Source organism: Crassostrea angulata, chromosome 6, assembly GCF_025612915.1.
Source record: "Crassostrea angulata isolate pt1a10 chromosome 6, ASM2561291v2, whole genome shotgun sequence".
In the NCBI taxonomy this organism is placed as follows: domain Eukaryota; kingdom Metazoa; phylum Mollusca; class Bivalvia; order Ostreida; family Ostreidae; genus Magallana; species Magallana angulata.
The window spans coordinates 49,518,787-49,590,875 of record NC_069116.1 but is presented as its reverse complement, the minus strand read 5'-3'; the positions used below and the strand labels follow the sequence as shown (position 1 = coordinate 49,590,875).

General features: G+C 33.3%; 2 protein-coding genes and 1 pseudogene across 2 annotated transcripts in view; 2 read left to right on the top strand and 1 right to left on the bottom strand.

The window, feature by feature from the left end:
- Positions 1 to 1,250, bottom strand: part of LOC128187578 (procollagen C-endopeptidase enhancer 2-like) — a 1,565-nt gene extending 315 nt beyond the window's left edge. The window contains 4 exon segments of the mRNA XM_052857993.1: positions 1 to 209; positions 304 to 454; positions 621 to 844; positions 1,226 to 1,250. The exon segment at positions 1 to 209 is cut by the window's left edge and continues 315 nt beyond it. Of these exon segments, the coding sequence (XP_052713953.1) occupies positions 61 to 209; positions 304 to 454; positions 621 to 844; positions 1,226 to 1,250 (549 nt within the window). The 3' untranslated portion in view covers positions 1 to 60.
- An 11,558-nt stretch (positions 1,251 to 12,808) lies between these two features.
- On the top strand, positions 12,809 to 20,539 carry LOC128190648 (uncharacterized). Its single transcript, XM_052862768.1, has 3 exons — positions 12,809 to 13,316; positions 17,908 to 18,129; positions 18,485 to 20,539. Exons 1-3 carry the CDS (start codon positions 12,884 to 12,886, stop codon positions 19,102 to 19,104), a joined length of 1,275 nt encoding a protein of 424 aa, XP_052718728.1. The 5' UTR covers positions 12,809 to 12,883; the 3' UTR covers positions 19,105 to 20,539.
- A 17,003-nt stretch (positions 20,540 to 37,542) lies between these two features.
- LOC128187577 (uncharacterized) lies at positions 37,543 to 43,714 on the top strand (annotated as a pseudogene).
- The last annotated feature ends 28,375 nt before the right edge of the window (positions 43,715 to 72,089 follow it).

The window sequence follows — 72,089 nt, the reverse complement described above, 5'->3', positions numbered from 1 at the left end:
TATCTTTCGTATCTATCAGTTATGAGTTGAATATGTACATATTTAAATTCGAATAATATCTCAGTTTGAAAGCTGTGTACCTATAGTGATAGTTCTTTCTGTAGATGCCTCCGGATTCTTGGTTCTTGTCAGTGATAGTTTCGTTGATATATCTGAGCTCCATGAAGTTTTTGTAAATGCATTTGTTACTGGGGTTTCTTGAACGAGTACTATAAAATACAACCAAGAAAACAAAATTACATGTATATGTAAAAGCGTTGTTTTTTCAAAAGTATTCATATGTCAATTTGAATTAATGTGTACCTTTCCAGGTCATAATAAATCCTTTGGCGTTGAGCGAAGTATCTGATACGAACGAAATGGTTATAATGCGACCAGTAACTGTCAAACTAAATGGACTGAAATGACCACACCTATGCATGGCTTTATAGCAACAAGGTTCTGTCTCTTTTATCTGAATAAATATAGAATGCTTTGCTGATAATAAACATTTTTTTTGTCAACGTTATACATTGATTTTACTAACCTTTATAATTCCTTTTATTAGATAACCATATAGAAGATATTGCACATGAAAGTGTCAGTAAGGAAAGTTTTCATTCATTATGGTTAATACCGACCTGTAAATAGTCCTTACAGCGTGAAGTGTGCTCGTGTTTTTGGATGTTGAAGTCGGTAAAGCTCAAGGAGACGCTGGCTTTCAGATTTCCTGTTTTCAGTGTCCATGTATAGGCAGCGTTGTTTGGATAGTTTCCAGGATAACCTGGGGAACCTATGATACCAGTAGAACCATTTTTTGTGGCATCAATGTTTCCACTGTAGGTATATTATTGCTTTGCAGACGCTTATAAAAGAATTAAATGACATAGAGTCGTTTCAAAATGACTATCGCTTAATACTGATGTTTTGAAAGTGTCAGAATGTAATTTTGGTTATTTTTACGACATACAAAGCTGTCTACACTACTAAGTCATAAAAGTATTGACATTCCCATTTTTTACTGATAAACTTAGACATTTACTGACAATGTACTGACATTACTGATACACTTAGAAAAGTACTGACGTTTTTACTGACGGTACTGAGAAACTTAGGAAAGTACTGACAAACTTAGACAGTACTGATAAACTTAGAGAAGTACTGACGTTTTTACTGACGGTACTGAGAAACTTAGGAAAGTACTGACAAACTTAGACAGTACTGAAAAACTTAGAGAAGTACTGACAAGTACTGATAAGTACTGTCCCCATTGTTCTTACTCCCGCTAGAGCTTAAAAGGTGTAAAATTGTATTAGATAATGCATTTTTAATTGTAATACAGAATTAAACGATTATTAAACTTATTAATAACATTTTCCTTGAATGAAAATGTCAATTTTATATCTTATTTTGTAAGTGGAGAAATAGAGTCTTATTTTAAAATAAAAAGATACTGTCGGATTTTATAATATTTATGTTGTTAGCATGAAGTTTGATAATTATTTAGAAACGAAAAGTCAGTAAAAATATTGGCACTCTTGAGCTAAACATCAATAAACTTGGTCACCTATAACAACACCTAGCCATAAGCATTCGATTACCCGTACATGTATTACCCGTACGCGGATTTACGGGGGATCTGGACCCCCCCCCCCCTTGCACCCTCCATGGAAAAATCTAATTTGTTTAATTTGCATAAATATTAGATATTGCTCAGACCCTCCCCCCTCCCCGGGAAAACATAAACAATATTTCTTTTCTTTTGAAATGATTTTAGAGTCCGCGCATTTTACATTCAAGTAAATTAATGCGCTGTGTTTCTGTATACTTATGATTGCGGTAAGCTCGAAGCGCTTGTTACATAGGCCGAACGTGTTTATCTGTTATTTTGTCTTTGTGAAATAATATAAATCTAGAATTGAACCCTATCCATCTACATTGAAGCTTGAGGAGACTAGATTTATCTAAACATCTGACTTAACATTAACATAAATCAAGTTGTATACCGATAAACCGCTTAAACATCTTATTACATGTCTTTAAACAAATGACCGTGTTTTGTAATTTGTAAAAAAACAAAACAAAACAAGTGGAGGACCCATGTAACTTGCCTGAATTAAAGCGCATAATAACACAACATAATTAGCACGTGCAAATAATCACACACCGATCGGAATGATCACCTATATTTTGACATTTTTGCCTTATGTAATGATGCATAAAATAACATAATCTCAATGAAATGTCTCTTGATTCTATTTAGCAGGAAGTAGATTATTTAAGATATTAACTTATTATATCTTAATCATGTAAATCGCAATCGATGATTGGCATTGGGTTTTTTTTCCTGATAAAGCATGAGAGAGAGAGAGAGAGAGAGAGAGAGAGAGAGAGAGAGAGAGAGAGAGAGAGAGAGAGAGAGAGAGTTGTTATTTTCGGAAGGTAGGCTTAGTCCAGTTCTTTGGCAATTTTAACTTTTCACAGTGTGCATTGTCCAGTTCAGTAATTCATATGCATTATTGTATAGAATTGTCTTCATACAATCATGTACATATAAAGCAATGATACAGTTCATGAATAATTAATGAATGACATTGTATTGTATACAAATGCCGGTAACGGGTAGTACACACATGCATGATTTTAAAACTATGTTTCCGGTTTAAGATTAGAAAAATATCATATATTTTAAAAAAATTATTTGAAAAATGAAAAATATAAGAGAGCAATTAAGTTTTAATTCATATCACTTTGTCAAATGATGTTCCGAATTTAAAATTCTTCCTTTTCATCTTTGAAATTCTTAAAACTGATAAATCAAAATTTTCAAATTCTGTTTTCTTTACTTGAAAAACTGGGGGGAAAGTATAAAGGAGTGTTAAAAAACATATTGCATTATTGTTTAGCAGTATCGAGCATTCAGATCTTAGGACGTGCGTGTACATGTATATACAAGTACACGTGTGTCTGTCACCTCATTGTTCCCAATCTCGCTACCGTGCACTGCAAATTGTCAAGAAGGGCTGTGTACAGTAGCTATTATATAATCACTTACTGGCCATTCAGATCTAGCTGGCCAATACTTATTCTAATGGGAAGCAATCATTATTTATGAAATTCTAACATCCGGTATTGTTAATACATTCGATGTGTTTTTCCGAGCTTGCCGGAAAGGCCCGAGAAGCTGCGATTGAATGCATATGTTTAATTTTCAACATTGTTTATAAAAATAATACTAGTAAATCGGCAAAACTAAACTCAACCTGTACAGAGGAATGCAAATATAAATGCAACCTAGGGGTGTACAAACAATGAGTTTAATCCTTATTAAGTTTTCATTAATAATTTTTATAAAAACTGAACCAAAAAACGTGAGGGAGAAACCTTACTATGGTGAAAAAACTAATATACATGCAGTAGGTTTCCCCCCGGGGAAAGGCAACAATATAGCAGGTTTTCCGAGGGAGCTACTATATGTGGGAAAAAGGCTTCAATAAAGCAGGGTTTTCGGGGGATCTACTATATATGGGAAAAACTGCTCTACAACACCGGCAATAGGCCTGCCCTTTCCGAACAAATGATTCATCCTTGGAGAAAAAGTTTTTCCAATAGTCTGAGATTCTTTCATCACTGCATATACCCACGCGGAAATGAATAAATATGTAAATCGGGAAATGAAACTGTATCACGCTATTAGTACATTGTGAACGGTCATTAGTTGTGACTCTCTGTCATGCAGAGGAAAACAAAAAAATGAATCTAAAACAGCCTATACTAAATTTCATACCCTGTAATAAATAATGCTGAAAAAAAAGATGTGTACTTGTTTACAAATATTTTTTAACTTTTCATACGACCCCTTATTTATAAGCGTACATAACACGAGCCCGGGTTCAATGTCGCTCTGTCCTGAAAATGTCTATTGGAATGAAGCATTTAATTTTCTGCATTTATTTTTAATAGTCATTAGCTTCTTGATTTCCTGAGCATGTTTTTAACAATGTGGACCTATTTTACCAAAATGAGCATATATTGACTTAAATTTAAAATTAAGTTCGATTGCTCTGGAAAATACCAAAATCAAGTATCTTTTGTGTCCATCATTCATGACAGCAAAACTTTTTTAAAACAAGTATGATAGCTGATGCTAAAGTTTAGATTGATATCTATTGTCATATCGTTTGAATCGCTTGAATATGATACATGTTTAAATTCGAATCATATCTCCGTTTAAAAGCTGAATACCTATAGTGATATTTCTTTCTTTAGATGCCTCCGGATTCTCGGTTTTTGTCGGTGATAGTTTCGTTGATATATCTGAGCTCAATGTAGTTACTGTAGTTATATTTGTTAACTGTGTTTCTTGGACGAATACTATAAAATATAACCAAAAAAACAGAATTACAATGTATATGTAAAAGCGTTGTTCCTCAAAAGTATTCATATGTCAATTTGAATTAATGTGTACCTTTCCAGGTCATAACAAATCCTTTGGCGTTGAGCGAATTATCCGATACGAACGAAATGGTTATAATGCGACCAGTAACTGTCAAACTAAATGGACTGAAAAGACCACACCTATGCATGGCTTTATAGCAACAAGGTTCTGTCTCTTTTATCTGAATGAATATAGAATATTTTTATGATAATAAACATGCTTTTGTCAATGCTATACATTAAGTTCACTAACCTTTATAATTTCTTTTATTTGATAACCATATAGAAAATATTGCACATAAAAGTGTCACTAAAGAAAGTTTTCGTTTATTATGGTTAGGTTTATAACTTAATTCAATCATTTTTTATCTCGAATACCGACCTGTAAATAGTCCTGACAGTGTGAAGTGCGGTCGTGTTTTTGGATGTTGAAGTTCGAAAAGCTCAAGGAGACACTGGCTTTCAGATTTCCTGTTTTCAGTGTCCATGTGTAGGCAGCATTGGCTGGATAGTTTTCAGGATAACCTGGGGAAGTTATGATACCAGTAGAACCATTTCTTGTGGCATCAATGTCTCCATTGTAGGTATATTGCTGCTTTTCTAATGCTTATAAAAGAATTGTAATAACATAACCCAGTTTTAAAATGATTATCGTTTAATGCTTCTGTTCTGAATGTATCAGGCTGTAATTTTGGTTATTTTTACTGAATTCATACACCATTTACACATTCCAATATTACAATAAAAACGCTCGGTATATTATACTTACCAATCACTGAAGTTATCCAGCAAAGGAAAACAAGAACGTTCATCTCTCGTTGTAAATCAAAGTACTGAAAGTACTGAAAAGCGCTAACCTAGCTTGGTTCTAAGAAAATTTACTGTGTGCAAGCGTAGGCGGAAATGAGCCTTATTGAAATTTTGGTTTATGTTTAATGAGTATCAATTTAAAGTATCGAAGGCCAGATTTCTTTAAATATATGTTACTTTCTGAAGATGATGTGAATTAAAGCTGAACACGACTTGTGTATGGATACTTGCCTGAAAAAAGATATGTTAAAATCACAAATTATACCTTTTGAACAGTAATTTATCACAGTTTTTGACATTTTCTTGCAAAGAATCGATTTTATTTTTCTAAATTTTAGCTTCTGAATACGCACTATATTTTTTCATCACTGCGTAGCATCCCGTGCTGATGTACGTAAGCCCCGCAAACCAATCGTATCTACTCGGCCATTTCCGTCACCTAGATAACTGGTTCCCTATACCTCTTACCAGTTTAAATGATGTATATTTCTGCTCATAGAGGGCAGTTATTCCTTGCACCGGAAATAGAAGTCTAACGACAATAAAGCGCTGAGCTATGCTTAGCGCTTTAAAAATCGTCCTTTACTGAGGTTTTATGTTCTGATAAATTGATTGACTTTTAGTTTTGATATTTATCAAAAAAATCCTGTTGTGCAAGTGCAATTATTTCCTCTTCATATAGATGTATATATAACGTTAAAAACAACGCTCGTATTAGACTGAAACTGGAACTGGACCTGGAACTAATACTTTTCATTTGCGAATTTGAATCTCGTTTGTGAACTGTGGTATTGTTATTTTTAATATATTCTGAGTAGTTTTCTACATTGAGCATTTCTACGCTTATTAGTAATCAGTAGACAAAAAGTCTTGGAATTTGAAAGAAATTACATGAATGAATATGAAAGTACTTCTGCAAAACAAGTATAGCGCACTTACCATACGATTTTGCCTATAATTTTTGTAAAAGTTTTTGTAACGTCAGATATTTTTGATATTATAGAATATTTATTTAAAATAAATTTAAAGAAATGCAAATTACAAACAATTACCTGGTTAAAAGAGTCTTCGAGTTATTTATCTCACAGGACATCAACAACACCCATAGGTTTTGTAAGAAAAGGATAATTATATAGGAAACTCATAAGTATGCGATTAAAAGTTAGACAATCAAGTATTTGAATCACTCTAAAACAAGGAAATCCGGTTAAAAATTGTGTTTTACAGATATCGTAGTATACGTTTACATTTGACAATCAATGTTTTCGATTAAACGTCTTACAAAAATTAGAAAATATCAAAATTACTTGCTGAACCATTAAAGTATAGGGTCCCAAATATTGAAAAGACATCTACATGTATATATACTATTATATTAAAACAATAGACTCGAATTTTTGGGCTTTAATTCCAATAAGTCGGAAGAGTAGTGTCTTTTGTTTTACATATTTTAAACGTTATTGGTACTTGAAGATTACCAATTTAATTGTTTTTATGCTTTCTCAATTAAGCGTTGGTAATTAATAATCAACGAAAATTTCTCCGGAAATCCCTGAAATCATCTGGATTTTTTTGATTTTACAATCTTGTGCGTGCGCAATACATTCACGCTAACGTAATATTTGGTGTATGTTTCCACTATATCGTATTTGCATGAATAAACTCAGAAACGATAATACAAATACGTGTTAACTTTCATTGGAAATTTGCTATATTCTCTTCATTTATATATGTTTATGATTTCTTATGACAGGAATTATAAAATCAACTTAGTACTTACTTTAGTCTTCGTGATGGCAAAAAAAAAGAATATCGGATTCCATGCATAAAATTCACATTATATTTCTTATTAGAATTAAGATAGGATGTTTTATCGTTAAAATGATCAATGTCCTACGGACCCGGTTTTACGATAGAATGCAGTCCGTGTATTGTTTGTGTAAAGGTGTTGAATTCTTCCATTTAATATTGATTAGATTTTTAAATGAAAGGTATTTACAGTCTCAAAAAGGTTTATTATGATTAATTTGACTTATTTTCAATGCAACGTCATTAATTTTCTCCAAAATCGTTTCGGAGTGATTCTGCAATTTTCTGTTACATTATGGGTATATGGGAGGCATTCTAACTGACCATGGTGAGGGCCTTTCCCAAGACACAGATTATAATTATAACTAAGGAAAGTGTAGTGAAATTAATAGCATTATTGTAGGCTTATAGCTTTGTTATGTAAATGTCAACAATACCGTGTGTCGATGTACAGTACCGATCAGACCCAACCTAACACCAGAGTAAACCCCAACTAAACCACGGGTTTACTTTAAGAAAGTGAGCGCACAAGATAGTAAGTTTGCAGGAATCCTCGACACGAATCAATTGGGATTTAAATGTCTATAACTTCGAAAGGCTATGTACAGGTTTCAACAAAAATATATTAAATTGAGAGTCGAAGTTCATGGCTATTCCGGTTATTAAAAAACTCACAAGCTTTCAAAAAATGGCAATGAGAGTTAAACCGATAACTAGTTGGAAATGTTAATGCAAACATATTTTAATGAGGTTATATTGTGTATATCCTAAAAAACTAGTAATAAGAAAAGAAAATAATGTTCATACAACAGATCTAGAAATCAATAACAACAAATTTAAATATACCGGAATATTATAATTCAACATCATGGTATAATAACAAACATTTAAAACAAAAAAGTTTAATTTAAAAAAAAAAGACCACCAGTTGGATTTGAACCCAAAACACTGAATGTTTGTATTCACTGATCCAAGACGAAACCACTGAACCATGCGAGACTTGTCAATATATGCTCTATAAAGTACTGTTTCAAACAACATTGTCATATAAATGGACTTTGTTTTTTATCCTTCAAAAAAAAATTTGAAAAAGTACATAATTAGTCATCTCTGGGTCATCTCTCCATCTTCTTTTTCAAAGCGATATTTTCAATGTTGAAATATGTTATCTTTACACGTTTCAAATTTGTGGAGAGAAGACCCAGAGACATCAAAATCATTTAAAAACAGCTGTAAATAAGTAGGATTTTGCATGAATTGCATCGTGTTGCTATATTTAGACCTATATTATGATAAAACCTTTTGCATTTCAAATATTTTCCCACTCATTCCACATCCAACAGAAAGCAAATATCGGTTATAATTCGAAAAATATTCAAAATTAATTGATGACATTTTTACTCTCCTTGTGCGCCCAGATTCCTGCCGAATGTACATCTTAAGCGCCCACTTTCTTTGGGTCCACTAGGGGTTTACTCGGGTTTTACTTTGGGTTTACTTTGAAATTGTATTTGAGGTCAACTGTAAGCACTGGAGTGGGAAGCAGACTAGTATTTTATCTTACCATCCTACTGCCTGTAATTTCTGCCCCTTGTATATTCCGAATACACATGTAGTGTCTGCTTTCAGGGATATACTTCTGACTGGGTTTACTCTCTGTGTCCACTCTGGGTTTACTTTGGGTTTACTCTGGGTTTACACTGGGTCCACTCACTGTATCTATTTCGTAAATGTCCGATATGCAATGTCAACCCGTGCACCCACGGGTCACAGTCTAGTTCCAATAATTTTTGTATGCGTGGTCTAGAAGTTAATTAACCGTATTTAATCTAGATTTTGCGGTCACTGAATCGAGTTCACCAAGTAGCAAGCTTTTTTTCTTTTTACTTAAACCATGATAGGAATAGAACGTTTACATAAAGACATCATATCTGCTGGGTTTTATTCAAATCCTTTTGTTTAATTCTGAATAAGATCACATCCAATATAAAACATCCCTTAAATAAGATTACACTCTATTTACTTTTGGATGCATTGCATTTTGCTGGATTATCAACTGACTTAAAACATGTTCATTTCTCGATCCAGATTTCCTTAATTTATGAAAAATCAGTGTTTACATGTACCATAAAAATTCAGTACCTAGATTTCGAAAGGTATATAGTGACATGTACCTGTATATATTACAAAAATGGTACTTTTCTTAAAACAGAGGTGCATTTTCAATGATTTTTGTTTGCATATTATTGTCAAACAGATATTTGTTTTTGTGGAATAAAATATATAATAAACCTTGAATGTTGAAGATAAATTAAAACAATTTATGCGATCAATATATTTTTTTTGCATATGTCATTGTAAATAGATAAAAACATTGTTTTACTTTACGTATTCTGAATTATTATTTTGTGATAGCTTTGCTTTGTCGTCGAAATCTCCAATATATGCTGGAACTCACTGCTCTCATTAATAAGGAATTAACTGCATTTCATTTAAGGTCTTCCGTTTCCAAGATATTGGGGACTTATGGCGAAGAGTCAGATTTGTATCTAAAATAATGCACGGACCCATGCACGTTTCCATCTCAATTTGAGTGTAAGAAATAATGATTGTGTGTTCTTTTCATGAAACAGCCTTGGTATGAGATGACTCTATGGATTTCATCTTGTGCGTCTGTTAATTGTTGTAATAAAAAATTAATTGTTGTGGATGTGATGACGGCTGAGGATACTAATATCTGGACAAGAAGGTTAAGATGGAGTTGAGACCAGCGCTTTTCTCTGACCTTGTGCTTTGTCCTTTTGTCTTTTACTAATTAACAATTTTTAATTGTCAATGAGTCCATGACTAAATTAGTCATGGACTCATTGACAATTAAAAATTGTTAATAGTAAAACACACTTTTGTGTTCTTGTTTTCAGTTGAGTTCAGTTTATTTCACTCAACACCATATAATGGTACAAGAGGTACATAAGAAGAACAAACATATTTACATATATACAATATAGTTGTAAAGTTCAAAAAAGTAAGTGGGGTGAACGAACAATATGATTAATTTTTGAAATAAAGAAACACAGTTTTCTTAATGTGATATAATCGACTGAAAACATGATTTCATAAAACTTTTTAGTGTTAGGAGAAGAACAGTAATATGTATCTAAAAACTGACTTCGTAATTTACTTAATGCCTTGCATTCTAATATAACATGAAATTCATCACCAATTTTGTTACAATTACACAAATTACAATAACGTTTACTTCTTTCAACAATACCCCACCTTCCTATTTCAACCGGAAGATAGTGATTTGTAGTTCTAAACTTAACTAATATTTTTCTAAATTTACTGGGTAACAAGAGTAAGTAGCGTTCACATTCAAAATTTGTTTTATAAATTCTATATATAACACCCTTAGTCGATTCCTGAATATCGTTATGCCATTTTTGTAAAAATTGATCTCTTAACCTTTGGTTAATAGTTGTCTTAATCCAACTGGAGTTATAATGGTACGATTCATGATCACACCATAAATTTGAAAGCCCGCATTTATCTAAAACATTTTTTAAAGAGCATAGCCATGGATTTAATATTTGTCCCTTATCAAAAAGAATACGTACATACATATATATGATTTTGCTTAACTTGTTTTCACTGCTATTGATTATGTTGGCCCAAAATGAAATCATTCTAGTAAAAATGGTTATATACAGAGGAAATCGTCCAGTTTCACCATATACCATGTAACTAGGTGTACAACTTTTCAGATTAAGTATACTAGTATGTTTCAAATATTTCAAATGGACACGTTCAATAATCTCAATATTTTCATAACCCCAAACTTCGCATGCATACAATAAAACTGGTACAACAATTTTATCAAATAAATCTAATTGACAATCAATAGGTAAATTAAAAGTTCTTATCTTCCTTATAACTCCGTACATTAATTTCTGTGCTTGCTTACATAGCCGTTTTTTTGCTTTGAAAAATGAACCTGTTCTTGAGAAAATTACACCGAGATAATTAAATTCCTTAACTATTTCAATAGGTAAACCATTATATGAAAAGACATATTTGGGTTGACGACCTTTAGAAAATACAACAATTTTTGTTTTACAAATATTAACAGTAAGTTTCCACGTATCACAGTATCTATAGAATTCATTAAGGGCAAACTGTAAATCGTTTGCAGACTCAGCTAAAATAACAGTATCGTCTGCATAAAACAGGATAAACATTTTTAAATATAAAAAAAAGTTCCTTTTCAATTCCCTCAGTAATTGTAGACAGCCAGGCAGACATACGGTTCTTGGTAAAGCTTTAATTGCTGCATGTACATGTATATGCTTGAACACCAGGCACTATGATCAAGAGCTTTATTTTCCGATGTGTTTGGTTTAATGTGGAACAATTTTACAACGAAGAATCTCAGTAGTGTTTTTTTTTTTTTAGTATTTTGGTATAGTACATGTAGTATGTCCAGTGCATTGCCCAGGTCTCACTTGCATGAAATGAAGGTGTCCGTACAACTTCTACAGTGTATGTACACACTAATTCCACACTACCCCATATATAATGTTTTGTTTAGCTGGCCAGAGTCTGCGATTTAGCTATGTCTCTATTATGAATTTTGACAATTTAATGGTAAACGAATATCATTATTGAAATAAGTTACAAACAAAATATGAAGAAAATAGTTTCATTTAAATAAAACAGAATTTCATATCTTTGGGTATATAGATTGAGCTGTCTGTAAACTTTACCAAACTTCTCCAGAACCACTGGCCATATTTCAACCAAATTTTGCACATAACATCCCTAGTTACAGGGGATTCAAGTTTGTTTAAATAAATGGCCACGCCCTCCTTCAAAGGGAGATATCTAGGAATTATTTTTTAAAAAGTTGGTATTTTAAAAAAAAAATCTTTTCAAGAGAAAACGCTGTCATTTGTGTTAAATTATCCTCGGGTAGTGAAAATTCAATGCCCTCTTGGGTATAATGTATGAGTGGGGCCACAACTGGGGGGTGGGGTGGATATTTTCTCTTTCAATATCGATTTCATCTGTATTTTTTTTTTGTATTTACGTAATCCTATTAAGCAGCTACGATCTTGAACGCACTAATCGTATCCGTTATAATGAATTTTAACATGTATATAATATTTCCTCTTTTAATTATTAACTGCGTCGATGTAATGCGTCTTCAGTTGAATATTTCCAACTTCATCAAGCGGCTAAAAGCCTAGCGGTCCGTGACCAATTGATACTAGTAAACTACATGTACGACCTATACCTAGCTATATGTTTCTAATTAGACCCTGCTTTGAATTTTGAGTTGAACATTCACAATCTGTTTTTTTAAATAGATAAATTCGGTCATCCTTTCCAGTCTCCCATGAACCTCGAGCGAGTCTAAACATCCAGTAAACAATGTAAAAATGCTACAGGTACCCGCTGCTACGATCTTCAACGCAGCCCAGACCCCAAAACGAAGTGAAAATGCAGTGGCGAGCGGTAACCAGACTAATTGTTACATATCTGAATTTCCAGCCTAATCTGCAGCTTAAATCAGATCATCGACCCGCTCCTTATTTTCCTTGTGTAACGAATAAATAAATAAGGAGCGGATCGAGACAATCGTAACTACTCGGCCATATCTTTTTATCGGTTACGGAAAAGGGCGAGCGTGATCCGAATGCGGATCGAGGATCTGATTTTCAGCCAATCGCGTAACGCCTATTCATTTAATCCTTATGACAACGTTTCTCCGATGTAAACATCCGGGGTTGGGTAACATTTCTCTGATCATGCTGATGTAGGTTTTATACTTCGCGTCTCAGACAAAGTGATGACAAATCTCTTTAGATGTAGAAAAATAGCGCGTTTGTTCGTTGGTGGGAATAACAGACTTTTGTTATCCTGTTATGGAAGGACATTTTCTTCAAAACAAGTAGGAAGAGATGCTCTGAAGCTCATTAAAGAAGGTTTAGATCAGAAAGATGATGTGAAATTTCTTCCACTTCACCTTGAGAAATGCTTATTCAAGCAGAGCTTTTCCAGTGCAGTTATAAAGTTCGACAAATTCTGCGTAGATGAAAATGGAATTTATCAAACCCCGGATTATGCTGGGAGTACAATCACACCTGTTGTTTCATTTCAATCATTTTTTGAAAGAGGATATTCCTTGCTTCGGCGGTTTGTTACTGAAGGTCTTAATGAGGATGACGACGAAGGAACACGTTTAGCTTTGTTGAGTCTGTTGCAGTTTCTCACAAGAAAAGGTACTGTGAATGCATGACATTTTCACAAGAATTTCAAACAATTGCACGTGGGTTCGGGATGTTCCGCACCTAAACATGTTTCGCGCTGAGATGGTTCGCACCAATTCTGTTTAGCGCTGAGATGGTTCGCACCGCGATGTTTCGCATCGAATATATTCTTAATAATGAATGATTTATTAAATATATACATGTAAATATTATGTTAATATTCCAAAATATTTATGAAATAAAAATAACTAACGTTCTCTAGTGAAGAATACTAGAGGCGCAACTATAAAAAAAAAATAGTATAATTTTTCATATAGCCTACGTAAGTATACAAACAATCGTTTTCAAGTTGTTTAAAGGATAATTTATGAATTTTTGTAAACATACCACTATGTACAAGATTCACAATAAGTGTTTCTGCATACATAACTATATATATATGTGTTGTTTTTGTGTGTATTTTTCATTAATCAGTTAATTTGTATGTCATTCTCCAATGACGTAAAAATTAATTCATAAAAATATGGGAATGGAAATTCTCAAACAATATCACACATTACTTTTATTCAAGAGTAGTAAAAAAATGGTAGTTGAATGGATGCAGAGGCAACAATGTAAAGTTTAAAGCAGAAAAGTTATGTAATTAAATTATCCCCACCTTTAGATCTGTGGTACTTAACTACCTGCTATCACACCCCTAATTTTTCATAAAAATACAGGTAAATCTAAACTGAAAGACATGCTATAATTGTTATCACAACACAATCAATACCTCTTGTTCAGAACCTATAAAATAACGCCATGGCTTCAAAGCCCTCATAAAAAAAGACAACAAAAACGAAAAAAAACATTACACTATAGCGGCGCATACATAAATGCAAACATCGTTTCAATGTTTTTTATAACTTATTTCAATTCTTATATTGGTTATAATTAATTTCAGAGCAATAATAACAGGAGAAAAATATCTTAATACAGTGAGATGTTTCGCTCCGAGGGAGGTGCGAAACATCGAGGTGCGAATCATCTCAGCGCGAAACAGAATAGGTCCGAATCATCCCAGATTCATTGCACGTTGGTGCAGATTCAGGTATTAGCACAGGTGTTCGAATTTTTATCAATTAAGCAAAATAAACTTACTTAAGTCTTTATTGACTGACTCATGTGCTATTCCAAAGCATAGCGAACAGATGGCTATGCTTACTCATAGTTTTTGGGCTTTATTGATGAAAATTTGAACTCCTGTGCTAGTTATCAAATTTAAAAACAGATCTGAAAATATTCACCAAAATTGTGCGTTTTTTTGCGCAGTTGCAATCAAAGTTCTGAGAGTTTTTTGGACAATGTATATTCTTTTTTTGAAAATGAACAGGCGATAGCTTTTGTACACTTTTCTTCGCAAGCTCTCATATTTTAATTCTGGAAAACATGCACACAGTTTAATTGGAATCAAAGATGCTCTAAGCTTCAACCCATCGTTGACTCTAATTTGCCTACATTTTCATATAAGACCTTATTTTTCAATCCATATTTCAAAGGTCAGTGCATGCATCTTTCACAAAAATAATCAACGCTTACTTGTTAATATATCATTTTTCCAACTTGTTTTAAAAATGGGTTTTAAATTATGAGATAAATGTCAGAACTCTTCAAATGTTAGCAGGTTAAGAACGAGAAAATTAAAAATTAGAACAATTTGAAAATAAAAATCTTTTATTTTCAGAGAATTGATAATTGTAAACTCCTGAATCAACACATTTCATATAACATGTGTAATTTAAAGATGGAAAAATAATGATTTTACTATAGTTCTATTAAAAAAGAATAGTAGAACACATTGAACACAGTTTGTTAAACCTACCAAATTACCTGAATTAAAGTTTTAAATATTCTAAATCTTCCTTTTTTTGTCATTTAATGCACCATGCACAGTCATGCCATACTTTCTTAACTTGCTGAAGTCCTTCTTATTAAAAACAGTACCCGCAACATTATTTTTTACAATCCTATCCTATCGTATCGTGTATCAATCCTATTGTATCGTGCGTGTATACTGTTCTATCGGTCGTCATTCTATCCTATCGTGCGTGTATACTGTTCTATCGTGAGTAGCATTTAAATTAAACCCGTTATTTTCCGTGTGATATTTGATTTCAGGCTGAAATGTTCTCGGTAATCAGCTAGGGTGTATGTTTAAATGAAAACAATGTTAAAAATTCAAACGCGGAATGTGTATCTGCGTAAATATTTATTTTACTAGTCTGTAATAATTTGTTTTTAATGCATCATTTTCCTTATACAGAAAGAAATGAATTTGTGATAGATTTTATATTCAAATTACTTTAAACAAGAGTTGGATTTATATAATTAACCGGCTATTTTCCGTGTGATTTGATCTTGGGCTGAAATATACACGGCGATCGGCTAAGGTGTTCGGTAATGAAATCAATACATGTATTAACAATACAGAAAATTTATTGATCATCAAAGCTCATAATTTTAGTTTAAAAATTTTCTTGCAATATAATAAGGTTTCGGAAATTTACAATTTTATCCTGGGTGTCATTTAGTGGCTTTTCACAAGAATTCTGCTTTCAAAAACGACAACATATTTCGCAGTATTTATTTAAAAATAAATAACTGTTCAATTTGTTTTTACATTCTATAATGATGCAGCAAAGATTAACAACTCGGCAATTGTTACTTAAAAGAAATTCCACATAAATCTTAATTCGTACGTGTGCTTTCTCAAGTTCTGATTATCGTGAAGATTGTTTAAAGCGATTATACGTTTATCATGAACTTCGTTTATCCTTTCCTATCGTGTATCTATCCTATCCTATCGTGGGTGTATACTGTTCTATCGTGCGTTAATGCTATCCTTTCATGCGTTTATACTGTTCTATCGTGCGTTAATTCTATCCTATCGTGCCTGAATCCTATCCTATCGTTTATCTTGTAAAACATAACGTTGTGGGTACTGTACCTTCTAATAATATCATGACTTTTGAGCATGAAAAGATAGCTCTCGTGTGAAGTGGACTAACCTTTATTCTGATAGCCTGTAAACCCTTCCTCTTGTTATATGCTCCAAAAAGTTACATTTTACACTATAGTCTTACAATAAGCAGTGCATATTTACACTCTAGTTATTTTAGTAGCGATTGAAAGCACATACCAGTAAACAAAAGAAGAACTGTTTAGATGTCTTAGAAGTTAAATTTTGCACTGATGGGCGCGTTTTGCCCTTAGACATTTTGCTTTAATCGATCTGTTAAGCTTTAGATGAATCTACGATACAACAATGTTTTGATCAATATAACAAAAAGCAAATGTAAATATAGATTTTTAAAAATGATAAGAGCACAATTTGATATTTCTTTGATTAATTCATAAATTGTATCGTTCTCAGATGCATAAATGTAGTTTGCCGCATTTTTTTAAATTCAGAGTTAGCTATTAAAAATATGTGTATCACCAAACAAATTTTAGTAAATTTCCTGTGTTAAAGCATATCTAATGATAAGTAGATCATAACTCTTGGAGGTCATCCCTATTCCCCCCCCCCAAGGAACCAGTAATGATCAAATATTTTGTAAATGGTTGAGATCCCCTCCCCTAAATGATATATCTTCTTGTTCCCATGCTGTGTCAAGGCACATCTAATGATAAGTAGATCACGACTCCCCATCTCCCTAGGAACCAGAACTGATCAGATATCTTGAAAATGTCTGGAAGCTTGGATACAAGTTTGTTAAAATCATTATCCCCAGGGGAAGTTGGGACCACAAAGGGAGGGGGGTGTCAAATTATTACGTATATTTAGAGAGAGAGAGAGAGAGAGAGAGAGAGAGAGAGAGAGAGAGAGAGAGAGAGAGAGAGAGAGAGAAAGAATTAAACTATTTGACCAGAAAAGCTGAATTTCATGTGGAAGCATTCTCAGGTAGTGTAGATTCAAATTTATTCAAATCATGATCCCTTGGGATAAAGGAGGCCACAATGTTTATATATATATACATATATATATATATAGAGAGAGAGAGAGAGAGAGAGAGAGAGAGAGAGAGAGAGAGAGAAAGAGAGAGAGAATCTTTAAAAATATTATCAAAAAACCGTTTGGGCAGAAAAGCTGAAACTTGTTTGGAAGCATCCTCAGGTTGTTTAAATTAAAATTTGTTCAAATAATGATCACAAGGGTAAGGTATAAGCCACTGCTGAATTAAATTTGACATAGATTTTGATACCTAGAAAATAATCATCTAGAATCTTTACATATTTTGCTTTTTTTGAGAGATATCATTTATATGACTTTATAAACATTTTTGATCAAAACTATGTCAGCACTCAGCAGGCCATTGTTGCGTAGGTGATCGAGGTGGCCCCTGGGCCTCTTGATTAGTTTGATATTTAAACATATCATGTGTGTGGTTCTGTTCTACACCTTATTACATGTCTGTTAAACAAGTAATTATGATATATATCACACTACATAAAAATGCCACAAAGATTAGTTTTTCACATTTGCCTTCTAATGTAAAAATCTTTGTATAGATCAATACTGAAGAAAAATGTTTGTCCACTGCTGGTATTTTTAAAATTTCAGGTTACCATGAATCTTGTCTTAAAAGTCAAAACACTGATCGGCCCTATGAAAAACTTGAAGCAACTGAAGCATACTCGGCTGTTTTGTTGACCATTCATTTGTTATCGCAGTTGGTAACTGGCAACGATTACATCATCAGTTCGGATTATTCCTTCAAACCATTTTTCTGTCCTTGCTCCAAAGACTGTGGAAAGAGAGTAAATTATGGTCCAACAGGATTAGGTTTGTTACATACTTTCCTTTCAAGTCAATCAGTTATCCGCAAATCTGACATGTTAACGTGGGTTATGTATTTTTCTGCAATGCTAGCTACCTTCATACCCACATGAAGCACCAAAGAAAGAGATCTATTATTTAAATATCACTTCTTATGTATTATATTTTAAAGAATTAAGAAACATGACTGTAATATGATGCATGTATGCATGATACAATGATTTATTGTATCAAAATAGTGATACCTATAATTATATAATATACTGTAGTTGATGCCTTGTGATGCTAAAGTGAGCTAGCTTTCATTTTTAAGTGAGTATTTTTGCTTGTTTTTTAAATATATGTTGATGATTATTTGCAGGCTTTGAAAAAATATGGTATGGCCGTCCAGACATTGTTTTGCTGTCCTCTAGTTCAAATATTGTATTTTGTGAGCGCATGCTGGAGGAAGACTCAAAAGAGCTGGATTTAGTTACCGAGGAATTTACAATGATTGAAGACATTGAACAATCAGAAATAATTGAAGAGAAGGTGAATAGTCGCCACAGTGACCAGCAAATTGTTTCACAAACAATTACTTCCTCAGTATACCAGTTCAACAAGAGTAATTTGACTTTAGTTCCCTCCCTGTTGCTGACACCGTCAAGCTTCTCTATTTTTTGTTATGATCCTGTCAATGATGTTCTGCTTAGATCTAGACAAACAGGTTCACTGTGGAATACTGAGAATGCATATGAATTTAACATGTCAGCAATTCTTAAAATTTGGATGGTGGTTAATCATGCAATATTCAAACCAAGTATTAATGAAAATCATTTGAAACTGTTAAGGAACAGTTCTAATTTTCACAATTTGTTAGCTGCAGAAGGATTATCAATGAAAGAAATGTCAAAAAAAATTCAATTTAAATCTCACTTCAAAAACACAGATTTCAAATGGGATTCAAAAAGAATTAATAATGTAGAGTTAGAACTACAGTGAAACCTCAAACACATCTACACCCCCTCCCCCCAATGTAGCAACTGATTACATGGCTGTACAAATCATGTAATGTTTAACATTAAATATTCATATATGTACACCTACTTTCTGCAAAATCATAATCATTTAATTTATTTCAATATATGAATGTTAAAACCCAAAATGATGTCATTATAATCTATCCCAAATTGTTTATGCAGCACATTTTGTTTATTTGATTAATGTATTTATTTATTTATTAGACTTCAAAGAACATGTATATTCATTTATCAATAGTATTGAAAATTATCAACATTTCCTCTTTGAAACCCTTGTCAGTCATACAGGGCTCTTGCCTAATTCTGAAATCATGCATCAAAAGCACTTATTTTGATGTTTCCAATGCAAAACCCTATTTATAAGGTCACTTGAGCTGAAGGCTAAGGTGAGCCTTTCTGATCAAATTTATCTGTTGAATGTAGATGTCTCCTTGTCATGATAAATTTATATAATTATCATCATTTTATCCAGAGCTACCAGCTCATTTCAACCAAGCTTGATTAAGCTTCATTGGGCCAAAGGAATTGATTTCAAATTGAAATCATTATCATAATTTTTTTTGTGGGAAGGGGGGTGGTTGAGACAATTTTAAAGAATTAAAATAAATGAAAATCTAGTAAAATGTTTTTCAGAGTTATGCCAGTTGGCTATTATTGCTTAGATGAGCATTGTGTCCCCAGAGTTTCTTGTCCCATAGCCATTATTTTATAACCAGACTAGAGTTTGATGTTGGACCTTTTAATTATACATGCAGTCTAATGAGTGAATATTATTTAAAGCCTAATTATTTCTAAAAATCAAATAAATGAGAAGAATGTACTGCATAGACAACTTGGGACAGAGTTTATAGATATATTTTGGTTTTTCTAAAACGTCATAGTGTTACATTGTACTGAGTAAGTTACCAAATGAATTGTGTACATTCCAGGTATATTTCTCTGTAGAGAAGAGGACAGACAGACATGTAACTCTCATTCACTTATAATTGCAGACCCTTAATTTTTTGTATTCTGGAACATGTAAATGATTGGCCCGTTTGCTGACTAACCAATATTTTCACATAATTTCACGATTCACTGTACATAACAGACAAATTCAGAGATTTTCATTGTAAATATACCGATGCAAGAAGTTGTGTGATTGTAATATTTGTTAACCATGCAGGTTTAATGGATGTATGGATATTACAGTTACTTAATTTTTTTTTTCACAAGAATTATGATGGTGCTTATTACATGTGTATAATATTTGTACCTGAAAAAAATCAAAAGTAAGGTGGCATACTTTGGATTTCATTGCCCAGTGTTTTGCACAGCAGTGTAAAATTTTACGAAGTTAATTACTGTTTAAAAAATGTTTTTGAATTCTTTAATCAAATAAAACATTTCAACAAATATCTCTGAACAATTTTTTTTTTTAAAGAAATTGTTGCTTTATCCAACAATTTTAAATTAATAGGTAAGAGGATGCTTTTTTGAGCTCTTTAGCTCACTGAGGCTAAATTTGAGGAGCTTATGCTAAACCCTCCGCCTCGGTGTTTAGAGATGTTAAAAGTTTTTGGAGCAGGTCATGTATCTAAGTTATAGCTTGTCCTATCTTCACCGATTTGAAACTTGCATGGATGGTGCATCTTGATATACTTATGAACTTGAAAGACTTGAATGCTGAATCTGGTTGATGCATCTTATGATACCTGTACACGTGACAGGCTTGAATGCTAACTCAGAGCCATAGGTTTCGGATGCTGAAGGAGGTTAATGTTTTTGGAGCAGGTGCCTTTTGATGATAATATATATTACAGGTCCTAACTGCTTCAAACTTGCATGGATGGTCTTATCAAACATATACAAATGACGGACTTAAATACTGCATGAATCTGAGCCGTAGGTTTGAGATGCCGGATGAGCTAGGTTAAAGTTTTTGTAGTAGATACCCTTTTATACCATATATATATATGTTATTGCTGGTCCAAAAATGCATCAAATATGCATGGATGGTGCATCTAAGACACATACACAACTTTCAGACTTGAATGCTGAATCTGAATCACAGATTCTGAATGCAGGAGGAGGTTAAGATGTTTGAGCAGGTGCGTTTCAATGGCCATATATAAGTTATTATAGGTCCTGTTGTTACTAAACTTGGATGGATGGTGCATTTTGTAAAACTAAGCTTAAGCACTCGACATTCTTTGATGTTAGACTTGAGCCAAATGTTTCAGATGCTAAAAGAAGTTAAGATTTTTGGAGCTGGTCACATGTTTATGTAAATAATTATATTTATTCTGAATTCAAATAATTATGCAACAATTAAAATTAAAATGACGAACTCTATGATGTATCGTCTGCAAATTCCGCACTTTGAAAAACAAAATTTCAAAGTGCGTTACATTTTGGGACAAAATCAACGCACTTTGAAATAAAATCATAGTGCGTTAAATTTGGGACCAAGTTAACCCACTTTGAAATTTTTTTGAAAGTGCGTTATGAAGGTACGTCAACATTATTTAGTATCGAGACACTTAACGCACTTTAAAAAAATATGCATGAATCACAAATTTTAATTCCTAATTTGTTGATAGTATGATGATTTGTTAACACTGATTAATCTAATCTACCGTCTTTGAGAACGAGGATTGTGGGGGCGGTGAGGTCAATTACCAGCATATCATTTAATTTGATTGATTATACAGGATGAAGGTCCCATAACCCTCTTTTTTCCTTCCAAAACATATCTATTCAGCAACTCATCCTCTTTTCAAATTCTAATCAAATAAATCACTTCATTATAAAAAAAAATACAGGTACATTGACAAATATTAAATTATTATAATTTTAAAAATAAGCATTACTAGATTAGAAGTAAGTATGCTGCATACACAAAACAGGAAAATGCAGTTGCTAAGCGATGCGGTTTATGTCATATTATGATAATTCAGATCTCCCGAGTTGTTCTTTATGTAAATTGTCAAACTACGTAAATTTTGAGAAAAGGAAAGAAATTCCAATTAAAAAAACTGTTTATCAAGTTACAGTAGTTGAGAATACATTGGGTTCTTTTTTGGGAGTTGATTTTAATTAACTCTCCTGCAGTTACTCTGGCAAACCGAAACTGAAACAGTCAGGCTTGGGGAAATGCTAATTGTAATGGTAATGCATTGCAATGCATTACATGTTTTCAAAGTAATGCAAGTAATGTGTAATGCCACAAAATTAGCATTACAAGTAATGGTAATGTAATTAATTACTTTCCAAAATCTAGTGTAATGCTGGCATTACATGGCATTACTATGCTTATTCATGGATGTTCACTTTAAAAAATGTGATGAATAAATGAATAGTTGAAATTGAATTTGATTACATTTATTTTTAAAGAAGAAAGAAATAATTCTTGAGATAAAAATGTTTTAATTGTATTATCAAAAAAGATTTTTAACAATTCATTTTTGAATTGTTAATATTACTAAATATAACAGCACAATTTCATAACCCATTTGAAAATAATTTTACTTACTTATTCTCTCTCTCTCTCTCTCTCTCTCTCTCTCTCTCTCTCTCTCTCTCTCTCTCTCTCTCTTGTATATTAAGTACACTGTACATTAGTTTGGACTGATAGAAAATACAAGATTCACGTACTATGTAGTATTTTTTCTATTATTGCACTTAATATATCCTAAGATAAAGATCGTCAAACAGTACTTTTCAGTCCAAGCTTCGACTGCTCCTGTAAAAACATTTATTTAGTATAGCTGGGAAGATTTTCAAACTAACAGGATGCAGTTAAAAGATGAACCCTTTGAAACTTCGATCATAAAGTGCAACAGCAATCTTTTGTCTTAAAGTGTCCTCAGTAGAAAGAAATACGATTAAAACACCGTATCTTAAGAAATATAACCGGGAAAAACCATCTGTTTATGAATAAATACAATTAAGTGTCCAAAATTATAAAGATTTGTGTAATCTTGGGAAATATCTCTATTTAGATTTTAATAACCACAACATTATTCATAAATTGTTTTTTGTTATGCATGTAATTATGTGTCTCTATTCCGTATCCTACATTTTATCATGCCAAATGTACGAAAGCCGAGAAGGATCATTCGAGATTCGAGATTCGAAATACGAGATTCGAAATACGAGATTCGAGATTCGAAATTCGAGATTCAATATCTAAATTAACCAATCAAATCAAGGATCTGAAAATATGTATACTAGCGACATCAAACTGTTCTAAATAAAAATCATACGTACATGCTCTTATATACAAATAAATGCTATGTTCACTTCTCCCTACCTAACTAAATAATTATTTGTATTTACTTTTACACAGAATATCTAAGTAGACTAGTAATAATGCAGTGTGCTTCGCGGATCTAAGTGATTTTGTTTGCCCTGGTGCATTTCCACCTGATGCGTTTGAACCCTAAGGTATTTCACCACCAGTAATAGTTTAAAACCCGGGTTTATTCACCCCTTTTGTGTAAAAATGCGGTTATGGTAGAAAACTTCATAAGCGTAGCTAATTTTTTCTGTAGGGGGTCCTAGGCCAATTTTAAAAAAAATTTACTATGTAAATTTAATAAGCTCCAATTTTCCCGAGGAGGGGGTCCAGATCCTCTGACCCCCTCCTTTCTAGATCCCCGCATGAAGATTAGTACATGTATCTAAATAATCTAAATATAAATAATCTGTCCTGTTTCACTAATAAATATAAGCATTACTTATCGTTTTTATGTATGCATACAGTGATACACTAGTACTATGATTATAAACAAATCATTGAGATATTATCACATCATACGGAATTATTAATAAATACAATTTTTTTTTTCCTTTTCCTCAGTAAACAACTTATTATGAGTCTTACTTTTGGAATTGTTTTCAATATAGAAGCATTACCTACTCTCTACAATTAAAGGTAGGGATGATAGGGTGCCAATTTGTTCACATTGCCGATTTCTTGTGCAGAGAACAGTAAAACCTTTTATTTGATTGTGCATGAATATTTCAAAATTAATTGTTGTACATATATTTTGTTATAATTCATTCATCGATATATCAACAAGAAAGAATAAAAGCATATGTTTCACAGCCAAGTTAAGTTTCTCTGTAGTTTCCTACCCCCCTACCCCCCACCGCACCAAAATTGACAATAATTACATATAAGTCATACAAATGTTTACTTTTTTTGTAAGTAAATCTCCAAAGATGTAAATAAGCACTGCAAACAAAGATTGTGTATTTAATATACTACTACATTACACTTAGCCAGATAAAATGTAATCAGGATGAAGCTACAAGGGGTGAGTGGTGCAAATTTACCAATTTGTCGCCATACACACAGAACACCAAATAAAGAAACTGTGTGGGGTGTGTGGAATGCATAAAAGATGGCGGCAAATTATCTCAAATAATCAGTGCAAAAACCCACAAAAAGGCTGTTATTTGTTACATATCCTGCAAAAACATTGATAAAAAATGGTATCGTCCCATAACATAGCCGATTAAGTTAATGTGTACATATGGTCAACGTACATGTAATTCTAATATACAAGAAGGCGGACGTATCAGGCGGGGATCCAGAAAATTAAATTTCAAAAATGATCGGTTGAATTACATTAAATGCTTTGAAAATTGTTTTAAACTATCGCACGGGTCAAAATGCGTGATAGAAGCTATGTACAGTGTAATTGGAAACTTTCATTTTATATCAATATGTAGTATTACCTATTATAACAAATGAGGGTATAGCACAACTGCCACAAGCAATACATGTCTTTTACCGGCACCACCTCTCTCCCCTTAAAAAAATGAAACAATTGCCGTTTTATTTGCTAAAATGTGCGTGGTTCAAGATTTTTCTAAAGGACACACCCGATTAGAATTGAAAAAGAGTCGTACGTTTAAAACTAATTTTGTCCAAATTTTTAGATTCATTTGGTTATATTTTGGTCCATTTGGGTAAATATATGCACCAGCGCAGCTCTAATTTATATATAATCAGGCCATAAATTCAAAATATTTTCAAAAATTAATAGCTTTAAATCCAGTGGATGAAAGAAAAGGAAAGCAAGTTGAACTCGATGAGTGCTAATACCTGTGTTGAATGAATGGTACAGTAGGATATGCGCAAAAAAGTCCCGTCTACTCTTTCCTACCCAATAATTATTGGAACATTAAATCCGATTATAAGAGTCAAATTAAAAATCAGGTACGGATATGTACCTGTTTATCAAAAGTAAAACTACTCATAATTTACATGTATCTACAGTGCATCGTTATGGAGCTACACAGAAAGTTTCATATTAATTTGCCGAGCCAAATTAAAAAAAAAACCTTGAAAACGAAGAGAAAACAAAGTGGGGACAGAATAACTGACAAATTAATTAGGACTATATAGCCCCCCCCCCCCTCTTGAAATGTATATACTGAAAACAGATTATTGGCGTACAACATCCGCACACAATTTAAAGAAAATTTCATGGTTTTTTTTTTATCATTTTCGCTAGCTAATGTACACAAATACCCCAAACCCCCTCACGGAAAAGGAAATGCTAGGTGATGAGAGAGAGAGAGAGAGAGAGAGAGAGAGAGAGAGAGAGAGAGAGAGAGAGTCGATGTAAATCACAGGTGCGCTAACACCGTTAAAATTAAAGCTTGCTAGTTGGTCTGCCCTACCCTATATTAGCTACCTCCTCTCTTTTTTCGTTTTAGAGGCTTAATTATTGTCTATATATGCTTGTAACAAATCAAATCAATTTCAAATTCTAAATCAAACTGAATTTGACACTACAAAACTCTCTCTGTGTCTGTCTCTCTGTCTGTCTCTCTCTCTCTCTCTCTCTCATATCGACAATGGCATTGCCATACCCTACAATACACTATTCTTATCTGGATTTTTGTCTTTGAGGTTGTAAATCATTATATCTTCTATGGTTTAAAACTTTATCATAACCAATATTTTGACATGTCGATTATTTTAATTGAGTTTCGTTTCATAGCTAAAACATTTAGATTAAACAGATCTTTCTTCGCGAGCCGATTTTTACACAGTTGGGGCGAATACACTTCGGGTTAAAATTGTTCGGGGGGGGGGGGGATACATACAGGGCAAACAAAACCACTTAGATTCGCAAAGCCAACAGTGTTATTTCTAATTTAATTGTTTATACTGTGTGGGGTTAATTCATCAATGTTAATTTAACCATTTAAAACCACTATATAAGAGCTATTAAGACATTTATTTGTAGGAAAGAGCATGTACGAATGATCTTTATTTAGAACAGTTTGATGTTGCTAGGATACAGGTTTCAGATCCAATATTTGATTGGTTAATTTAGATATTGAATCTCGAATTTCGAATCTCGAATCTCGTATTTCGAATCTCGTATTTCGAATCTCGAATCTCGAATGATTCTTCTCGGCTTTCGTACAAATGTCTATAAATATCATTTTACTTTTGTTATACGTATGTTGTTCATAATGCCACAAGATGATTATATATTGAGCAAATAAAGAATGACTCAAGATTGTGTAGTCATTGAATTTGAACCTGATACTGAGCATGAACCTGTAGAAATGTTAAGGAGCGTTTTATATTTGAAACATTTGCAAAAACTCTTTATTAGCTTTCTTTTTGTAAAACAAAGTAATGGTAATGGTAATGCATTACTTAACTTATGTAATGGTAATGTAATGCATTACTTCAAGAAAATCAAGTAATGGTAATGGTAATTTAATGCCCAAATTCATGAAGTAATGGTAATGTAATGCATTACTTTACAATGTAATTCACCCCAAGCCTGGAAACAGTGTTTGGACCTAAGCACAAATCATCACCGCTGACATGAGTAAGTTCTTGAAAATAATCGATAAATTCGATGTAAGGTACGCTGAAGCATTTTTAAAAAAGGAAACTAATTTAAAAATACCTAAGAAATAGTCAGATTTTAAAATATTAGGAACAATTTAGACGTTTTTTTTGCAGTCGTATGTATTCCTACGCCAGAGTTCAATATAGTCTCTTTCAACCATCGGCTGTACATCCGTCCGTTCATCTCCGACAAGCAGAGAGACAGTCTATATTTAGAGGTCGCATCATCAAGCTATCACGTGACCTAGTATCTCTTACTTGTCGGAGATTGACGGAGACAGCCGAACATCTGGTTGAACGAGACTAGAGTTCATTATAGGTTGGATCCATACACTTTTTGAAATATTTTGAATACCGATACATAGTTTGATGAAATCAATTTTATTTTTATATATTACACAACATGATTCATAAGAGGTTTTCTCGAAATTCTTGTCGGAAAATACCGAGGATTCATAATATTAAAATGTGCGTAATTCAAATAGAGATTATAAATTAACTACTTGCCAAGCAAAATAACATATTCAGTACTTCAGTACTTTGATTAAATATAGAGAGCAAGAGAAAGAGAGACGTTTGTTACTTTAGTCTAGTAAATTTACACATGTAATATGAAAAAAGCCATGTTTTCGATACCTCAGTACTTTGATTCTAGGTAGGAATTAAAATGTCTTACAGTGGTAGCAATGTTATTTTTGACAAACGACACGCACGATTCTGTTACACGAACGATTACTAGTACGCAGGATACACGGAGGATCACTAACTTATTGAATTTTCACGAAACACGAACGATAACAATTAAAAAAAAATCCGCACTTTTAACACGCGCAATTAAAAATATTTTCTAAGATTAGAATTTAAAGTCTGTTCCAAGATTTTTTGGCCGCACACTATCTTAAATTGTTCTATATCTATAAATACCTCTGGGTTTAAACGATGTCCATTCATTAGTATAAAAAACTGCCAAGATTTTCTTTTTGAAACTTTTAAACGCCCATTCTAGCTAATCAAATTTCAACACGGCTAACAATAAAAGTCTATGGAGATTTTTTTATTGCTAAACAGATGGGTACCCGGATAATAACGTTGAAAAATTATGCGAGATATTCCGGGTGACTTCCGAATAGAGGAAAAATGTAAATATCCCCATTATAAATCTACGTAAGAAATTGGTCTCCGAATGGAAAATGAAAATGTGTCAATGAAGATATCTTGGAAAGTTTCCCTTTCATCAATATCAATTGCACTTTTTTCACAGATATTTGTATTTTTTTCTATTATTAAAAATCATCTAAATATGGGGTATAAATAATAGAAAACGTATTGTTGCCTAATTTTGTATTACAACGATTGTGTTTAATTGAGAAGAGACATTTTAAACTACAAAATTTTTAGAATCCGGGAGCTTTCAGACCTATAGATCCCCTGTCTTAAACTAGCGCCACCTCCCCAAATTCAAATCGTGGATCCACCCCTGCAAGACGAGACTCGTAGCGTATTCATTTACAGAGTGTGTACAGAGTACTGCCGTTGACAGACAAAAGTTACCACTGGTAAATTGTTTACCATTGGTATGCCAACGGTATCAATGTTTGCCGATAAAATTTATTATAGGTAGACATTTCTGCAGAATATCTAGAGCTGTGTTAGCGATGGTAACTTTTTTTTATGACGTCACAAAAATGGCGGATTTTGTGTATGCATTGAAGGCAACAGATTAATTTCACGGCTTTTTACCTTAAATCTTTTTGTAGCTGAACAATTCATTATTAGCATTGTAACATGCCATAAGTACAACTAAATAATATTAATTTCTTTCCGTGTATGTAGGCAAGTTTCAAATGAGTGGGGACATTGGTTGGAATATGAATGCCATCTAAAGCACCCAAAACATTTTGAAATTGAAAGTGTTCTCAAATTGTTTGCTTATGATGTAGGCCTTAAGGTCAAGATCTAGTAAATGAAAGGTGCCTACAGGTTTATGTTTAAGATTTAAATTCTTTCAATGATGCTTCATAACAATAGCTTTGTTTGATAGGGTTTACCGGGGCTAAATATTTCGGTAACGCAATGAAAAAGCAAGTTTTAAACTGTCATTTTCCATGGGATATGAAGGTAATAAGAAACAAATTTCGGAGTTTTGTCCACTTTTGACAAGTAAAATATATCTAGAATGCCTACACTCTCCAAAAACGGAATTAAACAAGTTCCTGACCTCTTTAAAATAATGTCAAATTGAAGATAGCTATCGGAATTACTTTTCCCATGATTTAGCACTAAATGTCAAGAAATTGTGTAATTTTCTACATAATTCCTTTAAAGCCGTAAGGTACGGGAAAAAGGTTCTTCAAATCAATTATGACGTCATAATGGTCCCAGCACCAAAAAGACACTCTGGAATCATTTACTAGATCTTGACCTTATAAAATATTTTTCAAGGAAGAGAATTACTCTATAAAAACTTTCTTTTATAGATGTTCTAAAACCGATCAGCCATACATCGAAAGCTCTCAAACAGAGTTTCCACAAAACACCAACAGTAACTGTTCTTTTTCAACATTAGGGGTAGGGCTCTTTAGATTGTTGTTGGCATTAACCATATCATTAACTTTTAAATGTGTCCCTGGACAAACAGTATAAAAATCGTCGGGTGTATATGATAGTACAGTAATCTCATTTTAATGACTCGCTCTAGCCATGTTTTTTAATATTCTACACACGTTTTGCAGGAGAAAAAATGTAAGAAAAAATACTTTACTGTACACAAATTGTATTTCTGAATGTATCCTTTTGGTGCAAATTGATCAACGAGGCAAAAATATTGCATCTTGGTTTGACAAATTCTGCTAAATAATCAGGCAGTGTTAACAATGGCACACCATAGGTACCATTGTTAAAATTGGTAAATTTCCCACTATTTGTACCCCTAGGATGTATTCGTTTGGTCGATTGGAGAGCTGCAAGAGTAATCCTGATTTGCCCGTTTGCAGTATGGATATCTCCGGTAGATCTCCATTGTCTACTTTCCAAACAGCAGGTAGACAATGGAGATCTGCTGGAGATACTTAGGTCCAGTTCAGGAGGTAGCAAACGAATACACCCCAAAACTCGTTCAGAGTACATATGGGTCCAATGGCACCAATAGCACAAATTGAAACCACTGCTATTTTTTTTTGCATATACATCATGCGCAGATTCAGAAGTTTATCAAGAGGAATGGGGTAGGGGTTGGGGGTTGGGTCAAAAAAATGATATTGAGAGAAGGTTTACAGCTGTATATTTGGTACAGTCATATAATTTTACCAGTAGAGGATATTCAAAATTTTAGGAGTATTTCTTCTCTCTAGGTTCGCCGATCGTGCATAACCATGAGCATAACCTGTAGGATTTAAAGTACTCAACATTTATCTTATAAAAAAAATATTTTAACTGAAAAATTATCGCTATATATTTTTAACCGGGGTGTCCAACAGATCAATCCGGGGTTGTCCGTACAAAAATTAAAATGGTAAAAATGGCGGGCGGCAGGGTGGGCGGGCGATTGCCAAAAGGGTACCCTCATTGTACGGATAACTCCTCCTACAGTTTTCAAGATAGGAAGTTGTTCTTTTGCAGATCAATTGTACATATATCAGAGGTTTGCATATTGCTAGGATTTTGATTTCTGATAATTAATGAAAAAAATACCAGCTTTTGAACTTAATCATTTTTTGGCCAAATATTGCATGTAGAGTACTCCATTTCACAGGGTATGGTAGGTAGTGTTTATCAATTCCGGGTTGACATGGATTATTGATACAGTTCACATAAAAGAAAACCCGGTTTGCTGTCACATTGACAGCTTTTCACTTGTTTTGAATTTTAAATGCAACAGTCAGTATTATATTCAATGACGGAGTATACTTGCCATTTTAATTTTGTTGGAAAATGAACAAAATCGCTTATACAATAAAATATTTGTTATATAGACTTTGTACGGTTTAGATATTCAATTGAAGAACATGATACATTGTAATCGTTTTACGAAAATGAAAACGCAAGAGGGTTGGGACGCGTAAACTGAGTTCATGAATAATTATTACATAATCGACCCCACCCCCAATTTTCCTGAAAATAAAAATGAATATGCGCATGTATTTTATGATGACTCTAAAACAGAGTAGTTGAAATCGTTGAAATATTTAAAATAATAGTTAACGTTGTCGAATTCTTAAATGTTAAAATTAAAATATAATATTTGATCATAGTGTAATTTCCTTATTTTTCGCGAGTACTTAATTCCGCGATCCGACCGATCTCTCGTGTAATGTCGTCAGACTTACGAGTACATGAAGTCTTTTAAACAACACAATAATATGATATGTAATGTAGATAATTGATGGTTTATTTAAACGAATGCTTTAAAATGGTATAATAATCATACTCAAACCGTGAGGATTACCTGGCTAAGTAGCAGGCTTGGGGTAATGCTAAATGTAATGGTAATGCATTGCAATGCATAACATGTTTTCAAAGTAATGCTAGTAATGTGTAATGCCACAAAATTAGCATTACAAGTAATGGTAATGTAATGCATTACTTTCCAAAATCTAGTGTAATGCTGGCATTACATGGCATTACTTTGCATTACTATGCTTTTCTATGCAAGTTCATTTTTAAAACTGTGATGAATTGAATAATTGAAATTGTATTTTATTAAAAACTGTTTTGAAGAAGAAAAATAACTATTGAGATAAAGGTAGTTTAGTTGTTTGATTTAAAAAATCCATTCTTAAATTGTCAATATATCTAGCCATAACAACACAATTTCAAAACATTTTAAGAGTGTTGTTATTAAGAATTTTATATTATTTGAAAAAGAATCTGGGGGAATAAGCCGTTGCAAATGCACACGACCTTCTCATACCTCTAATAAGAAGTAATAAACATACGAGTTAACTGGGCATTTAAACGGTGGACAGTATTGTCCAAATGAAAATGTCCAAAAAGGCGTAACTGTGCTTAAATTTTATAGCATTTACATATACTTTAAACTGGCAAATTTGAAATGACAATCACGTACTCATTAAAAGAGTTTAAATAAAAAATGTTGATTACTTTCTAAAAACATTTTATTTACTAATTTACCTCAGTCATCATATACAACCTCTAACGCAGGGGAGTCGACAAAGAGTATGGGGGAGTCGATTCCACCATTTGAGTAGTCGATTTTTTCCGCTTCAGAAACAAGAGGAATTTAGGTAACACCTTTTGTAGGTATTTAAAACAAGTTTTTCCAAAAAAAAAAATGAGTGGCGTCGGAATCAAATTGAAAGGGGGGGGGGGGCTAGACTTGTACAAAATATTGACAAGCAAAAAAAGGTCTTTGGTATGTATAAATTTGCCAAAAAAAGTTAGCGCCCCCCCCCCCCCCCGTTCCGACGCCTATGATATATACCACACGGAAGACAGCGGTAGTCAAACCACTAACGTACAACAAGGGGACTTGTTATTCGTCACTGGTCATACTTTGTGTTGGTCATTGGTCCGAGTGGTCTATGTGTCTTCTGGTACAACTACTATGCTTTTTCTTTCACAAGAAAACACGCATTTGTAATGTGATTTTCCTGCCGATACAATTGGAAGTGAAATACATGCCTAGTTAATCGTTGAATTTTCATTAGGCGCACACTGTACCTTTGACTTAGCTTGTATTCTGCATTTTGAGCACAATTACATGCTTTTGTCCAGCGTATGTCCCTGTTGTGTTAACAAGACTCTCAAGGATTCAGAGATGGAACCGTTTATCTTGCCATTTAATAGTTTCTTGCATACACAACAACCATCTGTTTACAATATGAAATCGTGCAATCTTAAAGAGAATAACATACATTTCATATTTTATAAAAGTAGTAGAAAACGCATATCAAATAATTTCAAGTTATTATTAGCAAATTTTTAATTATTAAGAAAAGAAAAGAAAAAGTACATTTTAACAATGTATATTATTAAGTATGAAAAGAAAATTACATTTTAACAATGTAAACGAAAAGGTAAACAAAGAAAAAACCAAAACGCGTACGATTCGAACACTTGGACTTAGCCATTTCAGACCAATCTTAAAAATTTGAAGAAGAAAACTTACTTTTTACCATAGAGTCGGTTTTCGTACCATTTTTTGGAAAATCGAAAAAGATAGACGTTAATATGTGTTATCATTATTCGTTCTTTAAAAAATGGTACGATGTCCCACTCTATGAAAAAATATAATTTGAACATCCGATTTCTATATAATTTTGTTGCCAAATTAGCATATAGCTATTTTGTTGTCTAAATAACAATTAAATGTGAAGTTACTTTTTGTGGGTTATGGCAGCACTGAATGTATATGATTACATATGTTTAATAAATGTAACAAAAGTTAAATTTGTTAGAAAAAAAATGTTAGTATTTTTAATGGACCTATGTGGTTTTTTGCCTCGGCTTATTCCCCCAAATTCTTTACTACAATAAGTTGGGCATTCAATGAATTATTTACTGTGAAGAATGTGTTAACAACACACAATGCCCCCAGGATAATCTAAGTATCAAAACAATCCATTGTTTTAAGAGGTGCTAAACACCCCATTTCCCACCCTTCTCTGAACTGTGTTCCATTGGAATAAAGAACAGACATACACCCTTTAAAGCAAAAACGAATGCACTGTCCAGTCATGATCTCTGAAAGCTTAAAAATTATTTCCAGAAATGAGTATTATAACCTTTTTGAAAATAATTTTACTCTCTCTCTCTCTCTTTCTCTCTCTCTGTCTCTCTCTCTCTCTCTCAACATCTGTGTTGTAGTGTTGTATATTGAATAGTTTGTACTGAAAGAAAATACAAGATTCATGTATTTTTTTATATTATTGCCTGAACGCTCATATCTGATCGTAAAGTGCAACAGCTGTCTTGTATAAGTCATTAAATTTGAACCCGATAGTGAACATGGACCTGTAAATATGTTTATTAATACATATACATGTAAGAGACAACTTCAGTGACTACTATGCACTTCAAGAGCAATGTGAAATGATCGCCCTAAAAAGAAAAGGCCGTCCAGAATCACAGAGTTCATCGATTGGTTCCCATAAAAATTGAACCGGTGGTCGAGTGAAAATCCCTTGTGATTATGTGATGCGTTACTGCGGTGTTCTAGTGCTCGTGTACTGATATGTAACTGACAATCATGTAATGATTTTATTTTGTAGTGCCCATAGGAAATGTTTGTAGTTTTAGTGCTGAATAATAAATTCATAAAAAATAAAGTTGTTCTTCTTTCCGGAAAGATTTAGATTATACAGGATCATTCTATCTATAAACGCACTTCCGGTTTAAGATGGCGTCCAATACATCGTATGATTATGGATAAGAGCAATCACATGCAAGTTAATAAATTATTTTATTCTGATATTTATTACATTAAATCGTTAAAATAGAAGTGTGGTTGAAAATAATGCACATATAGATTGTTTATATTTCATGATTTCCTTTATGAAACTGGTTTATCTGATATTCGGTTAATCTGATAATTTTGACAAACGAACAAATGTTCATTGCATTATGAATGCATCTACTAATGATTTTCCCCTCTTTTTTCAAGGCAGTTGAGGATGACGATGCTTATACAGGGGAAGATGATTCAACACAAAAACGCACTGAGGTACGCAATTTCTAAGAATTAGATTAAATATTATTCAATTTCATTAAATATTCTATTCATTAGGAACAAAAATTTAAAAAAGTTTACTATAATTTCTTCTACAAGGATCATTCTACAATAATTCTACAATGAACTTTTAGCAACTTGTTATACAGCAGCTCTACAAGAGTTCTATTAAATTTATTTCATAAATATTGAATTCTATAATTCATGAAATTCACATGTCAATCAATTTGATTGTATTATTGTATATTAGTTACTAAATATTTTTCATTGAAATTATACACTCTAATCGAAAAGTATCAAATCAAATTAAAAAAATATCTTCAAATTGCGGAGACTGAAAAATTGATTGAATATAAATTGCGTCTGACCTTCAAGCTTACAAGAAACACCTCAGTATAATATTAATCAATCATTTAATGTTGAATCTACTTGCTTTTTTTTTCTTTTTGTAATTCAAACTTATATTTTTTTCAGGTACCCTTAGTTTTTTTGATTTTTTTAACACGATGATTAGTTAGAAATGAATTATCCGCCTATTGATATGCACATTACTCTAACGTTCGAAATTATACTTTCAAATTGTTTAGCTTACATGATATAAACTATAATTCAAATACCTTTACTAAATAATGTTTATACATCATTCATTAATGCCTTAACTGTACTTGAACTATTGACTTTGTGTGTATTATTTTGTGATCGATCAGAACTTCAGCTACGAAGAGAGCAAGAACTTCATGGACTGCACGAGCTTACCCCAGACTACAGTGTAGTCGTAGTAAAAGTCAACAATATTGGGAATGTGTAGCTCCTTCTATAAAAAAGTGCTGGTGGACAATAAGTTAACGCACCTCTGATTTATAAAAAAAAACATTGAAAAAATGAGAGAGAGAGAGAGAGAGAGAGAGAGAGAGAGGTCTATAGTGGTAGTTAGCATTTATATGTACAGAAAAGAAATGCATTATATGCATAACGTTATGTAAGTTCAACATTTTTTTCTGCAATGCCTAGCTACATAAGTTTGTCACCGCATGGATCTCCGAAGAAAGCATTTTTAATGTCTAAAGACTGACAGTTGACAAATACTTTTTAAAAAAGAACCTTCAACATTAATCCTTTTTTAACATTTTTTTAACAGGAAACCAGAAAATCGAACATTTCTTACAATTTAGAAGTTCAGTATAACCAACCACGGAAGGTATATGTATTCAAATTACCAGAAATTCTTTAAGAAATAATGATGTAAACCCCCATTCTTTTCCTTCTCAACATATGGCAATATTGAAAAAGAAAGTTACCAATATTCATATGCAAAAACTCTCGTTTTTAGTGTGTCTTGCAAAAGATGATTAAAATTGGTCTAAAACACTTGGTCTTTCCATCGTAGCATATATTACGTATATTACATATTTATGGGCAGCGGAAAAGACAAATTACATTTCTACAAAATCAATAGTAATTTAAATTCAACAATGCAAAATAATATTGTTATCCTCCCAAACAGGCACTATTTATTTTGTTATACTGAATGTCTTTTTAAAAATTTTTAAGAAAATTTTACTGCTTTTATATAGGAATAACGTGAATTCTACAGCGAACCGTACGCGCATAATTTTCGCGCATGTAATATTTTTTAATGGTACCCGTTGCCAAGTGCGTTGCTAACGCTGAGGGTAATAGTAAATATTATTAACTGCGTCTTCACCAATCAGATTTCAGTATTTAACATGAAAGTATAACAATATATTATAGTGATAGGAATATAATGATATTTTGAACTATATATATGAGATGGTCTGTGGACGACTTAGCTGGACACCGCGCATATTGTTTCTCCAACACGCCACCTGGCGTTCATTTTTGTGCGTCCGCTTGTTTTATGTTGATATCTGTTCGTTTTGCATTTACGTATGTTGGTTTTACTTTTTATATGTTTGATTTGTATAAAGACATCTTTTGTTGATTTTATATATATTTACATTGCAAAGAAGACAATTGGTTTTGCATTTATGGTCATTGATAATATTATTTTGCATTGTTGAATTTAAATTACCATTGATTTTGTAAAAATGTAATTTTTGCCCTTTCCGCTGCCCATACATATTTACTGATGTAAGATGATAGTTAAATGTATTCCAACTTGCATATCATCTTTTTTGCTCACCTGAGCTGAAAGCTCAAGTGAGCTGTTCTGATCACTTTTTGTACGGTGTCCGTCTGTCTGTGTGTTTCTCCGCCCGTCTGTCTGTCTCCGTCCATCCGCCCGTCTGTTAGTTAACTGTTTACATTTTCGACTTCTTCTCCAGAACCTCTGGGCCAATTTCAACCAAACTTTGAACAAAGCCTTACTGGGTGAAGGAAATTCAAATTTATTAAAATAAGGGGCCACACCATCTTTCAAGAGGTTATAATTAGGATATATTGAAATTTTGTTGACATTTTTAAAAACCATTTGGCCAGAAAACCTGAAACTTGTGTGGAAGCATCTTTAAATAATGAAGAATCAAGTTTCTTCAAATCATGTTCCCCGTGCTTTAGGTAGGGCCACAAAGGGGATCGAATTGTACAATGTACAGAGGAATATGAAGTGTTAATCTTTAAAAATCTTCTACTCAAACAGCATTTGGCCAAGAAGCTGAAACTTATCTGGAAGCATCCTCAGATAGTTTTGAATCAAGTTTCCCCAAATCATAGTCCCCATGGATAAGGTGGGGCCACAATTGGGAATTGAATTGTACATAGGAATATAAAGAGTTCATTTTTTGAAAATCTTCTACTTAAAAACCATTTGGCCAGAAAAGCTTAAACTTATGTGTGAGCATTCTCAGTTTGTTCAAATCATGGTCTCTGGGGGTAAGTGGGGCCACAGTGGGGTGTCAAATTTTTACATAGGAATATGAAAAATTGTTTTGAATCTTCTACTAACAACAACATTAACGAGAAAAACTGTAACTTGTGTGAAGTATCCTAGGTATATTAGGTAGGGTAGATTCAAGTATGTTCAAATCATGATCCCTAGGGATAGGGTAGGGGCACAATGGGGAGGGTTAAATTTCTACATAGGAATGTATAAAGAATTCTTTAAAAAAACACAAACAAAACATGTTTTAGAAAAGGGGCAACTCATTGAGAGTAGATTCTAATTCGTCAAAATCACATTTTCAGGAGTAGGATGGGCCTCATGGGGGAGGGGGGGGGGGGGGCAATTTTTCAGAGGAAAACATTTTATGTTCAACAAAACTCAATGGTCATTACACATGTATATGGTTTTACTAACATATGTATATGCAAGCATTTTGATATATTGTTGATTCTTTAAAATTGAACTGTAATACTTAATATGTGAAAAGACAATAAAATCATCATGTGACAAAAAAGGATCAATGATAAACAGAAATTCCAGGGACAAATTTTTAAATACAGAATTTTGTTATACTACATTGTCCAAGTATTTTATATGACTCCGTAAAGCTGATTTTTAGACGGGGTCACGTGACCACGTCTATTAGTTTACTGTCAGCCGAAGTCTCAAACCGGAAGGCACGCGTAGAACACATGAATTGAGTCTACACGTAAGAAAATAGTGCAGAAAATTTCATGCATATCAGTAAATATATATTATAAAAACACGCATTAAATCTTTTTAAGTCCTCTGTGTATAAACTAAATTCTATTTAGAAAATAAACAAACAGTTTTATTGATCAAAATATTCTTGCTCTGGTTCAAATGTGGAATGACTTACGTAACTGCATGAATGCACAACGCCGTTGACGATTCAGTTGGTGCTCGAGCTCATTATTCAATAGAAGAGGTTGAAGGTTGAATCGAATGTAATGCATTGTACCATTTTTGAAAAGTTGTGAATTTTATTTTGACAATCTTTCACCTGAATACTACCTAACTTCATGCGCAAGCCGAAGTTAAAATTAGGACGGATTGTACACAGATGTGTTACATATTAAATAGGTTTTTCATTGCCTCCCAGTCTACTTGCGGTATGACTGCTGTTCGTCTCAAAAGGAATTTTGTACATAGAAAATAAAACAAGAGGCCCATGGGGCCACATCGCTCACCTGAGCAACAATTGGCGTTCAAAAGATATTGTGCCATATGGTCCCTCGGTAGAATAACAAAAAATAAATATTGTCAAGTATTCGAATTTTACACTTATTTTTGCATACACGTAATATTTGACATTGTACCTTTATGAAATACTATTTTTTACCAGAATAAGAAAATCCTACGCAAGATATAAAACTAAACATTTGGTAGGGGTACACTGTTAAGTTGTTTAAAACTTCCAATTCCCTATATTTTCGTTCTGCCCCTCCCCCCCCCCACTTTGTAAAGTGATCAAAATATATGAGAGCATATAGGTACAATTGTTTCATCAACTACTTACTTGTTATTGTATTTAAAAAAAATATATAATAGTTATTGTATTTTATTTTAAAAATCCTACATGTACAGATGTGAAGAAGAAAATTGTACCTCAATGTGCTCAATTCCTCAAATTAAAACATTCAAAAATTTAATTTGTCTTCTCCATTATAATTAAATGACTGTTATTTACCTCGCGTACAAACCAGGATAATTTTCCGCTGTGATATTTTCTTAGGAATAGCGATAATTATTTTATCCCCATAACAGAAATGTGTCAGAACTATGGAAACTGTTTTAAAGAAGTCGTTTTTATTTACTCGTGTCTGAAAAACTATCAAAATTGATGTAGATTTCACATTATTTATTGTATAATGAGGGGACCCCAGAGAGTAGGTATATACAGAATATCATTCTTTTATTTTGTTTGTACAAGTATTTAACATACTCTAATTCATATAGAATTTCTAATGTTCAACCAAAATTTCAGCGTCAATCGTAGAATTATAAGCAAGATACAGAGCTCACAGTTTCCCTAGGTTTCAGTCATATTTTGTTGATATGACTTTATTACATTCAGCTTAAGATTTTTAACTTGGTATTTCCTATTCAGCATTTAAAATGGAAAAAAAGAATGGCCTAAGATTTTCAATTCTTTTATTCACTCAAGACCAGTTCATTGGTATTTAAGGTTCAAAATCAGTTTATACAAATGTACACAAACACAGTCAAGGATCACATGTACAGTAGGAGTAATAATGACGAAAAAAGGTTAAGTTTACAATACAATAAGTTGTTAAAATTGGTTTCTGGCAGAACAGACTTCTTAATAAATATTGATATATTAATAAATATTGACAAATTTTTTACCTTTTCAATCTTTAGTTTTTAAGATCTGTGTACAAACATAGAATTGTAAGCAAATCTCTGTATCTTGCTTATAATTCGAAGCTTAACACTCAAATATGGTTAGTAAATAGAAATTGTAAACAATTAAACACAAGAAACATGCATGCACTATAACAAATAAAGAACACAATTTATTTTTTCGAAATGAATCATATATATACATGTATATATACCTACATATTTCCTTCAGCGATATCAAACTCTATTTAAACTGAATAAACTCGAGAAAATGCCGAGCATCGATCTCAACAAAACCTATTGCATTAATCTACCATTACGCAAAAGATAAAGCCGAATTACCGATAGAATGAATTGTATTTCAGTACTTTTTTGATACATCAGATTTTGCTTAATTTGCGCAGGTAAACAGTTAACTGTTTGATTTACCGAAGTCTCTGTTTGAATTGATACGTAAAAATCACGAAATACAAGAGTTCCCAGGTTAAATTACAAAGCATAAATAATGAAAACGAAACGAAAATCAGAACAAGCTAACACCAACGTCATGTGTGAAATCTGTCAACGCATTGAAATATTTAGCCTCAATTTACTTCACAAAATCGGCACCAATATAATTTGCATGTTTCAAAAATTTCCCTTCATACACGAACTGTTGCATAACAAGCAAATTCATCATAGTCAGATCGACCCTTTTTCGTATAATGTCATGGCTGCTTTAAACAAAGAACCTCGTTTTAGAAGTATGGAATACGAGTCTTGGTAAAATGGGTATGCAAACCCGGGCCGTGGCAAAATAAAAGCCGGGGCAGATCGGCAATCGTCAATTCCAAATACGCATTATTTTGCGGCAATATTTACAGCGAATACAAATATAACTGGTCCATCAAATATCCTGAAATTTTAATGAGATTGGCAGATTAATAACTGCCAATCTTTTGTTTTGACCAGGCCAAGTCTTGCCTACCCATTTTACCGGATGCCGAACCGAACCGAAGCTGAACACGCCTTTCCTTTATCATTATTTTCGTAATAACTCAGATTTGAAACTGAATTAGACCTTAATTTTTGCAATTTATATTTTCCTTCCCATAAGGATAATTTATGCTAAACTACGTTGAATTTGCCTCGGTAATTCTTGAGAAGAAGATTTTTAAAAATGCACCCCCCTTTTTCTACAGTTTCAAGGTTTTCTCCGCTTTGAATACAGATCGGACTTTTATTTCTGCAATTTATATTTGCCATCCCATAAGGATGCTTTTTGCCAAGTTTGGTTGAAATTGGATAAGCGGTTTTAGAGAAGAAGTTCAAAATGTAAAAAGTTTACAGACGGACGGACGGACGGACGGACAGACGGACGACGGACAAAATGTGATCAGAATAGCTCACTTGAGCTTTCAGCTCAGGTGAGCTAAAAAAGTCTGAATTTGCCTTCTCGTTCATTGGCTCTTTAATTAAACTGAATTAAAATTCTGAACAATGCATTGTAAGCAAAATCTATATAGATAATACATTTTGGGTGATCAAGAAATCAAATAATATATACAATCTTATCGATTAAAGAACCAAGTTAAATGTTAATGTTCATGTTGTCCGGCTTAGGTGGAATCAGGCTTGGAGTGAATTACATTGTCAAGTAATGCATTACATTACCATTTCTTCATGAATTAGGGTATTACATTACCATTACTTAATTGTCTTGAAGTAGTGCAATACATTACCATTACATGAGTAAAGTAACATATGCATTACCATTACTTTGTGAAAAGTCAATAAGTTTTAAAAAAGTAATTTAAAAGCTAAATAAAGAGTTAAACTTTTTGTATATCTTTCATAAATAAAACATGCTTAAACATATTTACAGGCTCGTGTTCACTATCAGGTTCAAATTTAATGACTTATACAAGATTGCTGTTGCACTTGTAGTTCTCAAAGTAAGGTTGGTCCCGTAACATTTACACGCTAATGGCGGAGTTGCCAATCTCTGTTATTTATGTCTCCGATTTTCGGTGTATGATTTTTAATGAACGGAACGGTTGTATCGTAATTCGTGCGTGGAGGTGATGTACGAGTTTACACACAAAATAGTAAGTGGCGAACGGATTTATTTTTACCTATTAATTTTGCATGAATCGCTGCAAGAAAATCGTGTCAGAAAATCATAATGGCGACCGTGACAAACCTTTTTATTGTTAGAGTACTTGGAATCTTATTGTAAAAAGAAATATTTCTAACGTCAGGTGACTGTGTTTGTTATCGGTATGCAAATGTTAACTTTGTTTATTAATTCAGCAGTTTGAGAGTTTTCGGGGTTTTCATACACCTTGTATAACGGATACCATCCGACTTGTGGATTTTCTCTTGGATCACAAAATTGAATTAATCCAATGATTTAAATTATCTACCTTGATATAGCTGTTTTGATTTTCCTGGTTTGTAGTAATTTTTAAAAATTTTCCTTGGGGTCTTATTTTACATAAAATACCGTTGTGTCAATTTTCTACAATTATAAAGGCTGGGAATTAGTAAAATTTAGACAAAGTATCAGACTATTGCAAAAAGCCAATTCAACGTAGATTGAAACAACTAATTAAAATTCAAAATTTTTGGAAGCATATTCGAGAAAATCTAGGACAAATACAAAGTCAAACTTTTAAGACCCCGTCTTGTTTTCTACTGTTTGTTTTTAGAGCTGATTTTTAAGCAAAATCTGCTAGATTGCCTGTGTTGCTGCTGCACGTCCTCCTCGTGTGCAACAAACGGATCAGAGACCAACGGGCTGATTTCGTGTCAGTTCCCCAGTGTTGTGCCACGCGGACACCTGGGGTACGGTAAAAATTGACATTGCCCCAGGAAAACCGATCATTACTCCATTTATGGCTTTCTTGGGGATCATTTCCCTGGAGGCCTATATGGAGCTAGATACACAGAAAAGGACCCGGGAAAGTGTCACACAGGCAACCAAAAAGGCCGAGAGAGAGGTCGAGTTCATGCAGTTATTTTTTTTGAAGAACAAATATTAAATCAGTAATTATAATTTTCATGAAAATATATTTTCTATTATCTACCTTTTTTTCCTTCTTTTTACATCTACAGCTCTTTTTACTAGAAAAAAGGTAATTCAAACATCAATTGTTATTTTTTTCGTTCTTCTCCAAATAATTGAGGATATAACACCAAAATGCGTTGAGGTACGCTATTTCTAAGAATTCCATTCAGTATTTAATGTTATCATTCATTTAATTCAATCTGCCTATCATTTTGATTATATATTTATTTAGTAAGCATACATTTGCAATGGAAACTAAGTAATTATTCTAATACAAAAGTATCGAATAAAATGAAAATTAATACAATCTTCACATTGCGGAGAATTAATTGATAAATCGCGCCTCACCTTCAAGGAAACTACTAATATAATGCTTTACTATATGTATAAAACGTATCAATCATCTACTGTTGGGAACACTTGCATTCTTCTATTTTTGCCTTTTTCAGGTGGTTGAGGATAAAAATACAAATGAAAATGCAGAGGCAAATGATGCGAGACCAAAACGCGTTGGGATACGTCATTTCAAAGATTACTTTATTCCGTATTTCATTAAAACCAATCATTTTGATATAATATATATATTGGAAAATGGTATTGCATATTGTTCGGCTCTAGGTAATTATTTTGTCATTTATATTCACCATAAAATTTTTTTCAGAGGATGAAAAGAATCAGAAGGTTTCGGCAACAATTTTTCTGTTGCAGCGGGTAAGTTAACTATTTTTCAGCGACGAATCCTTGTGTATTACAAATACACGTATAAGTAATCAATATTAATAGTGTAATCATTAATTTCTTTTTTACCTATAATCCCCAATTTATAAGATAAATGTAATATGTTTAAATTTTAGTCTTAACTTTTCATCAAGTAGTTTTTGAGACCAACAGTTTTTCCTAAAACGCATGAAAGAAAGTAAAGAACAACGTTGTAGTTTTCATTTACAATATTCCCAGGCAGCTCTTACCCAATAAGGAATAACAAACTCTCTCAAGTCAATCTTAGATAGTGATGCTAATCAATAACACCTCCCGAGACTATAGAAATAAGGTTTTGACCCCCAAAGTGACCTTGATTAATGACACACTACTCAGTGTCTGCAGGCCCGGAACGATCGCCCATAAGAACGAATTCATGTAGCTAAGCTATCAAATCACACGCGTACACGTGTGTTAACACACTTGCTATTATTTTCAACCCCTTCCTTCTCCTTCTATGGTATGGTGGTGTCTGCTCTTAGTTTGCTTAGGAGGAATATCAGCACTGCAGTTTAAAGCCATATTATAAGAGCAAACATCTCTCTTTTGATTATAGAGGGTCTCTTTCAGCTCATCATAGAACACTGGACATACTAAAAGCTCTATGGGCTTATGTTTGGACACTTACATTGCATCTTTTCGTGGTCATCTTTGGTCATACAGAATATATCTTCTTATGATTATCCAAACGTAGACATGATACACTTCCTTGTGTTCATCTTGAAGCACAAAGCAAACTCTTTTTGCCCATCCTAGACCACAGGGCAAACTTTCTTGTGCTTAATTATATCGTGGTACACATTGGTTCATCCTGTTACGCACAGAGAGTAAATCTTGTACTCAATAAAGGATATCCCTTTATGCTCAACTGTTAGCACTTAAGATTTCCTCCTCCTGTTTTTGTGCAAGGGCATATATCGTTACTCTACAATGACACCTGGCTCCGGGGCCATAAAACTTTATTTTGATCTCAGTCTCACTTTTGCACAAGGAATATATAGTGAAAAAGTGAGCCTGAGATCAAAAGTGAGCTCGTTTTAGTTTTATGGTCCCTGGTGCTTGATCCTACCTCTAAATGTTGTAGAGGTCCGAGTTTGCTCTGCTCCAGTTTTGTATTTTTCCTTTGGATGTTTGATTTAGAAAACTACTCGTTATCGCCGCATATCATCTATATCGTCTGCTTCAAGTTTTTTTATTTCTTTTATTCCAGATTTAGACTTCCAGACTTTTCATAAACAGATAAAGACTAAGTCTCTTTTATAAAAAATTCTAAATTTGCTGACTGATTTATGAAAACAATTTGAGTAAGGTCGGAATGGATAATATGTATAATGCAATACAAAAGTATTATTACTGCTATTTCCAGTTTTTGAAATGTATGTCATTGAACAACAAGAGGCCAACAGGCCTTAACGGTCTCCTGAGTAGCATATATCCTATGCACAAACTTGTCATGGAGTCTCATATATGCATCTAATTAATTAGGTTTCATACTGGAGTAGAAAAATTATAAATTTGTAATGACGACCACATTTAATTCAAAAAGAACTGTGAAACCTATAATTTTGGTGAAAAACTAAAAGATCTGGTCTACAAAATCATGAGTTCAGTTTTCCTTTCAGGTGTGTGGGAGTAAAGAAGATAATTTTTTAACGTTATATGCATTAACATCTATACATCCATTTTGCCCCTGCCCAGAGTCAAAACCCATTCTCCAGGGGACATGAAATTAAAATTTCAGTAGAGGACCTCCTGGTAAACATAATTATTAGTCAGTTTTTTTTTATACAGATGTGTGAGAATAGAGAAGAAGATTTTTAAACATTATATGCATTAACACTATATTGCCATATTCCCCGCCCCCCCCCCCCCCCCCCCGCCTCATGTCCTGAACCCCTGGCCAGGGACCATGAATTTCATAATTTAGGTAAAGGAGATTGTGGATATCATAACCATGTATTCAGTTTTTTGCCCACATGTGTTGGAGTAGAGAAGAAGATTTTTTAAGATTTAATACATTTTTACTATATACTATATTGGCCCCACCCTAGAGCCTGAACACCTAACAAAGGGGTCATGAATTTAAAAAATTTGGTAGAGGGCCTCATGGACATCATAATCATGCATTTAGTTTTTATCAAATATATATGATAGTAGAGAAGAAGATTTTCTAAGATTTAATACATTTTTACTATTTGGCCATATTGGCCCAACCCTAGAATCTGAACCCCTGACCAAGGGGTCATGAATTTCACAATTTAGGTAGAGGGCTTCATGGACATCACAATCATGCATTTAGTTTTTAAAAAATATATATGGTAGTAGAGAAGAAAAATTTCTTAAGATTTAATACATTTTTAGTATATGGCCATATTGGCCCCACCCTAGAGCCAGAACCCCTGACCCGGGGGCCATATATTTCACAATTTTGATAGAGGGCCTCACGGACATCATAACCATGCAACCAGTTTTTTCCTAAAATGCGTGGGAGTAGATAAGACGATTTTTGAAAATTTGGCTTTTTTGCATATTTGGCCCCGCCCGTGGCACCCCAGGGGTGGTAGAGCCATAAATTTCACAATTTAGATTCTCCTTACCATAGAGATGTTTCACACCAAAAATGGTAACGATTGGCCTGGTAGTTTTCAAGAAGAAGTTAAAAATGTAAAATTGTTAACGCACGACGACGGACGAAGACCAATTGCAATAGGTCACCTGAGTGACTCAGACTCAGGTGACCTAAAACTGTTGTTTGTTGAAAGTAGATGTGGTCCATATCTACCTTTTTATTTTGAAAATATTTTACTAAATGAGAAATGTACAAAAGTGATTTATAATTGTATAAACAAGAACAATATTGTTCCCACTTCAGTTCACAAATGGAATGATAAATTGTCTCCATATGGACTTGATAATATATGTATACGAGATGTGTTTAAAATTTGTTTTAAAATGACTATGGATTCTTCATTACAATGGTTACAGTACAGAATCCTTCATAGGATTCTTCCTGAATGTTACTACCTTAAAAAAATCAAAATTAAAACCGATGACTGTTGAAGATTTTGTGGCACTGAAATAGAAACTATACTGCATATGTTTGTTATGTGTGAAAAAATATTACCTCTGTGGAGAAATTTTAGCTTGCATATATACACAACAACCTCTAATAGAGTCGGTTTTAATGTTACTAATATTATTTTAGGCGAGACTCCATCAAATGTAAATAACAAGGTAATGAATTTTATTAAATTATGTTGCAAACAGTATATTTTTCATGCTTGTTACAAAGTAGAATTCCAAATTTAAGTGGCCTTCTTAGTCATTTAAGAATGCAACATTATGTCGAAAGGTGTGTAGCAATACACAATTCAAAATTGTTAATTTTTGATAACCAGTTGTCGCTCTCGAAAAATATTTTTGAACAAAACTAGTAGTGTTATATTATATGTATATATTTTTTAGTATCAAGAGCAGTAATTGATCAAGTTATTCCATTTACCTGTGTAAATTTTAAAGCATATTACTTTACTGACGTGAATGTGTGTACATGTATGAATAGGTAGTGAAAGGAAAAAAAAATCATTGTAAAACCTGTACATGTATATATCTTAAAATTGTTTATGAAAATACAATGAATAAATGTTAATTAAAAAAAAAGAAAAGGTACGGAATGAATGATATGAACAAATTCCATTTGTAATTTTCATCATTTTTTTCTTTTTTATATTGGGTACCGGGAGCATTTAAGAAACATTCACGAAATCAACGGTATGAAAGGGCCCAGGTGCATGTGTGACATAATTTAATTGACATTGATTTATTTTTGCTGCATTAGTAATTTTAATGGGACCCAATTCAACGGTGACAGATTCCTTTTATTATCCCATTGAATACGTTTACAACGAAACCTTCAACCAGCCATTTGGATTTTGGGGCCAGTGACAAGTAGGCCAGTTCCTTGTTTTACAGGATTTCTTAAGCTGGAATTTTACAACCAAAAAAGATATAGTTTAACATGCTGGAAGATCTTTTACAATGAATCCATCGAAAGATAGTCATCTAGAAAAAGTTTCTCATTGAATAACATCATGTTCAGTCTGAACATTTATGATGTATATAAGAAATCCGATGTACCATTGTGTCGCACTTAAATATTCAGATGTGAGCTGGGAAGAAAACCTTTAGAATCATTTTATAATCATTTTCTGAGTCCAACTGTTCAAATTGAAGGACCCCTTAGCTTGACTTCGTGTAAAAAAAGTGAATACAGAAGGGAAAGTCAACGCCAGTGCTAGCCATTGCATATTTATTTTATTCCACAAGTCCTGATTAATGATGCAGAATTCACACTTAATAAGGATGAATGTACCAACAACTGCTTTCAAAACATTCCCAAAAGGACATATTCGTGGCTTAGTTCATGGAGATGTCACACATGCACCTAGTGAACGTTTTTGGAAATTTCATATCTTGATAATTTTTACTGATTCTTTAATTTTAACTTAGATCCTTGTTTAATTTAAATCTGTAATGTTACCATAAGAAGTGCATCCCGGGTTCCATAAATTTTGAAACTTTTTGGCGACAAACACTAATGGAAAACAATGTAATACTTTATCAATAATTATTCATGTCCTCCCTTGTTTCCTCAGGTCTTGATCTTTGGATTAGAGTTTATGTCGAGGAGCAATAAAGAAATCAAAAACGTAAACCAAATTGCTTCTAGTTGTTAATCATTATATATTATTAGAGATAAATGATCACACTCACAGTATATGTAGATCTTGGCTATTGATAAGAGTATGTTTTAAATATATTAACTTCAAACTATGCTTTGTTTTAGTACAATGCATGCAATGATAAATGTTTCTTTCTTCCAGGCATTACATGTACGTTTGTATGTCAAATATTATAACAAAATAAAAAACTTGTGTTTTTATTTTTCAAATTGATACTGCAGACTTGAATTATTCAACAGGAAACCCAACAGTTGACTTTGTTGTGCTATCCCATGACAACAAAAGACGATTTTATGGATGAAAAACTTCCATAGACTAAGTTTCGGTGTTGAGTGCATGTGTCTTTTGTGTAGACATTCAGAGTTAGGAAAATACCTTTCACTGATTTCGGAAGAAGTACGATCATGGATAATCATTGCAGCCAGTTAGCATGACGGAATTATGACATTGAACAGAGATGTCCAAATAATTTCTACAAAGGATGAGGACAGAGGGACACGTGTCCTTTGTAAAGACCTTCAGCATGATGAAAAACAGCCCCTTCACTGATATAGAAGAGGCAGCTCACATATCCCCTCAGTACCCAGCTAGCAAACTGGATGCAATCATAGATTTGAACAGAAATGTTTATGTAAGATACATGCTTGTTGATTTACTAAATTTGCTTCATTTGATTATATGAAGGTTATATATTTTGTTTGAAGTGGGAAAATTCTTATAATCGGTGTTGAAACCATCAATCTGAAGTGGGAAAATTCTAATAATCGGTGGTGAAACCATCAAACTTTCAGGACACCACCATGAACTGATTTTAAACAATGGAAAAGAAGCAATGAATCTTAAAGTCAATGTATAAGATGTCATCATAGACAAGGTGTCATAGTAAATGTTCTCAGATTTGCAGGTAGGAAGCCTGTTATAAGATTTTGATGCTGTTTGATTTTCTAATTCGTCATGGACAATATTTACCAAGCATCGGACAGCTTTACAGTAGAGATTAAGAATTGCAAAAATACAGAGATTCAGAAAACTAAATTTATTCAATTGCTATTCAGATTTTCTTTAATGTAAATCCTACAGCCAGGAATATTGGACTAGTGATTCTGTTTAAAGGCATATTTATCGTGAGGAGTTCTTTATCGTGCCAGTTCCTACAGGAACTTTGGATTAAAAATGCAGTATCCATAAAACTCAGATTTTAAGTTGTCTGAGGAAATTGTTCGTAACAAATGTTTTTAAAATTTTTATATCACTATACATTTATAGTATATCACAAAAACCTTTAAGATCATTTGACGTGTTCCAAGCTGAACGCGGTTCACACTATGATTGATTCCTTTCACAATATTTGTTTTTTTTTCTTTCAACCTTTAAAAATGAAGTCCAAAACAATAAGCCAGCTTTTCTAAATTCATATTATTCATTACTGAATGTAAGACGACACCGCAGAATCATTCTTAGGCGTGATCAGAAATCTTATGCAACCGGAAATGTTGAAGATCTACCATAAAGGCCAAAACGTCATGTAACGACACGTCAACATAACGGCTACGTTAGGGTAACTAACCTTTATAAAAGACACCACACAGCACGCGCAACTGTAGGGCACATATTCAAACACATTACGCAGGCATGATAAGGCAACTCTCAGAGTTAAAATTCCTCTATTCGTCACAATAAGCAGCATGATGTCATATTTTTATTAGAAAATATCAATTTTTACTTTATCTCCGGTTTTAATTATAAAAACTACCGGCGTAAAATGTCACTAGATACTCTTCTAACTGAATATATCTTCGATTTCTCTGTATAACGTATAATTATCAGGGGCGTAGCTAAGGTTTGTTTATTGTGGAAGCAAATTAAGGCGGCCCCAAATAGGTCCAGGGCGAAGCCCTGGTGGGGGCTCAGGGGGCGAAGCCCCCGGAAGCTGGCGAGTTTTCAGCATTTCAGACACTTAAAGCTGCTTGGTCCGATTTTTTTGTAATTAAAGTATCAATTTTTTTTTCATACAAATCATTTATCTGAGAAAGTTATGGACTTTCTCCTATTTACACTAGCAGAATCAGATACTGTCAAAGTTAGAAATATTCAAAGTAAATAAAAATAATTTCTCTTTGGGCAAACGAAAAAACAAACCAAAATGCATCACGGGAAAGTTTAGAAAAGGAAACTGCAGGGTTTCGTCCCCCGAATGATTGGGGTTATTCAACCCGCATGCTATGCATCGATTGTAAAGAAAGCAGACTCTAGAAATATTGGCTAACAGAACGTACACATGTTTATTTGTAATTTGTTTGATCATTTCGACCTTTATCTAAAGCGATGTCAAATTCGTAATACAACCGTTCCCGTCTCGTCGTCAGGGGTGAAATTTAACATGAGGCGAAATAACGCGGTACCTTTTAATGTCGTTTGTTTTGTTAGCAAATTTTGAACGTATTTTTCTTCTTTGAAATTTGGCATAATTGACGGGTAAAACTACTGCAATGTCTATTATAATACATATACTAAGCATAGCCATCGTTTAAAAGCGTGCATAAAATTTGATGTAAAATCGGACCAAGCAGCTTTAATTTTGAGTATCCAGAAAAAAGATATTCATTAAAATAACCCCCGTTTTTAATGTGTAAAATGCTTACTTCGTCATCATCATCATCATCATAAAATTAACGCTGAAAAAGAAAAAGTAGTGCCTGATTGATGATTAAATCAATTTCATTTTTATTTAATAAGTCCTGTGCTTTTTCTTCTACTGGTCTTTAAGGTTTTTGTCTACAAAAATACTCTTAAAATACACAAAATAATTATATATTTAAACCTTTAAGATTTTATCATTTCTCAATATTCAATAATTGTCAACCTGTCACCCAGGTTATGGAAATATATGCAAATAAAAATAGAAAACATCAGAAGAGAAATTATTACTTTTTTATTTACTGAAAAAGAAAGGCAAGTCGCCTTTGCTTTTTCTCTGCAAATTCTGATATAACAGTTGATACGTTGACTTCAGTATCCCTGTACATATGTAAACCTGCTAAAGATGACATCCTTTGTCCCGTCATTGTTGACCTGAGGTATGTCTTCAGGCGACGCATGACACTGAAACAGCGCTCTGCGGTTGCTGAAGTAACTGGCATACATGCAAGCATTTCCAAACATTTGAAGATGTTTGGATAAAACAAAGGTTCCTTGATTGAAACCAATGTCTCGCCAAGAGTTTCGGGTTTTACCTGAACATCAGTCCATCGTGCCCTCCACCTGTCGACCTCTCGTTGAAACTCGTTTTTGTCATTTGCGGGCAAGTCCTCCCCAAATGTGTCATAAAGATCTGTCATTTTTGCCCTTGTGATGTTGCCTATTTGAGAAGGAAGTAAGTATTGTGCAGAGAATCGGTTTTCGTTTTGAACTAAACGATCGTTCAATTCGTTGACAAGATGATCTACAAATGGTAGATATAGATTTTGCTTCCAGTACTCTGATGGAGTATCTCCGGGAACGTTTCCTCAGTGGCATTGTCGTCTAGCAAACCTTGGTACCGAAGGTGAACATCATTTCGGACTCCCATAGCTACAGCTTCTTCAAATATACCTTCCCACACATCATCATCAACACGTTCTGCCCTCAGCATAGAAATCACGGTTTTGCTCTCCTTTGCGGCCTCCAACAAATCGTGCGTTTTTCCCTGTAGAACTGCTGAGGGGGGATTAAGGGGAGTAAGAACGTGTTCAGATGTAACAAGAGCTATGAGAAAGTCAAACTGTTTTATTGAACATACATAACTTCTTGCTTTTGCATCTCCGTCCTCAGACAATTCCTCTAGAGCATCGATAATGACATTATAACATTTCTTAAATGTTGTTAATGCATCAACCCTAGAGAACCACCTGGTCTCGCATAAAGTTTGGAGTTTCGTTTTGCGTTCCATTTGCTCCTTTGTTGGATTGTCATTCGATAATGATTCGTTAAACTGCTTTAAACGTTTAGCCGAGTAATCAAATGCAAAAGAGATTGTCTGCACTGTATCCATCAGATTCCGAATAAGTGGTTCTTTGCAAGCATTTTTTGCCTGGACACCTCTATGCTTGCCAGCCATATTAGCTGTCCCATCATATCCCTGTCCACGCATACGATCAATGACTATGCCGTATTCCTCTAATGATAATATAAATTTATTAGCAAGGTGTTCACCCGTAGTACTTTCAGCTTCCTGAAATCCAAGAAACTCTTCACAAATATTTCCTGACTCTTTATCAAAAAATCTCACACACAATGCAATCTGTTCCTTTGTGGAACAGTCTGTCGCTTCATCCGCAATAAAACCGTAAAAACTGGCAGCATTACAGCGATCAACTATCCCTTTTCTGATTTGGTCTGCACAGATATCTAAAAGTTCATTTTGAATCATAGGGGATGTATACTTAGCCTTCATGTCTGCTGACTCTAAATGTGCAGCCAAAATTGGGTCTTTCTGTGCCTGTAAATGAAGTAAGGCAGGAAAGGTGCCTTTCCCCTCTTCATGTCCCCGTATTGCTATGTTTTGTCTAGCACAAAAAAGAAAAGACTTAATTATCTCACCTAGGATGTGACGATTCCTTTCAATAACTTCCTGATGATAGCTTGAAAGTTGTCCCATGATGTCAGCTTTCCCGGTTTCTTGCATTCTCAGAAACCTTTCGCTGGCCCTGACGTTATCGTGGTGACTAGAGCCTTCCGATAAGTGCCTGGATACGTATTTACTTAAATTGGACCAGTCAGTGACGGGACGCAGTTTTGTGAATGTACGTTCTTTGGCATCATCACGTTGACTGCCGAACAGAACACATGGAGCACAATAAACTGCATCACAAGACATAGAATATTTCATACATGTATGCTTTCCAAGCCAATTCCCCTCAAGTTTTCTTTTAGTACCCCGCACCTCTCTAGAATTAAAAAAAAATTGCTTACACCTCATATTATCTGCATATTTTCTGAAGGTGATTGGGGTAAATTGTACGAATAACATTTCACTAGCGCTGCAGGCTGACAAATGTATTGTTTATTTTATTTGGTTTCTATTCACCAGTTTCATTTAATATTTTGTTATTGTCATTTTTCATTCAAAAATATCAATAAAAATTCAAATGATCAATCTATTATAAAAATACTTAAATATATTTATTCAAATTTTTGCTAACCTGAACGGAAAGTCAAACTTATAACCCGCCTCCCATGTCCCAGTAAGGAGCTTGGTCTTAAAACTATCCTTACGGAAATCGTTGTCGCATGTTTGAAATAAGTCCGGATAGTCGGGGCCTTGAGAGTCAGGGAAATTTTCAAATGTACCTTTAACAGTTTCTAAATTTTTTTCTGAACTGGGCAAACCCTTTGTTGCAGTTGATTCTTCGGATGTTTAAGGCTTTCCGAACAAATCGATAATTTTTTGTTGTTTTTGAAACATGTTCTCTTAACATTAAAGTTATACCGGATATGATGAACGCAACAATATTGTAAAACTAATCGATAGAGTATATAAAATTCCGGAATTATTTATATAATTTAGTTTAATTTTTAGTCATAAGCAAAGTTTTAATTAAGCAACATTGTTTAAGTTTTATTTTATTTTTATTACAATGTGTTTATTTTTTTTTTGTGAAAATGAAGTGGAAGCACTTGCGTACTTGCGTAAGCCTAGCTACGCGCCTGATTATCATTGATGACGTCACATACATGTATAATAGAGAAGATCAATGTCTAACATATACCGAGTTTTTGCTTCCACCACTTTTCGCTTGATATTTCGATAATAGCGAGCGCAGCGCCGGCGAGCGAAGCGAGCTCTAACAACCAGTGTGCGCGGGGGTGAAAGAACAAGCTAAACCTACAGTTCATCAAACAAATTTTTTTGTCTACGTCCCATAATGCTCTCTAATGGTTTCACCCGTGGTGGTATTCCAAAAATGGCCGACTCTTTATAATTTTTTACTAATATTAATGATACACACAGTGCAACCCCCTACCCCCAGAGAGAAAGAGACAGAGAGAGAGAGAGAGAGAGAGAGAGAGGTCCCTGTTTGTAGGTTTGTAATTTCCCACTTTTAAGGACGTCGTTTACTCTGGGTTTGAGTTCTCAATTCCGGATTGTTAAAAAGTTCAATTTCATGAGTAAAATTTGTTTTCAATACAAAATGTATTTATAAAATGAATTATTATTGACATTACAATCGATAATTGTACTAAATTATAGAATTAGGCTCTGACAAAGTTTGACTTTTAGCAAAACAGAGGAAATTCGGACTAAATTTTTCAAATTTTCTTTTCCATTAAAATATTTTTGATAGTACTATAATATTTAAAGTTAAGATTTTATTTGTTAGTCAACATAATTTTGCATATTTTCTGTTGGTTTTATCTTGCTTTTTCGTTTAGATAACTGTATGGTACACACTACAAAAATATTGAAAAATGCTTAAAAATGAAAAAAGACACCATATCTCAAAATTTTGAACATTGACCTCATATAAATTTAATGCCAGCAGAGAAAGGTTAATATACTTAGTTTAATACTATAAATGTTTTACCATTATCATCATTCATTTTTTTATTATATTGAATCAAAAATTGGTAGTAATTTGAAAACTGATAAAGGAAATTCGGATTAGAATATCTATTAAAAATGTGAATGAAAACTTAATTATTTGTGTCTGTTTAGTGTCACTGCCATTCATAAACTGTATTTCCTTTGTTAAAGAGTTAAGCAATTTGTATTATTTTCACAATTAGGAAAATCTCAATCATAGTGTAAAATTTTCATAGATTTTTCTTAAATTGTCAAAAAGTATTCAATGGCCATTAACTCAAAAAGTAGGTCTTACTTTTACTTACTTGACTTACTTTTTTTTTTAAGTAAAGAATAACACTACCATGTATGGTCAATAACACACAATAGTTGGTTTTTCATTATCATCAGTGGAATTTTTTTTCATTCTGAGTAAACGTCATCCTTAAATTTAATGGTCTGACTATATGCAATATCTACAAAAATTTTTTAGTCGTTATTTTTTCATTTTATTCCTTTTTATTTAGTTCAAAATGTCCTTTTGTTTATTTCCCCCCTACTCATATACTTACCTGCCTTCTGTACATGCATGCACAATTAGCTTAAAAATGGATCGATATGACAGTAAAGTATGGCTCTTGTTAGTATATACATGTATTTCTATAATCTCTATAATAAAAAAAAATTAAAACATACCATATGTCAACGAGGCAGGTATCGCAGTCTCACTGAAATAGCTAGTACACTCATTACATATTTTTGATCCACCTCTAAATTTATCGCGGGAAGTATAGCGCGAGAGCGCTGTGACGTCATCAATGACTTTGTTCGTCTTTGTTCACGTATCTCGACTCAATACGGAGGTATGGCAGCATGTAACAAATCTCTTGAGTCTCGCCAAACAATATGCGGTACACAAAACGTGTCTTCAAACCATATGACACCCTTAATTACCAGTTAAAAGTCGGCCATTTTTGGCATAGCACCACGGGTGAAAACATTAGAGAGCAATATGGGACGTAGACAAAAAATTTTGTTTGATGAACTGTAGGTTATGCTCGTTCTTTTTCCCGCGCACACTGGTTCTAAGAGCTCGCTTCGCTCGCCGGCGCTGCGCCCCGGCGAGCGGGGCTCGCTATAGTTATCATTGATGACGTCATATACATGTATAATAGAGAAGATCATATACGTATCCTCTGTCCCGAGTTTTTGCTTCCACCACTTTTCGCTTGATATTTCGATAATAATAAATTATACCTTTGTGCCCAAACTACGTTCATCCACTAATATAAAAGAATTATCTGATTTTAAACGCCCCCTCTACCGCTTCAGGTTTAAATACACATTACAAAATAGAAAGTCTACTGAAATTTTGCATTGCATCGGCCTTTAATAAGCCCGGATGATAACGTTAAACAATTGCGCGAGGTGTCCCGAGTACTTCCGAATGGAGAAAAGATGTGAACATTTCCCATTATAAATCTGCGTAAGAATTTTGTTTTCGTTCCTAAAAACTTTTATGAGTGAAAATAGATAATTTGTCAATTAAGATATCTTGGATATTGAATCAACTTCAACTGTACTTCTTTCACTTCTTTTTATTAAAAATCATCAAGAAGTGATGGAAGCAATAACTTGGGACAGACTTTAGAGACAAATCATCGGAATGCATGTAAACAATGACGAAATCAGACTTATTTCATACTGATACACAAGATTGAGATGAATATGTCAGTTTGGATATAATCAGGATAATACGGGCATGGATATTTGTTTTATTAGCGAGAGTTATAAGGTAAGCAGATAGACATGTATGTGGCTTGACCGGCCTTTCCTCTGTCAGTGTGTCCAAAAAAGGCAAAAGTGTAACACTACCCCGAATATAATGAATGTTGAATTTGGAAAATATCAAAAGCATATGAACTAAACTTCTTGAAAAGTGATGCTAGAATCATGTGCTCCGTTGTTGTCAGTAAGAAATACAGTAGTATTTTTAATAAAATTGAAGAAGTGGAAGGGGTTTCCGATAAATAATGACAATATTTATTTTATGCGATTAACGATAGGATTCTAGCGGTAATACTAATAAACATGAACAAATTGCCGATCTAATTAATGTATAATACATACAAATGAACTTTAGTAGGGTAGTGTTACACTTTTTGATTTTTATTAAGGTAAAAAAGTGACCTATTTTAAACTGTCACGTGATACCATGGCATGGCAGCTTTAAAGATTGACTAGCTTCCGAAGTAGAAAAATAATATCATTGCGAACACATTCACTTGATATTAATATTCAGCACTGTTTTCATAAAAATAAACAATTTTTAAATTGATCATAATATCGACGGTCATTGAACTCGGAGTTGCCTTAACCTACCCGCGCAATTTATGACCTTTATGGATGAGACGAGTATATCCAAGAGGGAGACAGTTGCTCAGTATCGAAATTTCGCAGAACTAGACTCCATAAACAAATGTAATAACCTTCCAGAGAGGTTTTTTTAATCCAATTGTTGGATCTCTATGAGATGCTGTTATAAGTGCAAATAGGGGACCTACGAAATGTTAATGTTGTGATTTTTATATTGACAGGTATCTGTACTTTCTTTATTATTCAAATACCTTTAAATATATTTTGATTAAACTTAAAGCTGCTTGGTCCGATTTATTTGTTATTACAGTATCAATTTTTTTCCCATACAAACCATTTATCTTAGAAAGTTATGGACTTTCTCCTATTTACACCAGCAGAATCAGTCTCCTTTCAAAGTTAGAAATATTCACAGTAATTTCTTTTTGGCCAAGCGAAAAAACAAACCAAAATGCATCACGGGAATGTTTAGAAAAAGAAACCTTTTGGTTTCGGCCCCCGAATGATTGGGGTCATTCAACCCGCATGCTATGCATCGATTGTAAAGAAAGCAAACTTCAGAAATAATAGCGAACAAAACGTACACATGTTTATTTATAATTTGTCTGATCATTTTGACCTTTACTCAAAGCGATGACAAAGCCGTAATACAACCACATTCTTATCGTCGTCAGTGGTGAAATTTAACATGAGGCGAAATAACGCGGCACCCTTTTATATCGTTTGTTTTGTTAGCAAATTTTGTACGTATTTTTCTTCATTGAAATTTGGCTTAATTGACTGAGAAAACTGCTGCAATGTCTATTATTATACATATACTTAGCATAACCATCGTTTAAAAGCGTGCAAAAAATTTGATATAAAATCGGACCAAGCAGCTTTAAAAAAACAAGCTTTGTTATTCTTTATTCTTTTTATTTCATTATATTCATGACCAAAATAATTAGAATTAGTAACTGTTATACAAAAACTTGCCTTGGACGTTAGAAATGTTGACTAGTACAAAAGGAAATTTGTCTTCTATAACTGGATGTGACTGATTAATCATGTACGTCTGCTTCAGAATATTTAAATGTATTTTATCTTGAGGTCTTCTGTACAAATAAAATACAACGTAGAAACATTTAATCAGAGGTGTAGATATATATCACCCATTTTATCAATGATATTGTTTATCTCTCTCACATGAATAAAATATGCAATTGCATTTCTTTTTATTTCAGGTTTAGACTAAGCGACTCTCTATACAGAAAAGATATAGTCAAGTAATTTTATCTTGTCTAATATGTTACCTGTAGCTGTTGAAGATGTTTCTACTTATTTGACGGCTACATGTGCCACACTAGTCAACTAAAGATTATATTGGGATAAACACAGAACTCAGAGAAACACAACGGTAGAGAAAAAGGACACAAATTTGGTCGGAAAAGGAGATTCCTAAATTCAGTAGAATTTTCATTCAACAGAATCGCGCCATCCCTTACCACTATTATAGTCTATTCCAATATATTTTTGCCGCATATTTTCTTAAATTATTCGATATTCATGAGTACCTCTTGATTCAGATGATGTTCATTGAATAGTATGAAAAAATCCCAAGATTTCCCATTTAAAACGCCCCCTCTAGCTTGTCAGCTTTTAATACACGGCTAAAAATAGAAAGAGTATGGGGATTTTGCATTGCATCAGCCATAATTAAGCCCGGATGATAACGTTTAAATAACGTAGGAAATCTGTTTTTGTTCCTGTGAATTTTTACAAGGGAAAACTGAAAATGTATGAATGAAGTTATCTTTGAAATGTTTCCCTTTCATCCATTTTAATTGCTCTTCTTTCACAGATATGTGTACTTTTATTAAAAATCGTCCAAATGTGCAGTATAAATATCTTGGGACAGGTTATAAAAGAATGTGTACAGGTTTCGAACCTTATACCTCTGCGCATGCTTTTTTCGTGATTCAATGCTGACTGATAAGAACAGTGCCTACAAATTATTGTTTATTAAAACATGCCTTCTCGCATTGACAGGTGTTCTTTTCTTTAGTATTTACATAAAAATACATACTGATCTACCTTGGCTTAATTGTTAACTTATTGAATAGTGAAAAGTAAATGAAAACAACAAAATGATTATACCTGTAAAAAAAGTTAATAAGCAGTGAAAAGACAAACCCACTAACTAGCCTCCCATCCTTCCATATCTGATATAATGGCCCTTTTTAAAGCGCTAAGCATAGCTCAGCGCTTTATTGTCGTTAGACTTCTATTTCCGGTGCAAGGAATAACTGCCCTCTATGAGCAGAAATATACATCATTTAAACTGGTAAGAGGTATAGGGAACCAGTTATCTGGGTGACGGAAATGGCCGAGTAGATACGATTGGTTTGCAGAGCTTACGTACATCAGCACGGGATGCTACGCAGTGATGAAAAAAATATCGTGCGTATTCAGAAGCTAAAATATAGAAAAATAAAATCGATTCTTTGCAAGAAAATGTCAAAAACTGTGATAAATTACTGTTCAAAAGGTATAATTTGTGATTTTAACATATCTTTTTGCGAATTCGTAGTTTTGTTATATTACTGCGAATGAATACATCGAACACATCATCTTCAGAAAGTAACATATACTTAAAGAAATCTGGCCTTCGATACTTTAAATTGATATTCATTAAACATAAACCAAAATTTCAATAAGGCTCATTTCCGCCTACGCTTGCACACAGTAAATTTTCTTAGAACCAAGCTAGGTTAGCGCTTTTCAGTACTTTCAGTACTTTGATTTGTTATACATGTAACCATTGTATTTTCAATTAAGTATTTTTTCACTGCCTAATAAAATGAAATCATATGTTAACCGAATAAATATGACCAAATATTATAAAAAAAATAAATAAATATTGATGTCTATTCCGTAGTTATTTCATCGTTATATAATAAGTAAAAAGAAAAATGATTAAGTAAGTAAAAAAAAAATGAATTGTTCTCAGAAGAGAAAAATTAAAATTACAAACAACAAAATTAGTTATGGGACTTTAACCAAACCAATCATTCAATAAGAATCATCAGGGGAGTTATCAAATTAGAATTAGAACAAAACATTATTCTTGGCCAATTCTTATTATAATAAATACAGTCAGTTCAAGCATATCTTTTACAACATACACCATAGCATAGCATAGCATTGAAATCTCATAGCATAGCATTGGAATCTCATACCATAGCATTGGAATCTCATACCATAGCATACAATCTCATAGAATCGCATTCGTCATATCATACCAGAGCATAGCATACAACATTATTTTAAATCGGTTTTAAATGTTTTTATTTGAAAAAATAAATGTTTACATGATAGATTTGTGGTATACTTTGGCTTCTTACTATTTCACTTCGAAATGTGTGGAACTCTTCTGTGTATGGAGGCGTTTTTGTTCAAATCTCATAGCATACAATATCATTAAGCCCTTCATTTCAATTTCTCATAGCATACCATACGAATCTCATAACATAACATACAAATCTCATAGCATATCATTAAAATCGCATACCATAGCGTAGCATTAAATTGTAAAAGATATGCATGAAATGACTGTAACAGTAAATTTGTGTCTTTATATGATTAAATTAGCCTTAAAAGTTTTTTTATTTAAATGCTCTATTATTGATGTTTGTGACCGTGATTTCAATTTTCCCAGTTCTCGCTCGTAGTCTTCATCTTGATTTGATGGGTTTTAGGCCCACGATACTGACGCCAATCTTGTCAACGTTGTATTAGTCGTTGTATGTCTGGTTCTTGTTTCTATTTCGGTATTTTTATCGCACGTAGGAAATTAATAAATCTTTCGAATTTATCAAGTATTAGACTAAAGAATGGAAAGCGATTAAAAAAACTAAAAATGAAACTATGATTATAAAAGAGTTACATGTATCCGAAAGTTATGTTTTCAACTGGTTTGTACGAATCTATGGATGCAACAGAAAACGTCTTAACACGCTTGACAGCTTATCTTTGGTCTACTAAGAACTATATGAAGAAAAGAAAAATGGTAGAAAGCTGAAAGATTTTCCATTGCAACAGGTGAGGAAAAGTAGCCATTTACATTTTTTTACCTGATATTTGATCCTGCATTTAATTATGAATAAGACAGACATAAGTAACGCCCTTTTAGATATATAGGATAAAGAGCAGATAATGAAATTTCTTTCAGCGGAAAACAATGCAAATATTTAAATAAATATTCCAAAGAGGGTAGCTCTTCCACTTTCAGGGATTTTGCAATATCGATTTTCAGAAATTTCATGATTAGTTTTTAGCTCACCTGAGCTGAAAAATTAAGTGAGCTATTCTGATCACATTTTGTCCGTCGTCTGTCTGTCCGTCCATCCGTCTGTAAACTTTTTACATTTTGAACTTCTTCTCTAAAACCGCTTATCCAAATTTAACCAAATTTGGCACAAAGCATCCTTATGGGAGGGCGAATATAAATTGCAGAAATAAAAGTCCGATCTGTATTTAAAGCGGAGAAAACCTTGAAACTGTAGAAAAAGGGGGAGCACTTTTTTTTTCTTCTCAAGAACTACTGTGTCCAATTCAACGTAGTTTCCTTATGGGAAGGAAAATATAAATTGCAAAAATTAAGGGCTAATTCTGTTTCAAATCTGAGTTATTACGAAAATAATAATAGGAAAGGCGTGTTTCAATCAGTTTAATAGCTTCGGGTTCGGCATTCGGTAAAATGGGTAGGCAAGACTTGGCCTGAGCAAAACAAAAGATTGGCAGTTATTAATCTGCCAATCTCATTAAAATTTCAGGATATTTGATGGACCAGTATATTTGCATTCGCTGTAAATATTGCTGCAAAATAATGCGTATTTGGAATTGACGATTGCCGATCTGCCCCGGCTTATTTTTTTTTGCCACGGCCCCGGTTTGCATACCCATTTTACCAAGACTCGTATTCCATACTTCTAAAACGAGGTTCTTTGTTTAAAGCAGCCATGACATTATACGAAAAAGGGTCGATCTGACTATGATGAATTTGCTTGTTGTGCAACAGTTCGCGTATGAAGGGAAATTTTTGAAACATGCAAAATATATTGATGCCGATTTTGTGAAGTAAATTGAGGCTAAATATTTCAATGCGTTGACAGTTTTCACACATGACGTTGGCGTTAGCTTGTTCTGATTTTCGTTTCGTTTTCATTATTTATGCTTTGTAACCTGGGAACTATCGTCTGTATTTCGTGATTTTTACGTATCAAATCAAACAGAGACTTCTGTAAATCAAACAGTTAACTGCATTAATTATCATGGAGAAGACAAATTAAATTTTTGAATGATTTTAATTTGAGGAATTGAGCAGATTGAGGTACAATTTTCTTCTTCACATCTATTCATGTAAAAAATTTTAAATAAAAAACAATAAATATTATATTTTTTAAAAAAAATACAATAACTACATTGTAGTAAGTAGTTGATGAAAAAAATGTACCTTTATGCTCTCATATATTTTGATCGCTTTACAAAGTGGGGGGGGGGGGGGGGGGGGTGTGGGGGCAGAACGAAAATATAGGGAATTGGAAGTAAACAACTTAACAGTGTAACCCTACCAAATGTTAAGTTTTATATCTTGCGTAGGATTTTCTTATTCCGATAAAAAATAGTATTTCATGAAGGTACAATGTCAAAGATTACGTGTATGCAAAAATAACTGTAAAATTCGATCTACCGAGGGACCATATGGTACAATATCTTTTGAACGCCCATTGTTGCTCAGGTGAGCGATGTGTCCCCATGGGCCTCTTGTTGTCAATGTTCTTAGGTATATATGTTTTGATAACTATTATAGAAGATTATTTCACATATGGCATCGTTAATGCTTTAATCATTTTTCCATACACGTTGCATTTTGACAACAAGAGCGAAACAGGAAGTCATTACCGCAACATACTTCATACTTCAATAAAACTAAAATTAAAAAAATTATGCTTCTAATTTTTAGTTAAATGATAAAAACGATTAAAGTTTACCTGTTACCTTTAAAAAAAAAGAAGAAATACAGATATTTAAAAGAAATATGACTATAAATAATATGTTACTTTTAATTTCACAGTTTTTAAATGTTATTTTTTTTCTCTTGTAAGAAAACAGACCTAATTACCGCAAATCAGAGGAATGAAAATTATTTTAACTTGTTCCATTAACATTCTGTACACTTAAAAATGTAGAAACGATCATCAGATGTAAAATTTTACCATCAATTTTGACATCGTTGTGGTAGTGACACTGTGTTGTGGTAATGACACGCAGTTGCGGTAATGACAAAGGTGATGCTTGCAAGTATCAAAACATTAAATTCAAGAATATTTAATAAACTCAGAATCTTCAAACCAGAACACAATGCAACAGTAATTTAGTCACAAATTTAAACTTCATACGACAAATTCCCACTCTGCTTGTGACAGTTAAAAATGCCGACTACCAACAGCACTTGGTTGTCTTATGTACATCGCCGTGAGAATACCACAAGACATCTTCCAACAGGGGCCAAAAAAATCTCTTAGTTCCTATGCGGTGCAAAACCTTCTCTTCAATATCATTCACGTCCACATATTGTATAATGCCCGGGTACGGAAGTCCATCATACTTTACCACGCACCACTGACCAACTTGAGATTCATCGCCGGCATTTGATTTAAGACCAGGTTCCGGTATCCTCTCATCCTCTGCATGTGAGGGTCCAAACTCCATTGAGGTCAGATTGAAGCAAGAGCAGGGTCCAGCAGAACAGAAACAACTAAGAATTCTTGATTGTATCAATCTGGATTTACTTGTCAGAACCTGAACAAACCAAAGGCATTCTTACAAATGGAAAAAAAATACCTTAATTACTTTAAAGTACAAAATTTCACTAAAATCATCATATTGTTTGTCACCTTTATTAGAAAATATAAAATACATTTTATTTTCCGACTTCATTTATTCTTAAATAGAATATTTCAAATGTTCCGACTGACATACCTGATGGAGTTTCATTGTCCCTGGTACGGCGGAGAGATTACTTGGGGTGACTCTCTCAATTATTGTTATTTCCGATTCCTGAATATCAAACATTTCTACTTTGGTTTTCCATGAAATAGCAGACATGAGAGACTTTGCATTGGTTATGATCCCTCCATTAGCAATAAAAGCGTCTGCAACTCGCTCGATAGCTCCGCCAATGCCATCTGCGGGGCCTTTCCAATGGCCCGCCTCTAGAAAATTCCACGAGCCAGACTTGAAATGAAAGTTTTCTAATAACTGTGTTGAAAATAAGTAAAACTTTTGTTTGCAACGGTATTGCGTGGTTGGGCCGTCGCTTACAAATGGACTGTTTCAATGCTTGGAATCTTTTGGTGCACTTGTTGTAAATGGGTTTTAAGTGCGCCCAAATAGCAGAAGGGCCGTGCTTGTTAAAATCTGAAACTGAGCAAAACGAGAACAACACATCGTTGTCATGATAGACTCAGCCAGTATGGAGGGTAATCAGAATTTGGCTAGCCCCAAAATGAACGCTTAGTATCTCCTTATCGTATTTACAGTTAAAGTTTTCAGAAAAACCAATATGGATTACAACTTCAGAATCCTTTGAATTCTCCCTAAGTGTTCGTAGTGCCTTGTATTGGTGTTTTATATTGAATAAGTGTCTGGCTATTTTTGCGATCTGTTCTTGAAAATCGTCAATTAGTGCCGATAATGAACACTGTTGTTCTTCTTTCAGGGTCACAGAAACTGCGGTAGTTTTGTCTTCAGAACTTTCTTTTTTATTAGGACGCTCCACTCGTCGTGTAATCCATTTCTTCCACTTTTGTCCAGGATCATGGTTCTGCAGAGGCACCTTCTTCTGACTACACTGCTGACATTCTCTGTAAGCACATTTCTGATCATCGTTACAGCAGATAGTTTCAACAAGCTGGTTTACATCTTGTGTAGATAAAACTTTCAGTTCATTTGGTACTGAATATTCTCGCACTTTACCCATAAGCAAGTATCCCGATACTTTTCTGTAGGTTTTAGGATCAAGAATGGCTTGAGTTTGCAAAAGAATGAATAGGAAATGCAGCTTGCAGGGTTTTCGGCTTTGAATTAATTATGTAGATAAACCATGCTATCTCCAAGGAACCTTTTCTGTTTTAGCTCACCTGAGCTGAAAGCTCAAGTGAGCTATTTTGATCACATTTTGTCCGTCGTCCGTCTGTCCGTCCGCCCGTCTCTCTGTAAACTTATTACATTTTGAACTTCTTCTCTAAAACCGCTTATCCAATTTCAACCAAATTTGGCACAAAGCATCCTCATGGTAAGGCGAATATAAATTGAAATAGAAATGAAAGACGGATCTTTATTCAAAGCGGAGAAAAACTCGAAACTGTAGAAAAAGGGGTGCATATTTAAAAATCTTCTCAAGAACTACTGAGTCAAATTCAACGTAGTTTAGCATAAAGTATCCTTATGTGAAGGAAAATATAAATTGCAAAAATTAAGGGCTAATTCTGTTTCAAATGTAATTTACGAAAATAATAATAAGACAGAGAGAATGGGGGTCAATCAGTTTAACTTCGGGTTCGGTATTCCATATCTCAAAAACCTCTTTGAAGCGTATGAGAAATGGGTCAATCTGACAAAGATGAATTTGGTTTTTGTGGAACAGTTTGCGTGCGTAAGGAATATTTAAAACATGCATGATACATTACTGCCGATTTTGTGAAGTAAATTGAGATTAAATATTCCAATGCGTTGACATTTTTACCTTTAACGGTGGTTTTAGCTTGTTTTGATTTTCGTTTTGTGTTCATGAATTACGGTTTGTAACTAAGGGGAACTATCGTCTGTATTTTGTAATTTTTACGTATCAATCAAATATAGACATCGGAAAATAAAACAGCTGACTGTTACTTGCGGAAAATAAGATGCATTAACAGGTACAGTACTTTAACAACTAAAATACAAATTCTAATGGTAATACGGTATGGTCTTTGCGTGATAGTTGATTACTGCAATATGCTTTAGGCTAGATGTCAGTGTTTTCTCTAGTCTATTCAGTCTAAACGGAGATTAATTTTGCTGATGGAAATACTAAGTGTGTGTGCATGTAGCAGAGACATAAGTAATTGTTAGCTCACCAGAGGTGAAATATACAGATAAATGTCTTTAAAAATATTCTTCTCAAAAATCGATTGGCCAGAAAAGCTCTAACTTGTGTGGAAGCATCCTCAAGTAGTATAGATTCAAGCTTGTCCAAACCAAGATCCCCGGGGGGTACGGTGGGCCCCCAATGGGGGATCAAATTTTTAGATACAAATGTATAGAGAAAAATCATTAAAAATCTTCTTCTCAAAAATCAGTTAGCCAGAAAAGCTGTTAACTTGTGTGGAAGCATCTTCAGGTAGTGTAGATTAATTTTTTTTCAAATCATGATCCCCGGGGGTTAGGTGGGGCTACAATGGGGGGTCGAAATTTTTACATAGGAATACATAGAGAAAAATCTTCTCAACGAAAACCAGTAGGCCAGAAAAGCAGTAACTTGTTTGGAAGCATTCTCAGGTAGTGTAGATTCAAATTTTTTCAAACCATGATTCTGAGGGTACGGTGCGGCCACAGTGGGTGGGTCGAATTTTACAAAGGAATACATACCGAAAAAACTTTTAAAATTTTTTCCTTTCCTTTCAAATACCAATCGGCCAGAAAAGCTGCAACTTGTGTGGATGCATCCTCTGGTAGTGTTGATTCATTCTAGTTTGTTCAAGTTTTCAGGGGGTAGGGTGGGGCCACCATGGGGGAGGGGGGGGTCAAATTCTGTTGGTGCGTGCAATTCGGTACGATCTCTATGTAATGATTGATTAATGCAACATGTTCTATTAAGATGCTCAGGAATTTCAATCTAAACGGAGATTATTCTCGCTGCTAGAAATATATAACTGAAGTATATATGTGATGAAAAATAAATTGAGTTTTTTCTTTGTTTTAGTGCAGTTTTCTCTTGTTTTAATTGTTTAAAAATTCCTATAATTTTACTAACCTGAGAGTCAAGCTTCGAGTTATAAGCAAGATATAGAGCTTTGCGCACAATGCTACAATATGTTTGTACACAAAACTGAAGTCATGCTTTAGTTTGTTTATATTTTAAATGAGCTATGCTGAATAGGAAATACCAAGTTTAAAAATCTTAAGTTGAATGAAATAAACTCATGTGAACAAAAACATGACTCAAACCAAGCTATGTATCTTGCTTATAATTCTACGATTGACCCTGAAATGTTGGTTGATCAATAGAAATGTCTTGCTAAAGGGATGATATGCTGAAACTACTTTCTGGTGCCCCTTCTTCAACGATGAATTGCCTAAAATCTACACAAACTTTTGTTAGATTTTCAAACACTAGTAAATGAAAACGACGCCTTTTAAACAGTTTCCATAGTCCTGACACATTATTGTTATGATGATAAAAGCATTATCAGTGTTCTTAAAACATTTATTGCAACGGAAAATCATCTTTGTTTGTACACATTTGTTATTTTCTAATAAAGATGAAAATAATGGATGGGCCTTGGTACAATAGAGCGACATGCCTACCAATACTTTAATTTGAATTATAGCTCTTTAACATATGTGACAACATTTTTCAGTTAAGTTTATTCTTCAATCAAGTGAGTAAGGATATGAAATGTCATACGAAATGAATTCATGCCTGGAAAATGACAATCGTCTATAATGGAGAAGGCCAATTAAATATTTCAATGTTTTTAACTTGAGGAATTGAGCGCATTCATTCTGGTGCACTGAGGTACGCTTTTCCTCTTTCACATTAGAATTTTTAAAAATACAATAACTAGTAAGTAGTGGAGGGAGAAAATGTACCTTTATGCTCTCATGTATTTTAATCGTTTTATAAAGTGATAAGGGGGGGGGGGGGTTCTAAAATAAAAGGAACTGGAAGTTAACCGTGAACACCAACTGAAATTTTAGTTATTTATATTGTATATGATCTTATTTTCGGTAAAAATGGTATTCCACAAAGGTATATATGTCAAAGATTAAGTATATGCAAAAATAAGTGAAAATTCGGATATTCATTTTTGGTTATTCTACTGAGGGGCCACATGGCACAATATCCTTTGAACGCCCATATAAAGCCAGTGTTGCTCAGGTGAGCGATGTGACCCATTGGGCCTCTTGTTTGATTTTGTTTCGCGTGACTGTTTCTTTTTCCCCTGCTGTTGCTCGACTGTTATCATCACGTTCGAGAAATACTTTCATCTTCTCCTGTAACCTTTCAACGCAACGATTTCGTTGTACCCTCCTTCTGAAATCCAAACCAGTGTCTAAATTTGAATGCATTCTGTTTTTATCGAAGGGCAGATGTATGATGGCAAATTTCTTTAAGCGGTACTTCTTTAGGAGTTTTGAAGAAACTACCTTAGAAATGAACTGGCGATGCTTTTGACTTTTTGAGTTCTTGTATTTTTCGACAATGCTCTTGATCATGGTGTGGTGGAACACCAGTGTCTTTCTAACGTTGTCATTCACTGTTTGATTCTTCCAGAGTGTCTCAGTCTTAGAACGTGGAGAATCAGTAATTTTAGCATCTGCCTTATTATTCATTCTTTGCAGTGGTTTCTTGTATTTTTCGGCTCTTTTCTCTATTGAATTTAGTTAACTTCATTTTCTTTATCTCTCTGTAAGCTCTAGCTCTATCCCTGCGTACTTTTTTTCTACCAACATTGTTTCGTTTTAATGTCTGATCGTTTGCATTATTTTCATTTGGAGAATTAAGGGGTGTATTTAGCCTTTGGACAGCGTCTAGTAAGATTTTACTTTTTTCTCTTTTATTTCTCTGATTCACTCTCCATGATTTTTGTTGTTTTCTTTGCTCTCGTGCGGAAAGCTCCTGGATACTTTTTATTTCACCCTTTTCCTTTCTTTTGTTATACCGTTCTCTTTCTTTTTGTAGATACGCCCTGTATTCCTCCGGGTTATTTTTCTTTCGCTCTCTCCAGAGTTTTGAGCGTTCTGCTGATGTTAGGGGCATTATTAGTCTCCTACCGGTTTTCACCGGAGGGGACTATAGCTTTCCTCTGCGTCCGTCAGTCCGGCTGTCTGTCCGTTTGTCTGTCCGTCCGTCTGTCTGTCCCACTTCAGTTTTCCACACTTTTTTTCTTTATGCGTTTGAGGAATAATATGAAATTTGCTGAACAGCTTCAAAATATCAAACTACAAATTAAGGTTACACTTTTGTAACGTTTGGTTGACATATTTTCGAGAAAATTAATTTATTATATTCCATTTTTTTAATGTTCGGGTTCGATATTCTGCATAACAGTGCATTGTTTTCACAATTGCCACGACCCGGTAGAGGACGTGTATTGCTTATGCAATACTCTCAGAATGCTTATCATTGTAGTCTATGTAGTTTTGCAATTTTATTTATTAAAAGTGCGTGTTCTTTTGCAGCTTCGTAAAAGTATCGAGCGTCACAAACAGTTTTGCACCAGTTTTGAAAAGTGTTTTCAGTGTAGGGTACTTTAATCACCGCTAGTAATTCTTTTTCTGTGGCTACCATCAAATTATCTCCTTTAACAAGTTTTTCTTTTAACTCTGTATCAGTTATTTCCATGGCTGTAATTAAAAATCATTTATTAGACTAAATTTTTCCAAATCAAAATATTTTACTGTGATGTTATTTTTGAATTTCGTGAATAAAATCGATTTAAATTTTTTGGAAAAATGAAGAAAATATTTATTTATCGAGTTTAAAGGCTTTTATGTATAGAAAATGATGCTATGATTTTTCGAAATGTCATTACCGAACAACACTGTCATTACCGAAACACTAATATGTGTTTTAGGAATGACTGTTGCGGTAATGACAGAGTTATGTTTTTTCATTGATATATGGGGCAAATTCATCATGTAATGGCGGGTATTGCGGTTTATAGCAAACAGTTATACACAATTTATGCATTAAAGGTTGATTGAAATAAATATACTTAGTTTTTTTCGACATTCGGTAATGACGTGGAATTTATGTACGGTCAATATTTATTAACATTTATCGAATATATTTTAATTTTTTTTACCTCAGCAGCATCAGCATCATCTTCTCTTGCTTCAGTGTTTCTAGTTTATTACGTCATAATAATTGATCTCCACCTCACAATGATGTGTACTCTTCTGTACCATTTTTTTTCAATGAGTTTCGGTAATGACAAAAAATTCTGGGATAGTGTATTTTTTTTAATTTTTCAAAACAAACTTATTATATAAATTCATTCTATTAATTTTAAACAATTCTTTTACGCATTATCAAAAGACTCTCTCAAGCATTTTAGGTACATTTATTAGAAAATTGAAATTTCATGCTTTCAAAAGAGCGTACTAGACAGACAGAAAACATCGAGGTCGGGTACAAACGGGTCTAAATTAAGAGAAGTACGCTTTTGTGTTTCATATAATTTTAACATGTGACAGAAAAATACAAATCAAAATAAACAGGTTAAACTTTATCTCAAATTAAATGTTCTGATGCATGTCTTGGTTTTACCAAGCATAGGGACAGCATTTGTCGGTCAAGTTGAAGAATCACCCAAGAATTGCTAGAATGTATATTACCGCTTATTTAATTGAAAAGACATAACAAGAGAAACTGTAAAAAATGTGTAAAAAAGGAATTTATATTAAAAAGTTAATTTATTAAATATGGCATTTATCATTAACAAAGTAGCCAAATTTATGGGCAAAATGTCCACACAAATTTTATCAATCTAAATGCACATTTTTTCTGTTTTTTTTAGAAAAAATTCCAGTTTTTCATCGTGCAATATTAAATACAATATATAATGGTATTATTCCGCTTTGTTAAAAAACAGGTATCAAATTTCAATTTGATTTCAAATTTAAAAAAAACAACAAAATATCGATAATCTCATACGAATAACACAAGTCACCCTTTAATGATATTTTAAAGGGTTTTTTTTACCAGTTTTTGTGTGAAGCATTTCTAGTAAGAGAGGAATCTATTTTTTTTCTTCATATTTTGCCTTACAACCCCTAAAGCCCCATGGGCGAAGCCTACTATTCCAAAACGAGGAGGTCATGAAGGTAATATTCATAGCCATAGGATTACGTCTATGTGTGTATATCGTGAAAATGTACTTATCTTTATAATGTGTTTCTCTGCTCCCATAAACACGTTTATTTGAGAAAAGCTAAAAGCATTACTTTAGGGTCTAAAACATTTTGCCTAAATTCTGAAAATCATGACCCATGAGTCAGGTTTTAGGTTCTTGTGAGATTCATTCTGATTATATCATGAAATAGAAACTAGGGTAACCGTTACAGGAGCATGGGGTTGTAGTTTTGACTTTACAAAAAAGCTTAAAATGCCAAAATGAGACTAACATGTTGAACAACGGACTTTGGTACTCGGGAAATTGTAATATTTTGGACGACTTTTGACTTTGTATTCATTTTTATATAAAGTGAGATATATGCATTTTTATCCTCAATTCAAAGACCTGGCTCCAGGATAATGAAACAGTAAAAAACTTATAATTAAAAAATTGTACCCTTTCGTAATATCTGTTAATAAAAACCTGATAAAATTGATATGCTTTTACTGAAATTTTGACTTCAGT

Excerpts from the sequence above, each read along its gene's own strand:
- LOC128190648 (XM_052862768.1), top strand. The coding sequence starts at position 12,884 with ATGACAAATCTCTTTAGATGTAGAAAAATAGCGCGTTTGTTCGTTGGT. Across the intron at positions 13,317-17,907 it reads GCAGTTTCTCACAAGAAAAG|GTTACCATGAATCTTGTCTT; the intron begins GTACTGTGAATG and ends TTAAAATTTCAG. Across the intron at positions 18,130-18,484 it reads TTATGGTCCAACAGGATTAG|GCTTTGAAAAAATATGGTAT; the intron begins GTTTGTTACATA and ends GATTATTTGCAG.